Source organism: Oryctolagus cuniculus, chromosome 20 (assembly GCF_964237555.1).
Source record: "Oryctolagus cuniculus chromosome 20, mOryCun1.1, whole genome shotgun sequence".
NCBI lineage: Eukaryota > Metazoa > Chordata > Mammalia > Lagomorpha > Leporidae > Oryctolagus > Oryctolagus cuniculus.
This window is the reverse complement of record NC_091451.1, coordinates 37853547-37923806: the sequence shown is the minus strand read 5'-3', so window position 1 is coordinate 37923806 and position 70260 is coordinate 37853547. Positions and strand designations below refer to the sequence as shown.

The 70260-nt window shown below is 52.3% G+C and overlaps 1 protein-coding gene and 1 long non-coding RNA gene across 2 annotated transcripts; one reads left to right on the top strand and one right to left on the bottom strand.

The window, feature by feature from the left end:
* Positions 1-11204: 11204 nt before the first annotated feature.
* Positions 11205-43383, bottom strand: GOLGA5 (golgin A5). The gene is made up of 13 exons (XM_002719592.5): positions 43115-43383; positions 41228-41798; positions 38339-38566; positions 36736-36955; positions 35534-35657; positions 31073-31276; positions 26348-26518; positions 23180-23308; positions 20586-20684; positions 15337-15562; positions 14421-14526; positions 13100-13163; positions 11205-11825 (listed from the first exon to the last, which is right to left on the bottom strand). Exons 2-13 carry the CDS (start codon positions 41766-41768, stop codon positions 11745-11747), a joined length of 2193 nt encoding a protein of 730 aa, XP_002719638.2. The 5' UTR covers positions 41769-41798; positions 43115-43383; the 3' UTR covers positions 11205-11744.
* Positions 43384-43553: 170 nt separating this feature from the next.
* Positions 43554-47977, top strand: LOC138847180 (uncharacterized). The gene is made up of 2 exons (XR_011384826.1): positions 43554-43893; positions 47738-47977. It is a non-coding gene; the product is annotated as an uncharacterized lncRNA (long non-coding RNA).
* The last annotated feature ends 22283 nt before the right edge of the window (positions 47978-70260 follow it).

Genomic DNA, 70260 nt, shown 5'->3' with positions numbered 1-70260 from the left:
CATGTGTGGCGTGCACATGTGTGTATGTGTGTACACATGTGTGTGCATGTGTGGTGTCTGCATGTGTGTGCATGTGCGTGCGTGCGCGTGCAGTATCTGCATGTGTATATACGTGTGTGCATGTGTGGTATCTGCATGTGTGTGCATGTGCATGTGTGCGCACGCGTGTGGTATCTGCATGTGTGTGCATGTGCGTGCGCGCGTACGTGTGTGGTATGTGCATGTGTGTATACGTGTGTGCATGTGTGTGTACGCGTGTGTGGTATCTGCATGTGTGTGCGTGTGTGTGTGCATGTGTGCATGTGTGTGTGGTGTTCATTTTAAGCTCCTTGCACGCAGGCACCCAGTCCTCATATTCCCGGTGCCGAGCTCCGTGCCAGGAAGGGTCTGCTTCGGGGCTGAATGTAGGTCGCAGGGAGAAAGCCCAGGACGGGGGTTCAGAGTGTCTGGGGTGCTGTTCCTGAGCGCCGAGGACGGGCGCCCTCTTTTGTCTCTGTCCACGCAGAACAGGGAGCAGACTTGTGGTCGTTCTTTTAAACAAGACAACTATCCGAAGCAACTGTGAGTTACTTAAAGCAATAAATGCAATTACTTAAAACAGCTGTAAATTCTTTAAAACGACACATACAAAACAGAAAAAAGGGATTTGCAGTCTCAAGGCCTTTGGGTAAGGGATTCTCTCCAGAACAGGGTTCAAGGTTACCGTAGCCACCTGGAAATGACGCCAGCCAACCCAGAAGTGCATCAGTAGCCCAACGCCCGGTCACCCTGAGGCAGGAGAGGGCCGTGGGTCTCCCCTGGGCCCATGCAGCACCAGTACAGAGCCGGAGCTCAGCTGGCAGCCCCAGGGGCATGTAGCAGGGGAGGGGAGGCAGCGAAGACAGGCGGGCGGCTGAGGTCAGGAGCCCGACCCCATGGGGCCCCAGGAGACCTGTTGCAGGTCCCCTCGGCCAGGCTGACACCTAGGCACTCAGCACCGCCCTGACCCTGCCGGTCCCCAGCCTCCGGAGAACGGCCCTGGGCACGCCCTGGACAGCGTGGGCTCCCTGCAGGATGACAAAGGGCTGCTCGAGTCCTGGCCCAGGCCTGTCCCTCCCGTGACCCGGTCGCACAGCCGACCGCTGTCTCCCAGCACACGAGCCTGCCCGGGTCCGTTGGGAAGACACACAGCCTGTGGCTGGAGCGTGACAAGCCTGCTGACACTGCCCAGGCGCTGCTCTTAAGAAAAAGCGAAAGGAGAACTTTTAACAATTTATAGACTTCATCTCTGAGAGCCGTCTTGGGTTTACATAATCACTGAGCACAAAGTATAGTTTCTGTAAACGCGCCAGCCACCCGGCCCCGGCCCCGGCCCCGCCCCCACCCCCACCCTGTAACATCGTGTACTGGTGCTGGGTGCTGAGTGCTGGCTTCAAGTGATCAGCCGGCACTCCTAGTGATTAGCACCCAAAGTCTGTGGCTCAGACTTGTCTGTTTTTAAAAAACAGACATAATAGGGCCGGTGCCGCGGCTCACTAGGCTAATCCTCCACCTGTGGCGCTGGCACCCCGGGTTCTAGTCCCGGTTGGGGCACCAGATTCTGTCCCGCCTGCTCCTCTTCCAGTCCAGCTCTCTGCTGTGGCCCGGAAGGGCAGTGGAGGATGGCCCAAGTGCTTGGGCCCTGTACCCGCATGGGAGACCAGGAGGAAGCACCTGGCTCCTCCTGGCTTCAGATTGGCGCAACGTGCCAGCTGTAGTGGCCACTTGGGGGATGAACCAACAGAAGGAAGACCTTTCTCTCTGTCTCTCTCTCTAACTCTGCCTGTCCAAAAAAAAAAAAAAGACATAATGCCCTTGTAAATTTTAACCTTTTTTAAAATTTAAAAAAAAATTAAGAAGCAGAGAGAAAGAGAAAGAGCAAGTTCCCATCAGCTGGTTCATTCCCCCAGTGCCCACACGGTTCTGGGGCTGGGCCAGGCTGAACCAGGAGCCAGGAACCCAAGCCAGGTCTCCCACGTGGGTGGCGGAACCCAGTTGCCCCCGGGGTGAGCATTAGCAGGAGCCGGAGACTGAACCCAGGCGCTCTGATGTGGGGGGCGGGCGTCTCAACAGCTGGGCTCAATGTCGGTGCCAGGAGCTCTCTTCATGAGCCGGTGGGGATCTCTGGCCAGGGGTGGGCTTCCCACTGCTCTCCTCGCCCCCTAGCCCCGCTTCCCGCGGGCAATGACCCGCCCAGAGGCTGACCGTGGCCGTGGCGCTGTGTCCTCGCAGAGAACGTGGAGGGACGAGATCGACACGGCTCCTGCGCTTGGCTGTTTAAAGGTTCCTTTGCCCCGGATTTTCTCTTCTATCAAACGGCACAGGACACCTGCCGGCCCTGCCAGCCTCGGGTCACCGTCTTGTTCAACCTGGTCTCTCTTTATTACTGAATCCGCCTGTTCTTGACCCATGAATACCAGCCTGCAGGTCCATGCAACAGGATCTGTGTAGTCATTGTTAGTTCACTGCTATTCATTGAGACATTGTTTGTAGCAGCCTAAGATTGCTAACAACCTGAATTCCGATAGCAGGTGCTTAATGCTCTGTTAATGAAACTGAGACATGGGTGTCCATGGAATTCCATGTAGTTGTTTTAAAAATGAAGACTTAGGGGCTGGTGCTCTGGCGTTGCAGGTTAAAGCCCTGGCTTATAGCCCAGCATCCCATATGGGTGCCGGTTCGAGTCCCGGCCACTCCACCTGTGATCCAGCTCCCTGCCAATGCGCCTGGGAAAGCAGCAGAAGATGGCCCAAGTGCTTGGGCTTCTGCAGCCACGTGGGAGACCCAGAGGAAGCTCCTGACTCCTGGCTTCAGCCTAGGCCAGCCCCGGCTATTGTGGCCTCTTGGGGAGTGAACCAGCATAAGATGCCGCTTGGGACGCCTGCATCCCCAGTGGGAATGCCTCACTTGAGTCCCAGCTCGGCGTCTGATTCCAGCTGCCTGCTGATGCACTTCCTGGGTGGCTGCAGGTGACGGCCGCAGCACTGGGTCTCTGCCACCCACAAGGACTGACTCTACTGACTTCAGCCTGGCCCAACCCTGGCTGCTAAAGGCATTTGGAAAGTGAACTAGAGGGTAGAAGATTTCTGTCTCCCTTTCTCTGTCTCTCTGACTTTCAAATAAAAAAAAAATCAATGAACCAAAAAACGAAGAATTTAAAAAAATTTAAATAGCCCGTATTTTGAGCACAGTTGTAGGGTCACAGAGATTTCCCGCCGACCCCCGACCAGCCTCCTCCGTTACCGAGTCCTCAGCGAGCTGTGTGCTGGGTGAACCGGCTCTGATGCATCAGAACCACCTGGGCCCGGAGTCAGCAGCAGGGCCCTCGTGGTGCTGTGACTCCCGTGGGTTTGGACAAATGGGCAGTGATGAGCATCAATCATATCTTCACTGCCCTAATGGGAAGCTTTTTATTTAAAAAAGTCAAAACAATACATTTATTAATATTTGTATTTTTAAGAGTAGGGTGGGCCAGCATTGCAGCACAGCTGGTAAAGCTACCACCTACAGCGCCGGCATCCCATATGGGCACCAGTTCTAGTCCCAGCTGCTCCACTTCCAATCCAGCTTCCTGCGATCGCACTTGGAAAAGCAGCAGAGGATGGCCCAAGTGCTTGGGTCCCTGCACCCGCGTGGGAGACCCACATGGAGTTCCAGGCTCAAGACTTTAGTCTGGTCCAGCCTTGGTTGTTGTGGTCCTTTGGGGGGGGTGAACCAGTGAATGGAAGACCTCCCCTCTCTTTCTCTTCCTCTCTCTCTGTCAACCTATCTATCAAATAAATAGCCGGCGCCATAGCTTACTAGGCTAATCCTCCGCTTTGCGGCGCCAGCACACCGGGTTCTAGTCCCGGTCGGGGCGCCGGATTCTGTCCTGGTTGCCCCTCTTTCAGGCCAGCTCTCTGCTGTGGCCCGGGAAGGCAGTGGAGGATGGCCCAAGTCCTTGGGCCCTGCACCCCATGGGAAACCAGGAGAAGCACCTGGCTCCTGCCATCAGATCAGCGCGGTGCACTGGCCGCAGCGCTGGCTGCGGCGGCCATTGGAGGGTGAACCAATGGCAAAGGAAGACCTTCCTCTCTGTCTCTCTCTCTCTCACTGTCCACTCTGCCTGTCAAAATAAATAAATAAATAAATAAATAAATAAATAAATAACATAAACCTTGACAAAGAAGTGAGGGAGAGAGCGCGTATTTGGCTTCGCTTAAGCAATGCCATCACGGGGCTCAGGGGTGGGAACATTTTCCCAGTCTGCCTTTTCATTCACATTTATGTGAGAACCATGCAAACCCATGATCTAGTCACAACATGAATAAGCACAATATGAAACTAAAAATCATTTATCTTCCCATTTTATTATAACTCAAAATAAGCCCCATCCAGGCTTCTGGTGTGGACGCTCTGAGCTGAGGAGCTGTTAGGCAGAGCCACTTGGGGATTGAGTGGCCGTGTGATCCCCCACACACACACGGAGAGGGCAGCTGGGTCGCCCCCGGCCCCGCCCTGCGCTCCTGCCCCAGCCGGCTTGGCTCGGCCTCCATCTGCTCGCCGCCTCCTGCCAACTGAGCATCCTAATTACGGGACAACTGCTAATTGCCTGTGACTGGGCTTTTCCACAGTCCTGGGCATTGGCTGCAGTCACGCCCAGCAAGCCTCCCCGTGAATAATCCGTGCTCACTGCTGCAGGACTTAATTATGCGTTGGCAGAAAAGAGAGATCCACAGGGCTCACTGGGGAAACCACGCGTGCCGAGGGGCCCACTTCGCCTCAGCTGGCCTGGCTCAGGTGCTCCGGGCCCCTTCCCAAGCCCCTGGGGCTTCCCCAGCAAACAGAAGGAGACTTTAGGGAAAGGCGCTGGCACGTACCCAGCCCCTGCTGTATGCAGGGCAGAATCTGCCATTGCCAAAAATGTGTCATCTCAGCGAATCCTTGCAGCCACGTGGGAGGCGAGTCCCTGATTCACACGGGAGGGGACAGGACGGGCGAGACCCTGACCTGCCGAGCAGTGGGCGGAGAGCTGGGTCTGCCCAAGCTGCAGGCTCACAGGTCTCCACTACTTGTTGCATGGTGAGAAGATCTGAATGATAGTGTTCACCCTAACCTTGAACTTGAGTGGCGTTTTTCTCCAAAGCAGTCACAAGCAGCGTTACTTCTTCATCTCACACTCGGTTTTTGTTTTTTGTTTGTTTTGACAGGCAGTTAGAGAGAGAGAGAGACAGAGAGAAAGGTCTTCCTTCTGTTGGTTCACCCCCAAAGTGAGCCAGGTGCTTATCCTGGTCTCCCATGGGGTGCAGGGCCATAGCACCTGGGCCATCCTCCACTGCACTCCCGGGCCACAGCAGAGAGCTGGCCTGGAAGAGGGGCAACCGGGACAGAATCCGGCACCCCAACCGGGACTAGAACCCGGGGTGCCGGCGCCGCAGGTGGAGGATTAGCCTAGTGAGCCGCGGCGCCGGCCCACTCGTTTATTAAGAAGACAAAACGCTGAACTACCTGAGACTAAGGACTGTGGTATGCGCACAGCCAGACCCCCAAGTTTCACTCCCAGCACCATCAACAGGGATGGCCTTGACTTGAACTGCCTGGTTCAGGTCCTGGCTCCGCCCCCTCCGGCTGTGCAGCCTTGGCCGGGCTACTGGCTGTCCCCACCAGCGGTGCCTAGCTGGGGAGGGAGTTGCAGGGATCAAATGGCACCCAGAAGTCCCTTAGTGTGGGGCCTGGATCCTGGGGGGGTTCCCATCGCTTTCCCAAGATTTCTTCCTCTAGAGCAGGTGTGGGGAACATGAGGCCCGCGGGCCGTCACTGGCCTGAGACATCATTTGGTCTGGCCCTGCCAAGGCAACCACGGGCCGCGCTGATTTTTTTTTTTTTAACAGGCAGAGTGGACAGTGAGAGAGAGAGACAGAGAGAAAGGTCTTCCGTTTTTCGGTTGGTTCACCCTCCAATGTCACAAGGTGACAGCCATCTGGGGAATGAACCAGCGGATGGAAGATTTCTCCCTGTGTCACGCTGGCTTTCAAACAAACAACTCTTTAAAAAACACACTGTTGCTGAATACAGAATCTAAGCCCATGGTCCTGACTTCTCTAGCGGGGGAGGCAGTCTTGTCCTGGCTTCCAGTGTTGCCAAGGAGACATCAGCTGTCAGTCTCACCGCTGCTTCTCTGCAAGTGAACTCGTTCCGCTGGGTCCTTGTCGGATCCTTTCCTCGTCTCTGTGTTCACGCCATTGCATCACTATTTGTGTGTGGGTGGGGGTGGCGCCAGCACTCAAACCCGGGCGGCTTCGCCATGGGATGCGGCGTCTCAACCCCCGGGGGCGGACACCTTAATAGACTCGCTCGGATGTTCTTTGCCCTTTTGTGCCTTGGAAGTTTCTTTTTTCCACTGAGTATCTTGTTTCAATGGCCACATTTCTCCTCTCTGGAAGTTTCATTGGATGATTTCCTAAGGTCTTTTTAGCCATCTCTTTTCTGACCATCTTTTCAAGCTCACAGTCTGCTATGGGCTGAATGTGTCCCTCAAAACTCGAAGGCTGAAGCCCCCATCCCCAGTGTGATGGCATCCGGAGGGGGAGCTGTTGGGAGTGACTGGGTTTGGATGAGGTCGTGGGTGTGGAGCCCCCTTGGGATTAGTGTTCTTATAGGAAGAGGAAGAGACCGGAGCCCTCTCTGTTTTCACCATTTGAGGACGCAGCAAGAGGGCAGCTGTCTACAAACCAGGCCCCCTGCCCCCCAGGCACCAAGTGTGCGGTACCTCGAACTTGAACTTCCCAGCCTGCGGCACTGTGAGAAACGAGCCCTTTCTGTGTAGGCCTCCCTGGTGTACTGTCATAGCGACCTGGGGTCTGTCACTTGCACCCCAGCTGCCGCCCTCAGGCCCCACGTGCTGCTGCTCCCAGCCCCCCGCCACATGGGCCCCTCAATGCAGCTGTTCCCTGAGTGAGGCCGACAAGGATACCCCAGCCCACAAAGGCAAGACCTTCTGTCATGCCACATCATCCCAAGACGGACACCCTGCACCTGGGCCACACTCGGGGGACAGAGGCCTGGCACAGGGCCCCCCTGCACTCATGAGGCGTGCACAGGAGGCAGGAAGGCATTGTGGTCAGCGTGGGGTCTGCTCATCACCAAGGGCAAGCATGCGCTGCCCCGCCCACCTGCCCGCCACCCCGCACCCCTGCTCATGGGTTTATCTCTAGCTTTCCTCATTTAACAGCGGCTGCTGCTGGAAACAGGCACGGAAGGGCACTGCTCTGCACGTGGACTGCTTGGAATCCTCGCCACGAGCACGCAGCCATTTATTCTAGAATTAAGTACAGTAAAAGCTGAAAATCGCTCCTACAGCGTGACTTCCAGTAAGGGCGCTCCCCCTGCACGTCCAGCGGTCGTATGCACAAACACACGCGCTGGCCCACGTGTGACTTCTCATTCCGTGTGGTGGGTCTATGGATGAATGATGCGTTCTTTGCACTTTTCTGTATTTTCCACAATTAAGGAGCATTATTCTAATCATCGGGAGAAAAAACCCAAGTGGTTTTAAGTGCTTTGAGGTTCAATTTTACAGCCCGAACCCAGCACGGCCTCTTGTTCACCTCCTGCAGAAAGGCAATTTCCTGCTTGGGAGGCTGGTGGCGCGTCTGTCCCAGAGCCAGACACACATCAGACGGCGGCGGGAACACACACCTGCTCCCGCTCACACTGCCGGGGAGCGAGTCACTCTCAGCGGAACGCCCCTGGCTTTGCCCCAGGACTGAGAGTTACCTGGAAAAATGTGGCAGGTCTTCCTCTAGTGATTAAAAACCGCTGGAAGGTTCTAGCCAAAATGGGAAAGAGACGACTCACGCCAGACAGATTTGGGAAACCAATCTGCTTTATAACCAGAATCCAAAACCGTAGCTCTGAGACAACAAAGGCTGTTTGAGCCCATTTTTAGAACTAATCGGAGGACCCTGGGGTCTCTGAACCTGTCTGCTTGCCTGCAAAGTCACCGATTTGACCATGAGGAGCCTCAGGGCCCACTGGCCAAAGCGTAGGGCTGCAGTCAGAGCAAACAGTAACCGAAACCAAACACAAACTCCGGATCAGGGGCGCCAGGCTTGCTCCGCGAGGGAGGACGTGTCCTCGGCAGCCTCTGGGGACGGGGGGTGGCTCAGACCTCTCACGGGCTTTTTAGGCTTACATTGGACGACTGGAAGGGAGAGGAAGGGAGCCAGGGCCAGCCCTCGGCCGGATACTATCAAGAAGCAGGGTGATTTGGCGCCTGAACACTTGACAGTTGCTATCTAGGTTTTCTTTTGAAGGTTTTGTTCAATAAAAATGTTAGTTTTCAGTAAGCACAGGTCTAAACAAAAGGAAATCTTAAAATAATCTGATCTGGAGGCTGGTGCTGTGGCGCAGCAGGTTACAAGGTCACTTGCGATGCCAGCATCCCATATGGGCGCTGGTTCACGTCCCGGCTGCTCCACTTCTGATCCAGCTCCCTGCTAACGTGCCTGGGAAAGCAGTGCAGGATGGCTCAAGTGCTTGGGCCCCTGCACCCACGTGGGAGACCCTGAAGAAGCTCCGGGCTTCAGCCTGGCTCAGCCCCAGCTGCTGTGGCCACTTAGAGAGGGAACCAGCAAATGGAAGATCTCTCCCTATCACTGTCTCTAACTCTGCCTTTCAAATAAACAAATAAAATCTTTCAAAAAAAAATATTCCAATTGACACCTATGGACAAAGCACAGGAGCTCTGATGACCGGGGTATATGTGTGTGTGCGTTTACATGTATGTGGCATGTGTGTGATGTGTGTATGTGTGCATGTGTATGTGGGTGCACTGTCGGTGGTCTCTGTGTGTGCCCTGTGTGTATCTGTGGTGTATGCACACATGTCTGTGTGTGTGTGTGTGTGTGTGTGTGTGTACACAAACACTAGTTTTATTTAAATGTCTCTGAATACACTGGACTGAGAAGGAAGCACACTTCAGCACTCCTGCGACCCCCTAACTAGAACCGCAGGGCTTCTGGTTCCGGAGGTCGGGGGGGCAGCACCCCGCGCGCCATCAGTGTGTTACTGGTCAACAATACTGAAACTGAAACCCAAGGCAAAATCTGAGCGAGCAGAGGAGGATGACTCCGGAAACACTCTGTCAAACCATTTCCAGGGCCAAGAATGTGCAGAGCGTGAACAAAGATTTAGAGGCTTCCCAACCCAGGCCAGGGGGCCACGCACAGAGACAGGAAGTCTGGCAACGGACGAGGACGAGGCCTGCGCTGTTTTCCATTTTCAGGATGTAAGCTGGCTTCAATCACTGCCCAGAACATCCCCAGGCTGGAAGACAGACTTGACGGTGCATTAACAAGACTAAACTCTCGCTTCGTTCTGCTCAAGGCCAGACGGCTTCCCAGCTGACTGGTGCCCGAGCATCCGCGACTAAGAGCCACAGCGTCAGCCCGACCCCAGTGTTTACTTTCCTGTGACATGAAACCTGCTGCCCTTTTTATTCATGCCAAATTTAGAAAAAGCCCAAACACACCTGAGATGACCTCTGAAGCTTCACTGTCTAATGCAGAGTAATAAACACATCCAATCGTGTCACCAGAGTTCTGAAGGTTTACATGGCCTGGTGGCCAGGTAAAGCCCTGGTAGTTCCGCCATTAAGAAGAGAAACTCAAGCCAGCGCCGCGGCTCACTAGGCTAATCCTCTGCCTCGCGGCGCCGGCACACCGGGTTCTAGTCCCGGTTGGGGCACCGGATTCTGTCCCGGTTGCCCCTCTTCCAGGACAGCTCTTTGCTGTGGCCAGGGAGTGCAGTGGAGGATGGTCCATGTGCTTGGGCCCTGCACCCCATGGGAGACCAGGAGAAGCACCTGGCTCCTGGCTTTGGATCAGCGTGGTGTGCCGGCCGCAGCGGCCATTGGGGGGGTGAACCAACGGAAAAAGGAAGACCTTTCTCTCTGTCTCTCTCTCACTGTCCACTCTGCCTGTCAAAAAACAAAAACAAAAACAAACAAAAAAAAAAAAACAAAAAAGAAGAGAAACTCTGGGCTGGTATTCGGCACAGCAGCAGAGGCACCGCCTGGGATGCTGCTTCCTGTACCACAGCGCTGGATTCACGTCCCAGCTGTGCCTCCAGTGCCAGCTTCCTGTTCACCTGGGAGGCAGCAAGTGAAGGGTCACGTCCCTGGGTCCCTGCCACCCCGTGGGAGACTCGGACTGAGTGTCTGGCTCCTGGCCGTGGCCTGGTCCAGCCCTATATGTGGGTGTTTTGGGGAGTGACCCGAAGAACGGAAGACCTGTCTCTCTGCCTTTAAATGAATAAAAGCAGACACCCTGTTAGAAAGGACCCGACTCCTGTAGGCCCAAGACCCGCACCCCTGAGGTCCACAAAGAGTTCACACAACAAGTCTATGATGAAGGAAACTGCACAGATTTCAAAAATGTTTGCATCAAAGCAAACATTTTAATTCTGCTTTTCCACTATCTGCAGTTCTTTCAAGTCTGCAAAGAGAAGTCGAAAGAAACGTGCTCTGGACGTAAGGATGATGTGTCTTTTCAAAGACCGATTCTGCATCCCTGCACTGAAGCGCTTTTAAAAAACGCAGGTTGCTGAAATGCTGATTCCTAAGGCTCAAGCAGGGACTATGGATGAAGGAGAAAGCCACCGCGCAGACTGGAATCCAAGGAGGACGCCCAGGGGAATCGCAGGGGAGACCAGCAAAGCATTTGGGAAGGAGCCACACACCTGCAGGAGCCACTTAGCAGTGACGTCAGCCGTGACTCCTGGCTCTCCTCGCAAAGCCCTGGCTGAGGGCAGGCCACGGTGGGCCTCCTGAGTCCGGCTCGCTGGCTCGCTCGCTCGCGGGAGGCTGACCGCCGACCTCCCGTCAGCCGCCTCGCTGTGCCAGCGTCCTCACCGCCAGGCTGACCTTCCAGGAGCTCCAGCCAGGGGCCTGAGGGGCTGCTCCCGAAGCACCCAGCTGCTTCCCGATGTGTCGAAGTGTAAGACCACGCACTGTCCACCGTCCTGCAGAACCAGGACTGCCAGCTGCCCCGCCTGGAATCCCAGACACGAGCACACGTTCAGAGATGCCGCCTCTACTTCCGGTCTCAGGATCCCCGCTCACGGGGGGGGGGGCGTGTGCTCTGGACCACCAATACTCAGACAAGGCCATCTGGAAAGGACGCATTTAGTGGGGATGAAAACCATTATTTACAAAAAGAAAAATGCAAAATTTTATTTATGTATTCATAAAAAGATGTACACCAAGTAGGCCTTTAACATGTACAAAGCAAACCTCTACTTGCAAAGTTAAATATATGAAAGTACAAAAGTCAACTGAATTATCAAAAGAGGAAGCTTTTTATTTTTTTCACTAAGTACAATTAGTTTCCCTGATTATTAGCCCATAATCAGTGTCACCTAAAATCCAGGAAGGTATGTACACAGGGGAACCAACCCAGTATCCATCTGTCTGTCTGTCTCTTTCTCTCTCTCTCTCTCTATAAATATATATATATAAGGACCACTGAACCCAGGAAAACCAGAGCTGAGCTTATTAAATTACTCTCTCTGTTTCAGAAACTCTTACCATTTGAAAGAAAGAAGAGGAAGATCTAGCAGTGGAGGACTTGTATAATAACTTAAAAAGATAAGAGCTTGTAGTGATAAAATAAATCTTTGCACCTCCCCAGGAACTTCAGGCAGCTGGCCTTTCTGCAGCTTCCCAGTCCAGGAGACGACCGGGCCAGTCACTTGCCATAGGGCTGGTCGTGGTGCATTTCCGGGCTGTAAGTCAGCAGCACAATCATGACCCAGAGATGAAGCAAGGCCTGAGGACAGACAGACACGACTTAGGGTCAGCAAGAGCTGGGTCTTTGTCACAGACGCAGGGCCCAGTGCTCGCTGTGTGTGTGTCCTGGCTGGAGGGCACCGTGTGTGGAGCGTGGCAGGGCCTCCGCACACGTTTACTGGACAGAGAACCAAGGCGACTGAGAAACACTGCGTAAGCAACGAGCACTGGAGGGCAAGGAAGCCTGCCAGGGCCACAGGACTCCCCGCTGAGAGGCGTGAGGGCCTGCACTGCCGTGTCCGCACGCACACACGTGTGTGCATGGACGACCGAGCAGGCGCTCATCACGCAGAGCAGAAAGCGAGATCAGAAGTGCCTGCACACGGAAGTCGGCTGGAAGGGCTTAGAACAGTTCTGGCTGGTGCTTTGAAGCCTTTAGCCAAGATTTGGGGAAGAGGAGCTGGGAGACTCTTCTTGACAGGAACAGAGGGTCGGGTTTTGGAGGGGGATCTACACACACACACACACACACACACACACACACCGTCTGTGACCCTGGATGCCGAATTTCCACTAACGCCCTCAGGGCAGCACTAAATGGTTCATGCCAACCACATTCTGGTGTCACTCGGCATCTCCAACACCTGGGCTGTCGGCCTCTAGGGGGCGCTATTCTGAATCTCTGAATCCTGTCTGACACCATTCCTTTTGTTTGATTCTTCCCATCCTTCCCTTCTTTAAAATTTCTTATTTAAAGGCCTACTCTTCCCTCTAGTGGATGACCGAGAAATTTCCTTTTCAGTAGGTTTTTCTTTCTTTTTAAGAAAACAGCCCATCTCAGGTCAACGCAACCTTTTCTGGATAGACCCAATCAGGACGAGAGGGGGCTCCTGGGGACCCCTTCTCCTTGGCACCCCCAGCTACCAACACTACTTAATAAGTGAAGGAATCAGCAAAAAATAAACTAATTTTGAGATTCTTTTAGAAGTACTTAAAGCAACTTGACAACATCAAGATAAAATGAAACCAGCAGTTCTGTACTGTATGCTTATCACGGGCAGGACTTAGCAACGGAGGGAACAATGAACTGCGCTGAAGTTAGATTTACTTGTAGGAAAGGACTACAAGTTCCTATTCTGTTTCTATTTAGACACACGAATTATTCATTTACCTACTTTAAGAACAAAACATCTTCAAGATAAAGCATGAGTTCTTCTAATCTTTCAAAATGGGTCGCCCAGATAGCGGCGAGGGCAGCCACGGGAGCGAGCGAGCGAGCAAGCGAGCACTGCCCTCCGCGACAGGCTTACTCACCATGTAGATGATGACAAACACCCGGGCCACGGGGTACCTCCGCAGGAAGATTCCCAGGCGGATGCTGTGGGAGAAGGGAGGGTTACACTCCACACGAAGCCTCCAACTGCGGGAAGTTCACCCACTCCCACTATCTGTGTGGCCTCCCCAGAACGATTTTTCTAGAATACTGTTAAATGGTGACTTCAAATAACCGCGTAGAAATGCCGGAGTGGTAGGCAAATCCTTGGCTCGTGACTGAGGCACCGTGGAGCTCAGAACTTGAGCACGAGGTGTTTCCCTTCATGCTCGGGCCACAACCACAAGGCACCTCTCTCAATCATTTTTCTTTCAGGAACTGAAGAAGTTGTGAGGGATAGGGTGGATGTTAAACACGTGAACGGGAGGGACAGTCCTGGCCGGCGCTGACGTGCGGACAGCTGACCTGCAAGCTTCCACGTGGCTATGAAGCTGCAGAAACTTGGGGAGGCTCGAGTGAGCACCTGGAGGAACAGCAGCTCGGGCAGACCCCGACCACGCCCTTCCGAGGTGGATAACTGTACAAGAAAATGCACCTTTCTACTGCTGCTTTCCCTGCCACGGACACGACGTCCTACACACAGGCTCTCCAACAATCGTGCCATACGCTGAACTAAATGATCCATTAAGAGGTGAGTAACACGGAGACAGTGGCTCTGGGAACCCAGGCTCGAGGCCTCAGGGGTCTGACTGTACGAGTCTAGGTGCTGATCACCAGTAAAAAAGATCACCATTATGTGGTAGTTCATTCAAACTGTGTTTAATTAAACACTAGAAAGAACAACTAGTAGAGTAGGTTATTTAAAACACGAACTTCATCAAGGCTATGGGTAAACTGTTAGAACATAACCTTGATAAGGCAAATTTTTGCTAGTTTAAAAACGTATATATAAAGGTAGATAACGTGTAAGCTGTTTATTTCTGTAGCATCTATAAAAGATACAGTAAAAGGAGAAGAGTCCAGTGACGCATGAGCACGGAGGCTCTGTTATTCCAACCCTGTGGCAGAGTGCTAGGCTAAAACACCCACAGGAGCGCTCTCACAGGAGGCGGAGGCTGTCCCGATGAAATTTACTGAGTTTGTTGCAGAAAGAACAGAAATGGCCGCGGTTAATCATCTTCAGTCAAACGCAGGCACTCGCGGAGCTCCTGAAGCCACCGCGTGACACTGACATATCATACACAGAGCAAGATGAATGTCACCCCACACACCAACACCTGCTGCAGGGCTCACACCACTGCAACCACGGGAAAACCTGTAAGAACAGCAGCCACCACCACTCCTCCGGCAGGCACTGCTTACCTAAACTGGTCGATGGAGCTGGCGGCTTTGCGAACTTTTCCATACATTCCTGCCAGGTTAGTCTCTGTGTCATTAAAAAGAACAGGAACATTTCGCAGACGTGTGCCTGTTTAAGTAAGAAAATAAATGAATGTACTGACACCAAAGTCAACTTTCTACAAAAGTGACGGCTGGAAATACACTCGGCCACAAGTGGAAGAAATTCTCACGGCCGACTTTCTAAGCACTGGCCCCAAAGATGAAGCCAGGTAACTCTGGTTAGACAAAATGTTTGAACTTCTATTTCTACAAAAATAAAACCTTAAAAATTAAGAAAACAATTTTAGCAAAAATGAAAGAGAGAACAAATGCCAGGTGTTGGTCAAGAGTCAGTGTCAACGGCCCTTCCATTGCCCTAACTGGACAGCAGCGGAGCCCTCCACGAGGTGGGGACCCCCAAAGCGCGCCTCCCACCCTGACTCCCTGCACGTTCCAGACTCATCTTTTTTTTTTTTTTTTTTTTTTGACAGGCAGAGTGGACAGTGAGAGAGAGAGACAAAGAGAAAGGTCTTCCTTTGCTGTTGGTTCACCCTCCAATGGCCGCCGTGGCCGGCGCACCGCGCTGATCCGAAGGCAGGAGCCAGGTGCTTCTCCTGGTCTCCCATGGGGTGCAGGGCCCAAGCACTTGAGCCATCCTCCACTGCACTCCCGGGCCACAGCAGAGAGCTGGCCTGGAAGAGGGGCAACTGGGACAGAATCCGGCGCCCCGACCGAGACTAGAACCTGGTGTGCTGGTGCTGCAAGGCGGAGGATTAGCCTAGTGAGCCGCAGCGCCGGCCCAGACTTATCTTCTTTTCAAGCACAAACCCTCTGTCTGTAGTTTGTCCCAGTCCCGTTCAGATGACACTCAGCTGAGGTTCCCTGTGCTGTCCGTTACCTTCGCCGCTGTCCACGCCAGGCATGTGGATGGAGGAGCCGCCGCTGGAGCTGCCCGGGGCCACGCTCATCTGCTGCTCCAGGCGCTCCAGCTGGAAGACCAGCGCGTTCTTCTCGGTGCTCAGGCTCTCCAGCATGGTCTGCTTCTGGATCAGGGTCTCCGTGAGCTGGCGGAGGCGGTTCTCCAACTCGGACTGGCTGCTGTGGCTCAGGGCTTTATTGGTGAGCTGCAAGGCCAAGTGTCCGTCCGATTATTGTAGAGGAGAGAAGCCGTGCTACACGGAAATCACATCACTGCACTCTCACAGGTCACTGTGGCATTCACTGATTTCTCTAACTCGGTAACGGTTCGTCCACTGTCCACAGAAGTGAGTTCAGACTGAACCCGTGAGTCACAAAACCAATTTGCTGGGCCAGAAGTCAGCTTTAAAACCAGAACAGAACGGGATTTTTTTTTTTTTTTTTTTTTTTTTTGGACAGGCAGAGTGGACAGTGAGAGAGAGACAGAAAGAATGGTCTTCCTTTTTTCGGTTGGTTCACCCTCCAATGGCCACTGAGGTCGGCGTACCACGCTGATCCGAAGCCAAGAGCCAGGTGCTTCTCCTGGTCTCCCATGTGGGCACAGGGCCCAAGGACTTGGGCCATCCTCCACTGCACTCCTGGGTCACAGCAGAGAGCTGGACAGGAAGGGGAGCGACCAGGACAGAATCCAGCACCCTGACAGGGACTAGAACCCTGGGTACCAGCGCTGCAGGCAGAGGATTAGCCTAGTGAGCCACGGCACCAGCTGGGATATTTTCTGATTCACAAAACACACAGCATGTGAGAATATGATTTTGTGCAGCCTGGTGTTGGACATGTGAGTGTGAGACATGATGCAAACCATTTCATGCTGAGGTACTGTGATCAAACACCCTCGCGAGCATGGGTGCAGGAGGGAGCTCAATCATCCCCCGCAGCTCGGCGGGTGAGGCAGGGCAGAGCTCAGTCTCAGGTCTGCGTCCCTGCTCTGCAGTTTTCAAGCTGTCTGACCACGGACGGACTGTTCCGCCTTTGTGCATCGGCTTCCTCCTGTCAGTGCGGACAACAGCCGTCCCAGGAGGAGCACGGAGGCATTAGATGGGAGAGTTCTCGCAGGGTCTGGCTGAATTGGCACTTCCCATGCCATCCTGTACTGGACCTTGCCTGTCATCTCATCCACTCGAGCCTAGGCCGGGCTCAGCCCACCTGGGCCTCGGCACTGCCAGTCACCTGATGGCACTGACTTGTGGGAGTTCCTTTTGCCTCCTCACTGGAACTCAGAGTGAGCTCTGCCAGGACAGGAGTCACTGTCATCGGGGGCCAGCGCTGTGGCTCAGCGGGTTAAAGCCAGGGCCTTTAGTGCCAGCAACCCACATGGGCACTGGTGTGAGTCCCAGCTGCTCCACTTCCAATCCAGCTCCCTGCTAATACACCTAGGAAAGCAGCAGAGGATGGCCCAAGTCCTTGGGCCCCTGCACCCACATGGCAGAACCAGAGGAAGCTCCTGGCTCCTGGCTTCAGCCTGGCCCAGCCTCAGCCGTTGCAGCCATTTGGGGACTGAACCAGCAGATGGAAGATTTCTCTCTGCACCTTCTATTCTCTGTAACTCTGCCTTTCAAATACACAGATCTGTTTTTTTAAAAAACAGTCACTGTCGTCATCAATACAGTTTTGGAAACAGGCTGATGATTCGATCTGCATTTAAAACCCAGCCCTGCCAAGCTGTGATCTGGGAAAGCTATGGAATCCAAGCCTCGGTTTCCTTGCTCACAGGATGTGCGCTTACGTCACAGGAAGTCACAAAAGCAACATCTACATGGTACCTGCTACTCGGAAGGCACTTCAAAAATGGGCTTCTCTCCTTCCGAACCACCTACACACACCTCACAAACTAAGCATGGAGTCAGGGCATAATAACTACCAAATGGAATTATATGGCATAAAAGCTAAGGTTTACTATTTTAAAAAGAATGCTTAAGATTGTACTGTGACACGCTCATTAACACCCTCCTTATGTCAGTGTTTTTTAACTGAGGAAAATTTACTTATAGTGCAAGACCCAGATTTTAAATATACAAGGAGTTTTCACAAATGTGCTAGCTTTGTAACCAACACCCAGAACAAAGCATGGTGCCATCATCCCAAACATTGTTCTTTTTCTTTTTTTTAAAGATTTATTTATTTGAAAGGCAGAGTCACAAAGAGAGATACAGAGAGAGAGAGAGAGAAATCTTCAATCTGCTGGTTCCCTCCCTAAATGGCCTCAATGACCACAGCTGGGCCAATCTGAAGCCAGGAGCCAAGAGCTTTAGCCAGGTCTCCCACGTGGGTGCAGGGCCCAGGCACTTGGGTAATCCTCCACTGACCTCCCAGTCACATTAGTAGAGAGTTGGAGAGGAAGCAGAGCAGCTAGGAGGCGAAAAACGGCACCCATGGGCTGCCAATGCCACAGGTGGCAGGTAAACCTGCTATACCACACCAACGGCCCCTTTGTTTTTAAGATTGATTTATTTCTTCAAAATGCAGAGTTATAGGAGAGAGAGAGAGAGAGAGAGAGAGGGAGGGAGGGAGGGAGGGAGGGAGAGAGAGAAATTGATTTTCCATCCACTGATTCACTTTGGCACGTGGTCTTGCCAGGCTCTTTAACTTTAGCCATGCTAGGGGTACGTAGTACTAAGCTCCCAGTCATGTGCTTATTTGGCCCTTCATATGTCTTCTTTTCTTTTTTTTTTTTTTTTTTTTTTTGACAAGCAGAGTGAGACAGTGAAATAGAGAGACAGAGAGAAAGGTCTTCCTTTTTCCATTGGTTCACCCCCCAAGTGGCTGCTACAGCCAGAGTGTTGTGGCTGGCGCACTGTGCCGATCCGATGCCAGGAGCCAGGTGCTTCTTCCTGGTCTCCCATGAAGGTGCAGGGCCCAAGGACCTGGGCCATCCTCCACTGCACTCCCGGGCCACAGCAGAGAGCTGGACTGGAAGAGGGGCAACCAGGACAGAATCCGGCGCCCTGACCGGGACTAGAACCCGGGCTGCCCGTGCTGCAGGCGGAGGACTAGCCTAGTGAGCTGCAGTGCCGGCATATGTCTCCTTTTCTAATGTCTGTCTAAGTATGCTGCCCGTTCTGGTCACTGAGCCTTATCAGCTACCTGTATAGTAAATATCCTCTCCTAGTCAGTGACTCACCCCTATTCACTTTTTTTAAAGATTTATTTTATTTATTTGAAAGACAGAGTTAGAGAGGTAGAGACACAGAGAGAGAGGTCTTCCATCCACTGGTTCACTCCCCAAATGGCTGCAATGGCCAGAGCTGCACTGATCTGAAGCCAGGAGCCAGGAGCTTCTTCCACGTCTCCCACGTGGGTGCAGAGGCCCAAGGACTTGGACCATCTGCTGCTGCTATCCCAGGCTAGAGCAGAGAGCTGGATGGGAATAGGAGCAGCTGGGACTAGAACCACCACCCATATGGGATGCTGGCGCTTCAGTCCAGGGCTTTAACCCACTGCACCACTGCGCTTGCCCCCTTTATTCATTTTTGTAATCATGTATTTTGATGAGCAGAAAACTTTATTTATTTGAAAAGCAGAGTCACAAAGAGAGATACAGACCTCTCAGGGTTTTCTCCAATGGTGAGTCCATCTTGTGTCTTCTCTAAATCGTCTACCCTAAACTGCACTAACGGCCTCCCACACCTTCTCCTGGAAGCTTCATACCTCAGGCCCTCATTCAGCCCCAATTAACCTCTGTAACTGTGAAGTCTAACCAGGAGCTAAGGACTAGGGCTCCTCTTCCCCGTGCGCTTCCATCCGCTCCCACAGGGTGGTTTTGCAGAATGAAAACACGCTCCAGCAGGCAACCGGACTGCTCTGAAGCCGCCTGCCGAGCCGCCAGGCCCGGGGGCGGCCCGCACGCAGGAGCAGGAGCTCCCCTGCTCATGCACAGCCAAGGCTCACACTCTGGCTTCTCGCAGTCTCGTGAGCATGCTCACCTCTTTTTTCAATCGTGAAAGTCCACCTTCTGAGACAAAGGTTTTCCTGCTTTAATTAGATGAAAAACAGAGAAACCTTCCGTGCTTAAGTCTTGCTTAACAACAGCAGCACAGTACTTTAGACAACCGGCAGCTTCTCCTTCCTTCCTTCTCTGACTCTGCGGCACATGAGTCCGTAGCAGTTCACAGATGGGGCGGGGGAAGGGCATGCAAGTCAGCTGCTACCCAACGCTCAGCAAACTTAAGGCAAAATATTTTAAAACATTTTAAATTACGGGCTCCTATTACGTCTTAAACTTAAAAAGACTAAAATTATTGGACTTTTCAGAGTTCAAACTAAGTCACTAGCTAACTGCAAAAAGAATTAATCAGGGGCCAGCACTGTGGCGTAGTGGGTAAAGCCGCTGTCTGCAGCGCCAGCATCCCATATGGGCGCCAGTTTGAGTCCTGGCTGCTCCACTTCCGATCCAGCTCCCTGCTATGGCCCAGGAAAGCAGTGGAAGATGGCACAAGTTCTTGGGCCCCTGCACCTGCCTGGGAAACCTGAAGAAGCTCCTGGCTCCTGGCTTCAGATTGGCACAGCTCCAGCCATTGCGGCCATCTGGGGAGTGAACCAGCAGATGGAAGACCAATATCCCTCTCTCTGCCTCTCCTTCTCTCTCTGTTTTAACTCTTTCAAATAAAATAAATAAATCCTTAAACCAAAAAAGAATCATTCTCCATGCAAATTATGTAAATGACTAGTGAGTCCAGCATAAATTAAACTGATCACCAAACTATAGGGAAGGAAAAGACAACATAAAAATACAGTGTATGAGACTCTTTTAATGACAAAGGCTTTGGTAAACTGGGTGGTAAGCTTAACGGTGTCATTTTCTGTGTTTTGTTATTTTCACAGTTAAGAAAGACCTTGGAGACTTTATGCAAGAATCATCAGTTGTGAAGAGGAGGATTTGTTATTGGATTTTTTGTTAGGTGACAGAAAACAAGATTATGAAACTAGGAACCAGCATAACCACACTGAGCCCAGAGCCATGAAAACTGGAGAAGTCTCCTCTTCCCGGGTCACTCTGGCTATGGGATCCCTCTAACAAGCCACAGAGCAGCCAGTGCAGACTCAAACGGCACCAGGCTCGAAATGATTCACCTCCAGCGCAACAACAGAATCTGGGGGAAACGAGGTCTTGCCTACCACGCCTCACGAACGACACCCTCACCGCAGCCAGGAGCAGCAGGAACAGCCTACCTGGCTCCTGAGCTTCTGAATGTCTTCCTCTCGATCCTTGATTCTGCTCTGCAGCGTGTTCTTTGTTCGATGCAGATCGTCTTCTACATAGCGGAACTCCTATGAAGTGAGTCGGGATAAGCAAACGCCAAGTCAGTTTCCTTATCCACCCCCAGCAAAGGGTTAAAGGGGTGGGGGGCGGGGGCAGAGGAGCGGGTGGGAGAGAGGGAGGGAGAGAGAGAAAGAGGGAATCTTTCATCCACGGGTTCATTCTCCAAATGGCTGCAGAGGCCAAGGGGCCTGGGGAGCATTTCAGAGGCAGGTGTCTAGCATGGTGCTTAGACACTGCCTGCTCATTAAGCATCCCATATCAGAGTGCTTAATATATAACTTAGTTATAAGATCAGCTGTCCTAATTCATTCAAGGCTACTAGGAATGAAATGGCCACAGCTTGATGCCCTTGACGGTTGGCGAGATAATCTGTCTATTGTGGCAGACGGCCTTGCGGCACCCTCTCCCATGCCCTTTATAAACGAGGGAGGAAGGTAGGGGAAAGTGGCCGTGCGGTGACCACAGGCCGTCTCCCCAGTGACCAGAGGTTGTAGAGGTGAAGAACCAGGGCTTGGGATCAAACACACTCCTCAGTAATTTCAGTAACTCTAACCCTAAATTGTGTGCTAGCCTAGAGCTTGAATGAAGTCAGGCAAGGCCACGTTAAAGTCTGTCATCTCCTTTCTCGCTCCTCTCACTTTTCCCATCTGTTCCGTGACCAGCCTGACCAGGTGTCTGAAGTCGTCCCCGGCAGTTTGACCGCCCCCATCTCCTGTACTTCCTCCTGCGGCTGCTTCTTCCTGCTGTGTGCACGGTTAGCGCAAGGCTGGGCAGCCCCAGGCTCTCCTCCCTGCTGCACACTGTATTTCAGTGATTCGGCGTGACTTCGGATCGGCATGCGCTTTGGTCTTACGTACTGACTGATTCTGCGTCCGCGTACCCATCGTGCACTCTAGTAGTGCCCTGGTATAGTCGGCTGTGAATCTGGAAGCATTTCTTGTTGTGTGTGTGTGTCTCTCTCTCTCTCTCTCTCTCTCAGTGATGGAGCAAAACCAGTGCTATCCTCAAGTCAGATGAGCATTTGACAGGCTGCTCAACAACCTTTTTTTTTTTTTTAAGATTTATTTTATTTATTTGAAAGGCAGGTTTACAAAGAGAGAGAGAGAGAGGCCTTTCACCCACTGGTTCACTCCCCAAATGGTGACAACTGCTGGGGCTGGGCCAGGCCAAAGCCAGGAGCTTCCTTTGGGTCACCCACGGGGGTGCAGGGACACGAGTACTTGGGCCACCTTCCACTGCTTTCTCAGGCACGTTTGCCAGGAGCTGGATCAGAAGTGGAGCAGCCAGAACTTGAACCGGCATCCATATGGAACGCCAGCACTGCAAGCAGTAGCTTAACCTGCTTTGCCACAGCATCCGGCCCCTCGACAACATTAATTACTGAGAAATTGCAAACTGAACACCATATACCTACTAGAATAGCTGCGGCTAGAAAGACTGACAGTACCGAGTATCAGTGAGGATGTGGGGAAACTGGAACTCCTTGTTATTGCTAGTAGAAACGCAAAACAGTGCAAATGTTTTAGAAACAATGCAGAAAACAATTTGGCTGATTTTTTTTTCTCCTTTAGGTTAGATACACACTTACTAGATGATCCAGTGGTCCTGTTCTTACATATCTACTAAAATAAATAAATAAATAAAAGCATAAGACCAAGGGACCGGCATTGTGATATAGCCGTTAAGCTGCTACGTGTGGTGCCAGTATCCCTCATGGGCACCAGTTTGAGTCCTGGCAGCTCCACTTCAGATCAAGCTCCCTGCTAATGCACCTGGGAAGGCAGTGGAAGATGGCCCAGGTACTTGGGTCCCTACCCACGAGGGAGACCAGGATAGAGTTCCAGGCTTATGGCTTCAGCCTGGCCCAGCCTCTGCTGTGGCAGCCATTTTGAGAATGAACCAGGGATGCAAGATCTCTCTCTCTCTCTCTGTGTCACTCTTTCAAATAAACAAAATAAATTTTGTTTTAAAAATAAAATATTTAGATTCAGGGAGCAGACAACTGCTAGCTGAAGAATGACGTAAAATTTTAAACAAGATCAATAGGAAGAGTCTGTTATAAGCACTTTTTTCACTCAAACAGCAGTTAATATGGCGCTAACATGGTATGCTATGTACATATACACAGATTTACTGTTGTTTCTGGAAAGTATAATGTAATAAATACTCATGCCGGCTGACTGATCTAGTGAATTCTGAAGTTTTCTACAGAATTCTCTGACAAAAGGTAAAATACAAACGCAGGGTAGCGGGAACAAAGTGGGCGCTCAGACAGGAATCCTGGCTCTGTTCCATTCTGACTGGTTGTCCAGTCTTTGCAAAGTCTCATTACTATTGTGGGCCTCTATTAAAGAAAAAAACAAACCCTCAGAGGGTGGGATGCTCAGGCATGTGGGACCGTAAGGGCCCCCGCCCCCCCGCTGGGCCCACTCCCGGCGTCCCGGCGAGCCAGGCCCCGCCCGCACGACCAGAGGCTGGGTCTTCCCGGGAACGGAAGGCTCACCTGCTTCAGCCGGTCCAGCTCCGTCTCCAGCTCTTGTCTGGACGCTCTCTGAGCAGCTACTTGCTCCTGCAGCTCCTGCAGCTGCTCTCTCGCCGCCTCGGCCTCGCTGACCTGCTGGGCCTCCGCGTCCTACAAGCAGAAGCCTTCACGTGAACACAGCAACCAACCATTCAGCTCAGAGTTTCCTGAGGGGTCTTCAAAGAGTTCCCGGAAAAGAGAATAATCTTTGATTCCAGTTTCCACAGCGTTCTGAAGTAGCCGCCTGCTGTGTGCTGTGAACTGGGCTCTGCGAGCGCCGAGGGGATGGAGAGGAGAGACGCGGCAGCAGCTCGGCAGCTCAGCACACCGACACCCGGCAGGGCGAAGGGCGGCGCACAGCCGTCTGGCTTCCTGGGGAGGAGCCGCACTGCTCTGTTCTAGCTGCCAATGGCACACAGAACAGGCCACACCCGAGCGGCCGCGCCGCACCAGCTCCCGGCTCAGGCAGGGTAGAACCCTGAGCGCAGAGGACACGGCGCTCCCGCTCCCACCTCAGCGGCGCCTGTTCTGCTTCTAGCTTTGTTACCTCTGATTCACACCTCCCACACCTCTTGATCTCATTTCTTCAAACTCCAAACCACCTTCCAGATTTCCTGTGGGATCTGCCATTGGCAAAGAGTGCGGCTGGAGGTCTCGGTACTTTTCCTATGGGCTTCGGCATAACCCATTCAGACAGCACACGAGGGGCTACAGTCAGCATCTCAACTCTGCTCGTCACCTTCCAGTTCTCTCAGCACTCACCTCTGCAAACTCCAGAAGCTGACGCGCTGCTGGGAACGACTGAGAGGAACAATGCTGCCAGATAATAATCCCAGCGCGTGCAGTTCTAACTCACACAGCCCCGTGCAACCCTTCTGAGATTCTGGGGTTGGTGGAAGGTAGATGAATCTCTGTCATCAACTTGCCTACAGGAGGCAGATTCCTCAGAGGCGAGCACGCAGGCGGTTAAGAACACACGTTCCCGAGTTAGGACGGGCCGGGGGTCTAACCCTGGCTCTGCCACTGCCAGCCTTGGGGGGCCCATCTTCAGCTACACATGAACCCACCATCCTCTCCCTCACGGGGCTGCAGCAGGAATCAATTTCAGCACCAGAAAGACATGGGCCAGGTGTGAATAAGTTTAGCATCTACCCAATTTTATGTTCACAGAACCCAATCTGTTGGACTTTGACATCATTTACAGATTTAAAAAATCCTACTTAAAGGGCTGGTGTTGTAACAGTGGGTTAAGCCACCACTTGCGATGCTGGCAGCCCACAGTGAAGTGCCAGTTCAAATCCTGGCCACGCTGCTTCCAATCCAGCTTCCTGCTAATGCCCCTGGGGAAGCAGCGATGACGGCTCAAGTACCTGGCCCCCGTCACCCGTGTGGGAGACCAGGATGGAGTTGCTTGCTGTTGGTTTCAGCCTGGTCCAGCCCATTTGGGGAGTGAACCAATGGATGGAAGATGCCCCTGCACCTTTCTGTCTGTCACTCGGCCTTTCAAACAACAAAGCTGTTTTCTTAAAAAAGGATTCATTCATAAACAATCCTCAAGAAGAAAATCCAGGAGTGACGGCGGCTATGATTACTGAGGGCCTGTCACATGTCAGGAGCAAGGCGAGGCCTTCACTCCGCAGCGGGTACTGTGAACCTGTGTCTTCCAGACGTGAACGCTAAGCGCCTCAGGCAGGGAGCATCTACTCAGTGCCGAAGACGGGCTCACATGCAGGCCTGCCTAGTATCCTGTTCTCACAACGCCTATGCTTTTCTCTCTTTTATGTAGTGTACACCAACCCTAGAGTGAGTGCATGGTGCACGGATGAATATCCTCACACAGTGTCCTTTTTTTTTTTAAGGAATGGCAGCCTGGGGCGAGCTTTTGCGCAGCGGCTAGCTAGCGTGCTGTTCGGAACGCCCACGTCCCTTCCCGGGGTACCTGGTTCACGTCCTGGCGCTCCCCTTCAGTCCAGCTTCCTCTGATGTGCAAAGGCAGCAGTGACTGCTCCAGGAGCTGCCCCTGCCCAGGCGGGAGGCCTGGAAGGGGTTCCAGGGTCATGGCTCTGGTGTGGCTCAGGCCTGGCTGTTGTGGGCATCTGGGGCACATAGCAAACAGATTTCTTTCTTTCCTTTTTAAAGATTTATTTATTTGAAAGCCAGGGGTGGAGAGAGAGGGAGAGATACCAAGATCTCTGTCCACTGGTTCACTCCCCAAGTGGCCGCACTGGCCAGGGCTGGGCCAGGCCGAAGCCAGGAGCCAGGAACTCCATCTGCGTCTCCCAAGTAGGTGGCAGGGGCCCAAGCACTGGGGCCACTTCCACTGCCTTCCCAGCCACATTAGCAGGGAGCAGCCGAGACCTGAACAGGCACTCATCTGGGATGCGTGGCACAGGCAGCGTCTTAACCGGCTGGGCCATGATGCTGGCCCCCGGATGGAAGATTTCTGTCTAACTCTCTCTCTGCCTTTCAAATAAGATGGAAATAAATCAATACAAGATTTAAGAAAGTGAGGTTCACTACCCGCCCTTTGTTTCCTCATCCTCAGAGACTCTCTCCTGTAATATTTAAGTCAAAGGCCCCTGTTTAAGTGAAATGAATGGTCTTGTTTTACTTTTGGATTAAATACACTAATTAAACTATATGTAAGGGCTTCAAAAGTTTATGGAAATGCACATTCTGAAAAAACTAAGCATGGGTTTTAACATGTTTTTGCACCAAAATAAACTCATTTTTTAATTCCACTTTTCCATAACCTTTTCACTTTGCAAACTGAAAGATCATGCTTAAGACTACAAGGCCATCTCCCAGTCCATTCTAATATCAGAAACCATCCCAGGTTCACAGGAAAGCTCAAACTGCACTTGCTTTTAGCCATCAGAAGGTCGTATCCTCGAACACGAAGACCCTTTCTGGCTCCCGCTGTAACTCCAAGCCTGGCATACGGCAGGCACCAGCAAATGCACGAATCTGGTGGCCATGTTCGTTATTCCAGTAACTCTACAGTCACTCCACGGTCAACACAGCTCCCAGGCCAGCGGGGTTCTCCGTGATTTCACTAATGGCCTTACCCACAACAGACTCCACGCCCTCTCAGCCGTCAGCAGCCCGGGCTAGCTGGCTGCTGCGACGCTGACCCGCAATGGGGCTTACCTGTAACTCAGACCTCAGCTGGTGGATCTGGCCCATCAGCTTCTGTATCTCCTCCCTCTGCATCTCCTTCTCGTGCCGAAGTTCCTCCAGTTCCATGCTGTTAGCGGTGCTGCTGTCCAGGCCTTCAAATCCAGAGCCTTCCTTTAAGCTGTTAATCAATTTTTCTTTAGACTGTTTAAAAAAATAAACACGTTTCAGAAAGCAGGGATTACTGGGTATACTGAGTATCATCTGCCACACAGAATCGAGCCCACCATGGAAGCGCTCCACTTACCACTGTCAGCAAGATTATTCTAATAATCCACAGATGATTACGCCCAGAGGGATAAGATTCAAGGAGGTCCTTGCTGCACAGGGACCTGGATTCTAGTCTCCATGGTCACGTTCTAGTTGCAAACTGCCAGAAACACACATTTCTCACGCCTTCCCCTACTACAGTCCCCTCAGCTAAGCTTCTGGAGCACCCACAGCGAGCCGGGCGCTACGCTAAGTGCTCCGTGTAACAGAGATAGTGTCTCTCCCTCCAGCCAGTCCCCTCTGCCTGGCAAACTGCACGGGAAGTACCAGCACCCAGTAGGAGGCGGTGAACACGAGCTGAGAGACAGACGGTCAGGTCACCTGCAGAGGTCTAGGGCTGGAGCTGCTTCTGGGGAAGGGAACGCTTTATTTAAGGGACAGAACTTTTGCTGCCCTTGAAATGTGGCTAGAATTTTAAAAACCAAGCAGAAAACAGAGGGAAATCATAGGGCCCAAGGGGAAGTACCGCTGAGATGCAGCTCAGTGTGGCAGGGCCCACTGTGGGGGGTCCCAAGGCCAGGTTAAAATGTTCCCATTTCACCTGGTTGGCTGGAACCAAGACCAAGCAGTGGCGGGGGTGGGGTGGGGGTGGGGTGTCAATCCTGCAGCAGGTTGAGTAGGTGTTCCCAGGATGAGCTACAGCCAATTCTGCCTGTGGCCTGTTTTTGTAAGGTCTCTAAGCTACAAATGATTCCGACATCTTTATAGGACTGTAAAAAATAAAAGCAGACTTTGTGACAGAGACCACGAAATCTGCAATATTTACTATCTGGCCCAGCACAGGGAGACTTTGCTGACGTAGGTGCAATGGAGGCATTGCGAGAAGAGGTTTGACTGAAAGACTGGTTTATAAAGGGCTCATTCCAGGGCACTACTGGGAGGACCCGAAGTTACTCTCCTCCATCCACAACACCTTTCCCATCTCTGTGTGGTAGGGTTACGGGTGTTCCCGTTTCCTTCAAACACTTTTGGTATTTCTCAAATTTTCTGTAAAAGATGTGATTATTCATATGATTTTATTAGCAACCATTTAAGCCCCCCTACACACCCCCATCTACCCTTCGTCCTTTCTTCACGTCCAAGGTCAAGCAGCGCTGCCCTCCTGTGTGCACCTCCCAGTGCACCCCACACCTCCCTGCTGTCCGCTCCCCAGGGACCTCCCAGCTGCCAACTCCAAGGCCCCTGCTTAGCCCTCGCCGCAGCAGGGCTGTCGCGGCATCTGCGGCCCACCTGCCTCGCTGGGCTCCCAGGGATGGCGTCTGGCTCTTCCTGGTCCTCCACGTACTCCCCTCTCAGGGGTCTCCTTCGTCGGCCTCTGCCGTTGCCTGGGTTATCAAGGCAGATGTCTAGAGATGCCCAGGACTGTGTTCTCAGACTCCCCGGGGTGCACACCCTGCCTGGGTAACCCTGTCCATCTCCAAGCTCACACCTGGCCAAGGCCACACCATGGCGGGCGGCAGGCCTGTTTCTAATGACCTTCCCCACACCGGTTCACAGGCTCACAATCACCTGCCATCATCGCCTCCAAGCCCGAACCGCAGTCTCTCCTGTGGAGGGGATGGCGCTCAGACTCGGGCCAGAAGCCCGGACACCCCTTCCCTCCAGCCAGTGACAGCTCAGGTTCACTGTCCCACCTCCGACAGGTCCTGTGGCTGCCCTGTGTGGCATCCTCGTGGCTCCTCATTATTTCTCATGGCCACCTCTCTACCACCCACAGGCCCCTGGGCTCACCAGCCCACCCCTCTCCCTGCCGCCCTCAGCACCCTCCCCTGTCGCCTCCAGGATAGTCACAGCTCCTCTGTGCCCGTCCCTGCCCTTTATCTGCCAGCTCTGAGTCTCTGTGCTGCAGGCCCCAGCTCGGGCGCAGACTCCTCGGCCTGAAGCTCCGCCCTAGCAGGAGTCTCCCCCTCACCCTTCCTGACCACTCTGCACAGCAGGAGCCTGACGGCCCAGACACGTGCTGAGGGCTCCTCTCTGCAGCTGGCGCTGTCCCTGCACCGCACCAAGATCCTCACGGCACCAACAACCTCGGTCTCTGGTTACACTGAACACTCCATAAGGAAGAACACGTGTCCTTCAAGCTTTGTACGCTGAGCACCTGTGCCAATGCCCAGTGAACAGGTAGAGGCTCTCAATGAACGCCTCTTCAATGAGTTAAAGCATTACAGTAATGCAAGAAAAACAGTAAGAGTTTTGAGGACATGGATATGATAAAAGGCACTCACAGCGGCAGGAGACCGGGGCTAAAGTGAAAGATAAGAGTCAGAATGCCTGCGGGAGGGAGGGGGGGCTCTTGGTGCCGCAGGTAAAGTCGCCGCTCGGGACACCAGGCATGCTCATCAGAGCGCCGGTTTGGGTCCTGCCTGCTCCACTTCCAATCCCACTCCCTACTAATGTGCATGGGACGACAGCAAATGATGGCCTAAGTGCTTGGGCCCCTGCCACCCACGTGGGAGACCCAAATGCAGTTCCAGGCTCCTGGTTTCAGCTGGCTGCAGCCATTCAGGGAGTGAACCAGTGGATGAAAATCTCTGTGTCTCCCTCTCTCTATTGCTCTGCCTTCAAGTAAATAAATCCTTGAGGGGAAAAAAAACACCTTAGGGATTTTAAGCTTTACTGTGAGATGGCAACAGTATTTGCCAAAACAAGAGAATGAAGGAGATGTTGGGTTGGGAGTTAGGGCCCCATCCCTGCACAAAACACAGATAGAAACAGGGCTTGTGAAGTCAGAGATGAAGGCACACTTGAAGTCACATGCAGACGACAGACACGGGCAGTTATGCCAATGCGTGCTAAGAAAGGACAATCAGCGTAGTCAGGACAGAACCCGAGAGGACTCTTCCTCTTTGGACACGGGAAGCAGGCCCGAGAGACAGAAACAGCAACAGACAGGTCAAACTGAGTCAAGGTGGGACGGGTTGCTTGAAGGCTGGAGTTTCAAAAAGGCGGTGGGGTGAGTGGTGTCAGATGCTCTACCTCGGGGCTGGCGCTGTGGCGTAGCAGGTTAGCTGCCGCCTGCAACTGGCATCCCGTACAGGCACCAGTTCGAAATCTGGCTGCTCCACTTCCAATCCAGCGACCTAATGCCCCTGGGAAAGCAGTGGAAGATGGCCCAAGTGCTTGGGTCCTGCACCCATGTGGGAGACCCTCAAGAAGCTCCTGGCTCCAGGTCTGGTCTGGCACAGCCTCGGTCACTGTGGCCATTTGGGGAGTGAACAAGCAGATGGAAGACCTCTCTCTGTCTTTTCCTCTTTATCTCTGACTTTCAAAAAAAAACAAAAAACAAAAACAAAAAACAAGCCTATGGATCCTATGGACATTCATATAGCAGGGACAGAAATTACACGAACAAGTTAGAGCTAACAAGCTCTGAAGAAATGAAACTGGGACAGACTATAACGATGGTTCTGTCAAGTCTGACAATACAAGAAAGGAAGACGATGGAGCAGCTCAAAGTGGCCAAGAGGCCAAGAAGCTGTTTTCCTCTCAGGATCTAGACTCCATCCCTCCAGAGTAACCAAGCATACTGTCAACCGAGGAAGAGGGCGGCGGCAGAGGGGCAGGTGTTACGGTGCTGCCCACATCCCATTACTGTCTCCCACACTGGAACACCTGGTTTGAGGCCCAGATAACCCCCCTGCAATCCAGCTTCCAGGGAGGCAGCAGATGACGGCTCAAGTGCTAGGTCCCTGCCACCCACATGGGGGTCCGGCATGAGGTTCTTGGCTCCTGGCTTTGGCCTGGCCCAGCCCCAGCTGTTCTGGGCATTTGGGGAGTGAACTAGCAGATGGAAGATACCTCTCTCCTTTCTGTCCTTCAAGTAGATGAAAGCAAATAAAATAAACATTAGGAAATGAAAAAGAAGGAAGCCGCGGAGGGAGACCTGCAAGGGCAGAAAGGGGACGAACTCGTGGAGCAAAGGCTTAAATGAAGTGGGAGGAGAGGGACCAATGCACAGGCAGGAGAAACGCAGGGACGCGTCTTCCCTCTGATGAGAGAGGCGAAGGGACGGGAAGCTGCAAACTGTACGAGGTGACGCAGCCTTGCAGTGAAGTGGAGGGCAGGGTCCCCTACAGCACAGGGCGGGGGCAGAGTCGGGGAGGCGACCCTGGGAGCTCCACGAGGCCCCGACTCTGAAAAATCCAACAGGGACCAACAAGGAGGAATCAGAGAGCCACGCCCAACAGACACCCACGTCGCCCCAGGGCTCAGGGCGATGGGTGGGTCAACCCGCGGTAGGTGCTGACCGAATAAATCTGTTAAAAGGGAGGGAAAAACAAGGGCACTGTATCCTTTCCATGAGATTTCTGAGTACAGCAAAGCACTGGGAGTGAGCCAGACAAGTCGGGCCACAGCACCGGCGCTGCGTCTTGGGTCTGCCGCGTATCCAGCCCATCTCAACACTCAAAGCGTACACGTGACGCTCACTTGCAGTATTCGCGTTGCTTTCTGCTTGTAGTCCATCAGCTCCTGCTTCGAGGACTCCACGCTTGCCTTGTGCAGCTTGACTTGCTGCTGCAGGTCGTCCCCTCTCTTCTTCTCATCTGCGTACCTTCTCTCTGCCGCCATGACTGCTTCCGCCAAGTTCTGCCGCTCCGCTTCCACTTTATTCAGACGTGCGGCAAACTCACTCTGAAACAATTTCACATCTCTGTTATTTTTCGTATCTATATTATATTTACGTATTAGCTTTGGACTATATTTATTTATAACCATTCATTCAAACATCTCATAGGATTAATCAGCTCAGCCCAACAACATAATAAGGAAGAGAAAAAAATTCTTCATTTGTTAGGGGCTAAAGAACAGAGCAACTAAAGTTGTGGCTCCAAACACGGAAATGTACCAAAGTCCATTAGGGAGTCTGCCAGAAGCACAGCCCCTAAGGCCTTTCCTACGCTCACGGAGTCGGAATGTCTAAGACTGGGCTTGGAATCTGCTTCTAAAGAAACTCCCAGGGAGCCATAGGAAAGGAAGGGAAGGGAAGGGGAGATGGGAGATGGGAGAGAGGAAGAGAGAGGGAGAGGGAGAGGGAGAGGGAGAGGGAGAGGGAGAGGGAGAGGGAGAGGGAGAGGGAGAGGGAGAGGGAGAGGGAGAGGGAGAGGGAGAGGGAGAGGGAGAGAGAGAAAGAAAGGAAGGAAGGAAGGAAGGAAGGAAGGAAGGAAGGAAGGAAGGAAGGAAGGAAGGAAGGAAGGAAGGAAGCCGGCCGGCGCCGCGGCTCACTAGGCTAATCCTCCGCCTTGCGGTGCTGGCACACTGGGTTCTAGTCCCGGTCAGGGCGCCGGATTCTGTCCCGGTTGCCCCTCTTCCAGGCCAGCTCTCTGCTGTGGCCCAGGGAGTGCAGTGGAGGATGGCCCAAGTGCTTGGGCCCTGCACCCCATGGGAGACCAGGAGAAGCACCTGGCTCCTGCCTTCGGATCAGCGCGTTGCACTAGCCGCTGGGCACCGGCCGGGGCAGCCATTGGGCAGTGAACCAACGGCAAAGGAAGACCTTTCTCTCTGTCTCTCTCTCACTGTCCACTCTGCCTGTCAAAAAAATTAAAAAAAATAAAAAAAAAGGAAGGAGATGGAGGGATGGAGGGATGGAGGGATGGAGGGAGGGAGGGAGGGACTTCCCAGGTGAATCTGCTCCAGGTACTCAGTGTGAGGACACTGGCCGATGATCGATGGCCACGCAGTCTACAGAGAAGTCCGGCAGAAACCCGTGACAGAATCAGGGAAACAGCGAGACCTTGCTAGTATCACAGCTATGCTTTCCCTGATCCCAACTGTCCTAATAAGCTAGTCAATGTGCTTTTAGCTTAAGAAACTTTTAAAGCACACTCTAAAAACACAACATCACTTTTTGTCCATTTAGAAATAAATCCCAGTTCTGAAAATTGTCAGTTTTACTCTCAAAAGCTCCTTCCATCTGGAAGCCCTGGGAACAGAAGCTTTTAGAGTTACAAGCCCCGCACTAGAAGCCCAGGAATGTCTGATGCATTTCCCCCTCCTGCCTGTGGAGCATGTAAACTGTGTCCAACTGGAAGTGAATTTTTCATTTTATTCACTGTAATTAAATTGAAATATAACAATTCATACTCAGTTCTGTTACTGGGAAACCTTTTTACATAACAAATATATTGAGATATAATTCATCTGCCATGAAGCTCACCCTGTAAGTCATAACTCAGTGGTTTTCAGTGTATCCACCCAGCTGTGCAGTCATTACCACTATTCGACTTCCAGAACATTCCCATCGGTCCTCTGAGAAATTAACTACCCATTCCTCAGCTTCACAGTGCCTGGTAATCAGTAATCTCTTTCTCAGCAGACCTGCCTATCCTAGACACTTCATATAAATGGAATCATATAATATGCGGCCTTTTGTTCTCAGCCTTATTTAAATTAGCCCCATGTTTTCAAGGATCATAGACAATGTAGCATCCAACACATTATTTGAAAGGCAGAGTTACAGAGCGTGGAGGGGGAGACAGAGAGAGAGAGATCTTCCATCTCCTGGTTCACTCCCCCAGATGGCTAGGGCTGGGCCAGGCTGAAGCCAGGAGCTAGGAGATTCTTCCAAGTCTCCCACATGGGTGCAGAGGACCAAGCACTTGAGTTATCTTTCCCAGGCACATTAGTTAGAGAGAGCTGGATTGAAAGTAGAGCACAGCCAGGATTGGAACAGCCCCACATGGGTGCCAGCACCGCAGGCGGGGCCTCACCTGACCGAGTGGAGCTCCCTTGCATGGACAGAGGACAGTTCGCTTATTCATGTAGCAACTGGCAGGCCTCTGGACTGTTTCCAGGTTGGGGCTATGATGAGGAACACTGTGTGAATACTCACAGCTATGTCTTTCTGTGGCTCTACCTTTTCAGTTCTCTTGGGTTTACACCTAGGAGTAGAACTCCTGTGTTGTGTGTATTTATAATCTTTTTAGCAACTGCCTATTCCTGGAAAACTGAAAATGTTTAAAACACCTTGGGCAGGTGAATCTACCTGTTCACCTGTAAGTCTTATGAAATACAAATACCGATCACATATTCCCCAAGAAATTTTAGTAACTCACACCTTGCGGCGCCGGCACACCGGGTTCTAGTCCCGGTTGGGGCGCCGGATTCTGTCCCGGTTGCCCCTCTTCCAGGCCAGCTCTCTGCTATGGCCAGGGAGTGCAGTGGAGGATGGCCCAGGTGCTTGGGCCCTGCACCCCATGGGAGACCAGGAAAAGCACCTGGCTCCTGGCTCCTGCCAGGATCAGCGCGGTGCGCCGGCTGCAGCGGCGGCCATTGGAGGGTGAACCAGCGGCAAAAGGAAGACCTTTCTCTCTCTGTCTCTCTCTCACTGTCCACTCTGCCTGTCAAAAAAAAAAAAAAATAAAAAAATAAAAAAATAAAAAAATAAAAAATTTTAGTAACTCAATGAGATGTGCCGTGAATCTTTTACCATAGTTTAAAAAATCCGTATGCAAAAAAAGGTAAAACATCTCACTAATTTTTAAGATTAACTACATGTCAAACTCATAATATTTTTAATATCTGTGTGAAATAAAATATATTATTAAACTTCTTTTTTTTTAATTTTTTTGACAGGCACAGTTTGACAGTGAGAGAGAGAGAGGAAGAGAGAGAAAGAGAGACAAAGGTCTTCCTTTTTCCATTGGTTCACCCCCCAAGAGGCTGCTACAGCTGGCACGCTACAGCCGGTGCATTGCAGCCGGAGCACTATGCCGATCCGAAGCCAGGAGGCAGGTGCTTCCTCCTGGTCTCCCATGCAGGTGCAGGACCCAAGGACCTGGGCCATCCTCCACTGCCTTCCTGGGCCACAGCAGAGAGCTGGACTGGAAGAGGAGCAACCAAGACAGAACCCGGGGTGCCAGCGCCGCAGGCAGAGGATTAGCCTAGTGAGCCGTGGCGCCAGCCTATATTATTAAACTTAATAAAAGCCACACCTGAAATTCATTTTCGGGCCTGAAGGGTTTTTAATCTATAGAAAGACAGCCCTGAGCAGTGGTTCAAACGCTGACTGCCCACGAGGCACCCCTGTAAACTGTAAAGACACCGAGAGCAGTGCGTCTCGGCCCTCTCTCTGCCAGTGGACTCAGCCTCTGGGAGTCAAGGCGGGCAGGAGAAGGCATCACCCAGGTGGCTCTGACAGGCAGACGGCTGACGGAACTCAACGCAGGCAATCGTTTAAGGAGAAAAACTCTAAATAACGCGCAACTTTCTCTGGAAATAAATGAACCCAATTAAACTGGAATCAGAAAAGGCTGAAGCAGACAGAACAAACAAGATGTCCCAAATTAGCATTTAATCAAATAATGGCAATGGCTGATATGCAACCAAATTCAGTGAATTATGACTATCACTATTAAGTATTATTGTAATTAATAAATAATTTATAAGGATCAAGCTAAATTTTCACCTTTTTGATCATAGAAATTTTTAGAGAAAATTTTTAGAGAAACAGAATTTTCACAGACACACTGCAATTTTTATTAAAAAAGAAATGTGGGAGCTGGCATAGTGGTACAGCAGGTTAAGTTTATCGCCCACAAGGCCGGCACCTCCTACAGTGCCGGCACTGGTTTGAGTCCTGTCTGCTCCACTTCCAATACAGCTCCCTGCTTGGGAAGCCAGTGGAAGATGGCCCAGGTATCGGGGCCCCGTCCCCCAATGTGGAGACCCGGATGGAGGTCCAGGCTCCTGGTTTTGGCCTGGCCCAGCCCCAGCAGTTGTGGCCATTTGTGGAGTGAACCAGTGGATGGGAGCTCATTCACTTGCTCTCTTTCTTCCTCTGTAACTCTGCCTTTCAAATAAGTAAAATAAATCTTAGAAAGAAAGGAAAGTGTCTGACAACAGGATAAAACGCTTCCTCCGTGGCCGAAGAACAGACCTCTGTCGTCTAACCTGCATTTGCTTGTAGCTCTCCTGCTCCCTCTTCAGAGCGGCGTCCGCTTCGTGCAGCCTCTCCTGCAGAGTCTGCAGAGCTTGATTGCGCAGGCTACTGCCTTCGTGGTGATCCTGCATGATCCTGGAAGAAAAGGCATCGCGTGACACAACTCCCATCCAGCGCACGAGGCCTCAGGTGGAGCAATCTGTAAGTGCATCAGCTTGCTAGGTTTCGATGCCTTGACTGAAGCAGTCTGAGATTTTTTTTTTTCCCTTTCTAATGGAATGCAATTTATATTTGTAGGCGTTCAAATAGAAACACACACCATATACAGGTGGAACACCACCTACCCAAAATGCTCAAGACCAGAAGCGTTTTGGAAACATCTCCTGGAGGCGAGACCCACGTCCACCCATAAATCCTATCTGTTTCATACTCAGACACGTTATAAACATAGCCTAAAAGTAATCTGTCACCCATTTCAGAGGTCTGAAGTCCAGCTGCGTGGTGTTTTCAGTGTGCTTGTCCCCAGGGGCTGGGTGTGGACCCTTCCACTGTGGCACCAGGGCAGTGCTCCAAAGGTTTTAGATAGTGGAGAATCTCAGATTTCAAGTTCTCAGATTAGGGATGCTCACCGTGTTATTAAAACATGAATGACACTGCTTTTCCAACAGGTTTAGATTTGGAGTCTGCATCTCAAGGTTTAAAGTGAAGCCTTCCAGGGCCGGTGCTATGGCGCAGTGGGTTAATGCCCTGGCCTGAGGAGTTGGTGTTGTGTATGGGCGCTGGTTCGAGCCCAGCTGCTCCACTTCCTGAGGTGCTAATATCCCATATGGGCGCCGGTTCAAGTCCCGGCTGCTCCTCTTCCCATCCAGCTCTCTGCTGTGGCCTGGGAGAGCAGTAGAAGACGACCCAAGTCCTTGGGCCCCCGCACCCACGTGGGAGACCTGGAGGAAACTCTGGCTCCTGGCTTCAGGTCGGTTAAGCTCCAACCATTGCGGCCAATTTGGGGGTGAACGAGCGGATGGAGGACCTCTCTCTCTCTCTGCCTCTCTTCTCTCTGTGTAACTCTTTCAAATAAATAAGTACATTTAAAAATATAATATAAAGCGAAGTTTTCCTAAGGCAGGACACACTACCACGTTTACCTTCCCTGTACTGGAAAGAGAACTGTTCAAGCTCACGTCTTTGATCTTTGATCACGGACAGAACTACTGACCGGGACTTTTCACTCTGCAAGGCTTCCAAAGCTTCCGTGCGAGAACTCAGCAGCTGGTCGGCTTCCTGCAGTCTGACCTTCAGCACGGCCAGCTGGGAGTCCTTGGCGGCCACGGCTTCAGTCAGGTCATCCACCTGGGCTCGGAGCTCCCGCGCCACTCGATCACTCTTTGAATGGTCAACGTTCCACTTTTCAACCTTTGCTCTTGCTTTGTTTAATTCTATAAAAACCAAAATTCCTCTATATAAGCGAAATCAAACACGTCTCCCTCAGAGCCCACGCAGATTTCCCTTTCAGGGCCTTCAATAGCTTGCTTATGGCCAAAATTAGGAGATTAATAATATTTTCAATTATCTTTACCCCTAGCAGCATATCCATTTTTTCAAGGTCAATATTCACACCTGTATCTGCGTTAACAGGCTAGACAGCAGGAAGCCGGCAGCTCTTCTACCTACAGCGCTGCTGCTTCTGGACATACCGTAAAGCATCTGTGAGTACAACTAGCAGCAGGTCCGCTGTTGACACTACAGTCAGTCAGCGGAGGGGGGGCACTGTGGGGCCATGGGTCAACCTGGCGCTCAGACGCCTACTTCCCCAGTGCCAGTTCCAGTCCCAGCTACTTCGCTTCCAACTGAGCTCTCTGCTATGGCCTGAGAAAGCAGCAGAGGATGGCTCAAGTACTTGGGCCCCTGCACCCACATGGGAGACTGGGACAGTTACTGGATCCTGGCTTCAGCTTGGCCCAGCTCTGCGTGAAGCAGGCATTTAGCACATGGGAGACCTCTGTCTGTCTGATTCTCTGTCCACCTTTCAAATAAATATGGAAAATTAACGACAAAACCAATGGCATTTCCATACCCTCATATACCACCAGTAACTGCAGTCTGCCACAAAGCAAAGTTTCTAATACTGAGGCAAACTGGACAGGGCCTCAGGGAAAACTCTGTTTCGAAGCCTAAGTGGGCTGAGTGAAGAGAAGCTTGTTCTAACACGAGACTGAGCCGTCCTAGGCTGTCTTCCCACTCCACTCTCCTGGGCCACTGCCCCCACCCTGGCGAAGCTTCTGCCACGGCCCCCACTCCTTCCCAGGCAGCCCAGGAGCCAGCACCGTGGCTCCTGTCTTCGTCTCCTCCTCGGCGACCCGGTGGCACGCCCTGCCCCATCACCACCCCCTCAGGAGCTCCCTTCCTCTCCGTCGCCCATGTCTGAGGAAGCGGAGGCTCTTCTACCCCAGGCCGCCTCAGCGCCTTGATCCCCAGGGCACTTTTCGGCCTGCGGCAGCACCACCAGAACCCTGGCACCCCGCCTCCTATGCTGCTGGTCTTCTCTCCGCTTCCCAGAACAGCTCAGGACGACGCCCAAACACGCCGGGCGACGGCTAAGCACCCTCTCCTCTCGGGGCTCAAATTCGAGGTCCTTAAGGACGACCCAGGAGGGCGGCGCGCTCGCTTCCACCTCCACGTCCGAGCCCAGCTTCTACGCACACAGGCACCTACCATTCCGCACCGCTCACGGAGACCACGTCTGCTAGCACAGGTGGGAGGGTCTGAAGTTCACTGTGGACGTGTAAATCCCTAATCCTAAGTCATGAATAAGGCTCTACCTTCTTGCGTCTCTTTGGACCGCTGCAGTAAGGAGGCCATTTCTTGATTTAGAGACTGAACCTCGTTCCTCAGCAGCTGATTCTCCAGGCGCAGGTTGGACAGCTCGTGGGACTTGCTGTCGTCACTCGACGCTGCGCTGTGGTCAGCGCTGGCAGCGGCCGAGGACGCATCTTCCTTCGAAGACTCCTCCTGCTTTCCGGGTGCAGAATCTACACTACTGGTGGCTTCTGTAAGAGAGAACACATTTTTGTTGCACTGGCACCCTCTCTACGTAGGCATTAGTAGCCTACTTTGGTAGGACGCCCTCCGGCTCAAGTTGACTGTTACAGCTAAAATATCGCGTGTAAACTTAAATTCTCCAACTGCCTCTGATGAAAATTCATTCTCACAAATGGAGCCTCTAGGCCCCCAAGGATCTCTGGACACACAAGGAGAAGGGCTGACCTGCAGTGTGTCTCTAAGACAGAAATCTATGCAAACAGGAGACCGCTTATCACGGATGCGCCTCACTAAGAAAACTGCATGAAAGAAGCCAAATTAGGAAGTCTATAGACTATGATTTGTTATATGAAGTTTTAGAACAAGCAAAAATGAATTAAAAAATAAATCCCAGTGTGAGCTTCCAGGGCATTAACTGAAAAGGAACATGAGGGACTGTCTGGGGCAAAAGGACTCCTCCAAGACACAGGTGTGGCCCACAAGGGTACGGTTATTTGGCTGCACGTGTATGATTTTTGTACATACTGATATATGAACTTTATCTAAAACAAAAAAATTACCACAAAAGACTAACATTCACATGAGGGCAGAGAATGGGTGGAGACAAAGATCTAAAAATGGGAGTGTTGGGGACAGTGGTGGGGCACAGTGGGTAACCCACCACCTGCAATGCTGACATGCTACATGGGTGCAGGTTCAAGTCCTGGCTGCTCCACATCTGACCCAGCTCCCTGCTAATGCACCTGGGAAGCCTAATACACCCAGAAGATGGTCCCAGTGCTTAGGTCCCTGCTACCCACTTGGGAGACTGGATGGAGTTCCAGGATCCTGGCTTGGGTCTGGCCCAGCCATTGTGGCCATTTGGGAAGTGAACCAGCAGATGGAAGCCCTGTCTCTCCCTCTCTGCCTTTCAAATGAAACAATCTTAAAAAAAAAAAAAATGGGAGTGTTAATCAGTATTGAGGATGGGTGGTGGTAAGGTTTAGTATACTATTCTATTTACTCGATATACTTTATATATTTCATATAAAGTACTGCTTCTAAAAACTGATGGGGCAGGCAATTAGCCTAGAGCTAAAATACCAGTTAAGATGCATACGTCTCATATCAGAGCATCCAGCTTTGATACCCAGCTCTGGCTCCTGACCCATTTCCCACTGAAGCAGACCCTGGAAGGCAGTGGTGCCACGTCAAGTGACTGGGTCCCTGCCACCAACATGAGACCTGGATTGAGTTCCCAGCTCCTGGCTTCAGCCTGGTCTAGCCCCGGCCACTGAGGACATCCTGGGCGTGAAACAAGAGGAAGGGAGCTTGTCTCACACACATACTCTTCCTCTGCCTCGCAAGCAAACCCAGTTCATACCCTGGCTGCTCTTCTTCTGATCCAACCTCTGCTAATGGCCTGGGCAAGGCAGCACAGATGTCCCAACCACCTGGGACGTGCCATCCGCGTGTGAGACCTGGAAGAAGTTCCTGGTTTCAGCCTTGCCAGTCCTGGCCATTGCAGACATCTAGAGAGTAAACTAGTGGATGGAAGATCTCTCTCTGTGTAACCCTTTCAAATAAATAAATCTTCTTAAAAAATTTAAATAAAAATTGACTGCATAAAGTCATTTTTTCAAGCAAGAAAAAAAAAAAGAAGTGAAGACAAGAATGGCACTGTACAAGTTAACACCCTGGTGTACGTAACACGGCACTCAGATGCAGGCTATGGCTGCTTCCCGAGGACTCCTGGAGCACTCAGAAAGCTGATGCGCTGGGATGTGAGACACACCCCGAATTTCAAGGCACTGCTATGCTAAGACCAGGCTATTTGATCTCATGCAAGTAAGCTGGACATCCTAACTTCAAACTAGTAAAATCTCACACTTTGAAATAAGAAAAAAAAGTTTTAGTAACTCAGGGCTGAAAGAAAAATCAAAATTAAAATTGGACTGTATTTAGGACTTCCACATAATTTTTAAAAATACACACTTGTTTAATTCGGCCGGCGCCGCGGCTCACTAGGCTAATCCTCCGCCTAGCGGCGCCGGCACACCGGGTTCTAGTCCCGGTCGGGGCGCCGGATTCTGTCCCGGTTGCCCCTCTTCCAGGCCAGCCCTCTGCTGTGGCCAGGGAGTGCAGTGGAGGATGGCCCAGGTGCTTGGGCCCTGCACCCCATGGGAGACCAGGAAAAGCACCTGGCTCCTGGCTCCTGCCATCGGATCAGCGTGGTGCGCCGGCCGCAGCGCGCCGGCCGCGGCGGCCATTGGAGGGTGAACCAACGGCAAAGGAAGACCTTTCTCTCTGTCTCTCTCTCTCACTGTCCACTCTGCCTGTCAAAAAAAAAAAAAAAAAAAAAAAAAAAAAAGAAAGAATCAATAGTTAAAATCTTTCACTAATACCCAGTCCCTGATGGTTTTACCAGTGAGGTCTAGCAAACACTCAGAGAAAAAAATCTCAGTCTTATGCCAATTAATTAAGACAACAGATTTCACAATTTTTTTTTTCCTCTTACAGCACAAAGTCTGACGTATTCCTTAAATGCCGGGCTGGGGAAGTCACCCACAGACAACATTCAAAGGCCCCTGCAGCGCTGCCCACAACCGGCCCCCCACTCTGAGGAGGCTCCAGGCTGGGACGGCGGCCAATCTGCTCAACGCAAAAGGAACAGAGGACGGGGTAGCTACCATGGCTTTGGCTCCCGGCACTCTCTTCGGTGGTTCTGACGGTTGCGCTGGTGTTCCCAGAGCTGCCGCCGGAGGCCCGGGAGCTCGCGAAGACAGGTGTCTTGGTCTTTTCCCTCTTGATTTCCACCTTCCCGGAGGGCTCCTTTTGTGAACTATTAAGAAAATCAAACAGCAGCTCATCGTCAGGCTCCGACTTTCTTCTTCGCACGAACTGGGAAGAAGGCCTGGGAGCAGACACGTTTTCAACGGGGTGGGAGGCCTCCGCCGGGGCCCGAGAGCCCACCCGCACATTTGCGGTGCCAGCTAAGATGGTGGCTTTCTGACTGCGAAGGTGGTCGGCGGCTGAGGAGATGTAGGAAGCTTTGGGTCCAGCCTGACAGGTCAGGTCCGCGTTCCGCTGGGGCAGCTCAGCATAGTCGGTATCTGTGCTGTACACGACGTGGCTAGTGCTCTCTCTCCTACTGAGAGCGGTTGCAGCCCCCTGATCCACTCGGTTTAAAAGATCTTCTGCCCTTCCAGCAAGATCAACAAACCAAGACATGATGGTGGCAGAGCCAGCCTACCAGCGAACCTGCAAGACAGACAGCAGATGACCAGGGCGGCGTTCAGCAGCGCGTGCAGGCTGAGGAGGCTGGCAGCCCGCGTCCCAGGTGGAAGTCCTAACCCTGCCTCTCACTAGGCAGCTAACTCGAACGAGTTACCTAACTGAAACTCAGAAACCTTATGCAGAAAACGAGGAAAGTGTACTTACCTCACACAACGGTTTTACGATAAAATCACGTACTTAAACTCTGCCAAATGCTTACCCCACATAAACACCGGTTTCAGTAGCTGCTACCCCCTCCATGCCAACTCCCACTACTGTCTGTCACTAGTAACTCATGAAGGGCAAATCCGCACAGGGCGGAAGCGTCTGTCTGGGGCTGACCTGTCCCACCCCCAGGAACCCACTGGTTTAGCCTCATCCCCAGACCTCAGGACGCGACCGCTTTTGGAGACAACGTCTTTAAACAGGTCACCAGGTTCAAACGGGCCACTAAGGTGGGCCCCGGAAGCTGGGGGGCCGTGGCGGGCTAAGGTTCACCCATCAATTCCCAGCACCGCGTGCTCAGTAGGCTCACACTCCCACCGCCCAGCACCAGAAGTGCAAACATCTCACAAGCACTTTTCACAGTCATGCTATGTGGTAAGTAGCCATCACTTAAAAAAAAAAAAAAAAGGCGGAAAAGGTTTAGAAAGATCCCGGAGCTCCCATGCAGCTCGGACCTGAGTCTAAGCCTGGAGCCCAGCTGCTGGCGATCTACAGACCCTCGCCTTGATCTCGCTCCGTATACACGCCCATCCCGTGCCCACCCACCCAGGGCCGGCGAACGCGGGCCGAAATACGCCGCAACACCGCAGACATGAAACAGTGCTTAGAGATCGCCGGCGACGGCGGGCAGTTCTCCCCTGTAAGACGACCAAAACGCGCCCACACCCCGCCTCTCGTCTACAGCTTCGGGGCTCAGGACCCTGGCGCGCTCCTGGACGCCGCTGGCGGGCGGCCCCGGGCAGCCGCCCCGCTTCAGGCTCGCGGGACGCCCCGGGGGCGTCAGCACAGCGCGGGACGGGGACGGCCAGCAGGGGCAGGCAGGCGGGCTGGGCTGCGGTCCGGGGAGACCCCGTCTGCGCCCGGCTCGCGCCTCCGCACCAGGCCAGGGCCCGATCAGGCCGGAGCGGGGCCGCCAGCAGCCTCGGCTGATGCCCGGGGCACCGTCCTCGGCCCCCGACGGCGCAGCGAGCGCGCTCCTCAGGGACGCGGACCGCCCAGGGTGTCCACCGGGGGCCGGCGGCTCGCGCGGAGGGCTGGACCCGGCTCGTCCCACGGGGCCCTGGCCGCCGCCTCACCTGCGGGCTCCGGAGCGGCGGCGCCGCACGTCGACGCCCCCCTGGGCCGCAAGCCCTCGGCAGCCGGCCCGCGGAGGGCCACCGCTGAGTAAACCGCCGGCACCCCGTTACTTCTTCCGGGAGACGTGGAAGGGCGGCGAGGACCCCAAAACAGAGTGCCTTCCGAGCTGCCTGATCGGCAGCAGTCGACAGCGGGCTCCGCAGGTGATTCAGGCTGCGGCGCTGGCGGCCGCGGGGTCCTCGCTCCTGGCCACGCCCCTCTTCCGCCTGCGGCGAGGCCGGGCGGGGGCGGAGCCTGCGTGCGTGTGACGTACGATCTATCGCCTCCGGAGGACTACGGCGTGCACGCGGCCGGCACAACATTGGAGGCCACGCCCATAGGGGGGCGGCTCCTCGCTGCGGGCCACGTGGTTGGCTGAGGCTGTGTCTGCCTGCCCCGGAAGTGATTTGAGGTTTAGGTGGGGCGAGGCCTGGGAGCCAGGTGAACCTCTCCGGCTTCTCGTTTGTTCTCAATCTACCCGTTTTACGGATGAGGAGCCCAAAAGGTGGACGTACGGAGAACACGACCCCCGATGTCATGGGGCGTACCTTTTGGTGGTAGAGACGGGTCCCGCGTAAAACCAGCGAGTGAGCATTGAGGGGTGCGAAGCCCGGAAGTGAGGGGGCAGTGGCTGGAGGTGGGGAAGTGCTTTAACTCGGCAGTCAGGGACGGTCTTCCTGAGCTGCGACCCAGGATGGAGCTCGTTTGGCCCTGATTCGAGCCGACAACGCAGCCCCAGGTATCCCGTTTTCGGGTTGAGGAAGCCAAGGCTGGAGGAGGTTGCGTAACTGGTCTGAGATCGGCTGCCCTCATCAGCAGTCCACCTTACCCCAGAGCCCCGGGTCCCGATCCTCAGGACCCTCTTGGGTGTGACGACAGCTGCTGCTGCTCGCCGAGCTCCGCCCAGCTTGGCGGCAGCTCCGAGGGGATGAGATGGCGCCCGACATCTGTCGAGCCCTTAACGAGGGGGGGAACAGTTAGCGTCGGCTGTGCAGCACCTCCGTTCTCACAGCTGGGAGGAAGGTGCTGTGGGCGCCCTTGGTCATCCGCCTGGCCGCAGGGCACCTGCGGGAGGCTGGATGGGAGGAGCGGTCTTCGGCCAGCGGGATGCGGGCAGATGTCTCTCACCGCATCTGAGCAGAACCGTCGTGTGTCCCCGCCAGCGCTCTCGGTCTGCTGTCACTCATGACAGTGGCCGGTCCAGTGGCCGGTTCCCCGGCCTGGGTGCTGGAAGCAGCCCGCATCTCACACAGCATGAGTGAAAAATAGGCCTCGGCTGTGGGGAGCTGCAGAGAGGTGGGACTGGGTCTGTGCAGTGTCCCCTAGGAAGTCTGGCTGACACACTCCGCAACTCACAGGGGAAGACACTGATTCCGCGAGTGTAGTTTCCCACCCAAGGCCAGCGAGTGTAGAACGCGTGGTGCTCAAACCTGGGTAAGGGCGACTCCAGAACCATGCTGTTAACCATTGATGGGGCGAGAAAGACAGACAGCTGAGGCAGGGTCAGATCTTCCGCACCAAAATAAATGGCAGTGGGCAGGCCCCCAAAGCAAGTGTTGGAAGAATTCCTAGGTACACTGCTTACATGAATTAGCAAAGTCCCTGGGAGAGGAGAGGCATCGCCTGCAGCTCAGATTCCAGCTGGGACATTGCCACCCAGTCCTGGCTGCCTTGTTGGAGTCCTGGCTCCCTCTCAATGCCAGCTCCTGCTGATGCTCACCAGAGGAGGCACTGGTGATAACCTCAGTGGTTGGGCCCCTGCCACCTATGGGTGAAACCCGTATTGACTTCTTGGCTCCTGGCTTCCACCTGGCCCAGCCCCAGCCATTGTAGGCACTTAGGGAGCGAACCAATGGATGGGAGATTTTTCGGTCTGCCCCACTAACTCTGCCTTTCAAATAGATAGATAAATCCTGTAAAAAGGAAAAAAGAACTGAAAAATGAAAAAAAAAAAAAACAGATTTTTGGAGATAGGGATACTGGGGGGTTGAGAATAGGGGGGATATGTGATGGAAAATGAGTGGAAATTTCCCACATTTGATGAAAACATTAAGTGATGAAAACATTAAGCTATATATCCAAGAAGTTGCAAGAACTCCACAAGAAATAAACACAGAAAGATACACTAGTCAAGCTGTTGAAATACAAAGGCAATGTTAAAACTGCAAGAGAAAAATGACTCAGGACAAGCAGAGGAACAAGATCAACAGTGGATGGCACATCAGAAACTATGGAGGGCCAAGGGCAGTGGGATGACATTGAAACAGCTGAAGGGAAGGAAAATCTGCCAACCACAAAGTCGCTCTCCAGGAAAACAATCCTGGAATACTGTGGGCAAGATAAAGACATTCCCAGACAGAGACACAGAGTCCCTGGCTAGCACACCTGCTTCTGTGACATAGTAAAGGGGATCATTGAGCCCAGAAGGGGATGACACCGGGTGGTACCTCAGCTCCACAGGAAGAAAGTAAACACATCTGGGTGCTGCATCCTGGGACAAGTCTGTCCTAACGACCAAAAAAGGCTGAGACGCATGGAATCTGGCAAGGTACTACCGAGGAAACTGATTCAGAAGAGAAAGTGGGACTTGGTGCTAGTGGAGTTGAGAATTGTTGGTAGGAATTAAACTGTTTCCTGTTAGTGCTGTGGAGGAGGAGCGGCTTCCTGGTAAACAAGTGAACTCCAACCTCCAGGTGTCTGCTGGCTCTGGTGGTGGGAACATAGCGCCCTGGGAGTGGCCCCCCTCCTGTCTCCCCACTAGAGGCTTGGTTATGCTCTGTGTAACCTCTACTCCTTCACAACATTTACACAGTTACAAGGCTGGGCAGGGGCAGTGTGGTGTATGGCTTTATCAGCAGAGCCCAGGAAGGCGCATGGACGAACAGAGCTCTTACGTCATGAGTCATGAATGGGTAATGATTCCGAGACTTGAGATGGCTTGGGTTCCTACTTAGTTACCAATCAGCTTCAAGTGACTCAATCTTTCCCAATTTTATTATTAGAAAAATAAGACTAGAATGAGCTAGAATATATCTAGGGGTCTGCTGTAGCAGGTTGGCTCCAGCTTTGGGATGCTGCATCCATACTGGAATGCTGGTTTGCCCTCAGGCTGAATTGCTTCCCGTCCAGTTTCCTGCTCCTGCAGCTGGGAAAGGCAGCAGAGGACGGTTCCAGTACTAGGACTCCTGAAACCCCTGTGGTAACTGGGTGGAGTTCCCGGCTCCTGGCTTCAGCTGGGTCTAATCTTTTTTTTTTTTTTTTTTTTTTTGACAGGCAGAGTGGACAGTGAGAGAGAGAGAGACAGAGAGAAAGGTCTTCCTTTTGCCGTTGGTTCACCCTCCAATGGCCACCGCGGACAGCGCGCTGCGGCCGGCGCACCGCGCTGATCCGATGGCAGGAGCCAGGAGCCAGGTGCTTTTCCTGGTCTCCCATGGGGTGCAGGGCCCAAGCACCTGGGCCATCCTCCACTGCACTCCCTGGCCACAGCAGAGGGCTGGCCTGGAAGAGGGGCGACCGGGACTAGAACCCGGTGTGCCGGCGCCGCTAGGCGGAGGATTAGCCTAGTGAGCCGCGGCGCCGGCCTTCAGCTGGGTCTAATCTTGGCTGTTGCGGCTATTTGGGAAGTGAGCCAGCAGATGGCAGATCTCTCTCGCTCTCGCTCGCTCGCTCTCACTCTGCCATTCAGATAAATAATTAAATCTTTTTGGGAAATGGAGTATGTCCAGGCTGACAGTAGGAAAGCTTTGGTTCTGAGGATGGCTTGCTGGCTCCTAGCTGAGCAAATGAAGATGTTGAGTTGGAACCGGAGATCACAAGTTTGCAGCTTGAGTTAATTGCCTTCGTTTCGTTTCTTTTGGCCACAGCACAATCTTCAGTTCAAAAGAACACATTAGGCCGGCGCCGTGGCTCATTAGGCTAATCCTCCGCCTAGCGGCGCCGGCACACCAGGTTCTAGTCCCGGTCGGGGCGCCGGATTCTGTCCCGGTTGCCCCTCTTCCAGGCCAGCTCTCTGCTGTGGCCAGGGAGTGCAGTGGAGGATGGCCCAGGTGCTTGGGCCCTGCACCCCATGGGGAGACCAGGAAAAGCACCTGGCTCCTGGCTCCTGCCATCGGATCAGCGCGGTGCGCCGGCCGCAGCGCGCTGTCCGCGGCGGCCATTGGAGGGTGAACCAACGGCAAAAGGAAGACCTTTCTCTCTGTCTCTCTCTCTCACTATCCACTCTGCCTGTCAAAAAAAAAAAAAAAAAAAAAAAAAAAAAAAAAAGAACACATTAAAATGCCCTCGCGGTGTATTAAGAAGAGAGTGGGGCAGTACTCATTCTCAGGCTTTATTGGTAGAAATGTGAACTGACACGAGCTCTATCAAGGCTAAGGTAGAAACGTCCGTCAGCATTTAAACTGTGTAAACTCTCGCTGAATTTGATGGGCACGCAGAGACAAACGGAATCTTCCATTTTACACCATACACATAAATCCATTTCAAAAAGATTGTAGAGGTGGCGTGGTGGGCTAAGCCTCTGCCTGCGGTGCCGGCATCCCATATGGGTGTTGGTTTGTGACCTGGCTACTCCTGTTCTGATCCAGCTCTCTGCTATGGCCTGGGAAAGCAGAAGATGGCCCAAGTCCTTGGGCCCCTTGCACCTGCGTGGGAGACCTGGAAGAAGCTCCTGGCTCCTGGCTTCGGATCAGCGCAGCTCTGGCCATTGCAGCCGTTTTTGGGGTTAACCAGCAGATGGAAGACTGCTCTCTCTTCCCCCTCTCTCTGTCTCTCCTTTCTCTTGAACTCTGCTTTGCAAATAAATCAATAAATCTTTATATATATAATGGTTTTAGGGGTAGGCATTTGGCCTAGCAGCTAAGACATCAGGTTGCCCACCTCCCACATTTGGGTCACTGATTCAATTCCTGACTCTGGCTCCTGATTCCCGCTTCCTGCTAATGCAGATCCTGGGAGGCAGAAGGTGGCTCCGTGACCGGGTTCTTGACACCCATGTGGGAGACCTGGACTGAGTTCCTGGGTCCAGTTGTAGGCATTAAGGGACAAGCCAGTGGGACAGTGCTTGCTCTCTCTTGCTCTCTCCCCTCCTCAGAAAATAAATCCTTTTTTTAAAAGGATGCAGTTTCACTCTCAGAAAATTATTTTACAAGGGGCCCAGCTCTGTAGTGTTGTAGGCGGAGCTTCTGCCTGCAGTGCCAACATCCCATATGGGCGCCGGTTCATGTCCCAGCTGCTCCACTTCCAATCCAGCTCTCTACTGTGGCCTGGGATAGCAGTAGAAGATGGCCCAAGTCCTTGGGCTCTTGCACCCGCGTGGGAGACCTGGAAGAAGCTCCTGATTCCTAGCCCAGCTCCAGCCATTGTGGCCATTTTGTGAGGGAATCAGTGGATGGAAGATCTTTCTCTCTGTCTCTCCCTCCCTCTCTCTGTAACTCTACCTCTCAAATAAATAAAATCTTAAAAAAGAGAGAGAAAGAAATATTGGGGGCCGGCGCTGTGGCGCAGTGGGTTAACGCCCTGGCTGAGGCGCCAGCTTCCCATATGGGCACTGGTTCGAGACCCGGCCCAGCTGTTCCTCTTCCTGTCCAGCTCTCTGCTACGGCCTGGGAGAGCAGTGGAGGATGGCCCAACTCCTTGGGCCCCAGCACCCACATGGGAGACCAGGAAGAAGCTCCTGGCTCCTGGCTTCGGATAGGCACAGCTCCGGCCGTTGCGGCCATCTGGGGAGTGAACCATCGGATGGAAGACTCTCTCTCTCTCTCTCTCTCTCTCTCTCTCTGCCTTTCCTCTCTCTGTGTAACTCTTTCAAATAAATCTTTTTAAAAAAGAAATTAGTACAAGGTATACAAACATTTAAAAAATCTTACAAATATACTCCTATATATGGAAACTGACAAAGCTAATTATAGCGTTGCTTATAATAGCAAATGTTGGAAACAATCAGAATATTCATTGATTTAAAAATCTTGGCACTTTCATCCAATGGGATCTCATGTAGCTGTTTAAGACACAACAGCCCTTGTGTAGGAATATGAGGAGAACTTAACAGTATATGTAAATGTGGAAAGAGTGGGGGATGGCATATGCTTGCTGTGTTTATGTGAAACTACCCTTCTAGGGTGACTTGCAGACACCTTGGGGGAGAACTCTGAGGTAACAGGGAGGTCTTGTTTTCTATGGATCCCTGCTGTGCATGCCCTTGGAACTCTACCATCAGGAGCTCTTTCTTGTTTGATTTTCTTTGAGCTCACTATTTTTAATTTACATTATACTCAAAGTCTCATTGGCTCCCTACATAAAGAGTTCAACAAATGAACAAGTGAAAAGACCATGGCCCCGAGGGAAAACTGGCAAGGGCTGCCCACAATAATCTGAGGAAAAGTTGTTCAGCTTCACTCATATAAAGTAAATTATTGTTTTTATAGCAAATAACACAAGGTTTTGTTCACTTTCGGTACCTAGGAGACGGGATGCACGTCCGGGTCTTCCCAGCACTGCCTCTCTGGATTCCTGGCACCCAGGGTGTTTGCTGCCTGCCCAGCCCCTGCAGGCTGCCCCTAGGCTGCCTCTGTGACCCTCCCAGGAACCTTTCCCTGTGCCAGTAGAGCCTGGGCTCTCATTCCACTTCCTTATTGCCTGAATGTAAAAGCTGTGCGCCGCCGTGCGCTTGTAGCTTCCACCAGCAGAGGGCACTTTCGTACTCACCATGCGTGTTTGGGGAAAATGCTTATTATGCATGCAATGCACAATTTTTGCGCTAAATTCAGCTGTTCTTATACGTCAGTTTTCCCATAAACTTTTAAAAAAAAGATTATTTATTTGAAAGGCAGAGTTACAGAGAAAGAGAGGGAGAGACAGAGAGATGTTATCTATCTATGGGTTTTCTCCCCAAATGGCTGCAATGGCTGGGTCTGGGCCAGGCCAGAGCCAGGAGCCAGGAGCTTCTTCCAGGTCTTCTCTCATGTGAGTGCAGGGGCCCAAAGACTTGGGCCATCCTTTGCTGCTTTCCCAGGTGCACCATCAGGGAGCTGGATTGGAAGTGGAGCAGCTGAGATTTGAACCGGCACCCATGTGGGATGCTGGTGCTACAGACTGTGGCTTAACCCAGTACACCACAGTGCTGGCCCCTCCCACGAACTTTTTTTTAAGACTTATTTTATTTACAAGTCAGAATTAACAGAGAGGGGGGAGAGACAGATATTGAGAGAGAGAGAGAGAGAGAGATCCTCCATCTGCTGGTTCATTCCCCAAATGGCTGTAACAGCCAGAGCTTCATCCAGGTCTCCCACATGAGTGCAGCAGCCCCAGGACTTGGGCCATCCTTTGCTGCTTTCCCAGGCCTTTAGGAGAGAGCTGGATTGGAAGTGGAGCAGCCAGGGCTCGAACCAGCGCCCATATGAGATGCCGTTGCTGCAGAGGGCAGCTTGACTGTGCCACAGCACCGCCCCTCCCATAAACTTTTCGAAGTCTCCTTCTTTGTATGCGTGTGATAAGTGGCCTCACAAGCAAGATGAGTAGCCCGCCTCCTAGAGCACTGAGCAGAGTTTCCAGGCACTGGCCCCGATGACCCCAGGGAATCCTGCAGATGTACCAGGTCAATTCTGGTGCCCTCTGCTGAACCACTCCCAGAGGGGAATCCCTGGACCACTGGGCCCCTGAGGAAGTGCCCCGCCCCCAGCCACACCTCACCCCGTGACCCACGCAGGCAGCAGGGCTGGGGGAGGAGGCGTGCCATGCACCCTGCACACAGCGCAGACCTGGAACCAACAACCGGCAGGGTGGGGTCCCGCCTTCCCTCCTGGGGCCTCAGGAAGTGGTTTCTAGGGTGAGTGTGAGTGCTGTTTATGCCACAAAATTCTTTCTTTAAAGGAAATCTCATGTCTACACCACCCGTGTAGCGCTAAATCAGAGTCAAAGAGTAGAGGACGGGGCGGGGGTGGGGCAGATGGCACCCAGAGCCCTGACCGAGACCCTTCCGTGACCCGACATTAGTCTGGGTCTCCAGTCCTCACCCAGCCCATCTGTGCACTTCCTTGGAAAATCTAGTCTTAGCAAGAAAACCTCACTGTGGACATCAGAGCGGGTTCCTTGTCCTCAGCCACCCCCTGGGGGGCGTCTGACCACCCTGGCCCACCTTCAGCGAGAATCCTGTTGATTTGGCCAAATTCCCACCCCCCAGTGCCAACTGCTGATGTTTCCTCTTTGTAATTTTCCACCCACCAACCCCCACCCCACACCTTGGCCATAAACTCCCCTTGCCCCAGCGGACTCCAGAGTTGAATCCCATCTCTCTTCCCCACTGTAAAATCCCATCGTGTGGCTCCACCCCTACCTGAACAAAGTCTGCCTGGCGCTCCACGCGTCCTATTTCTTTAACACTCGCACCCAGCCATTCTCTGTCCCCCACCAGGCAGCTCCTGAGGTGGCTCAGAGGATCCCCTAGGAAGTCTTCGCACTGCGTACTGGGTGCCCCTTGAGTCCTGTCCAGCTGACGGCCTGGGGCCCGGGAAGCCAGGCAGCCCAGGTGCAGGCGAGGAACCTGCCCCTACCTTCTTTGTGACCTCAGCCTCTTGCCTCCTTTGCAGAGCTGTGTTCTCAGGTGCAGCAGGTAATGCGCACGGGAGGACGGGGGCTCTCCTGGGAGTCATGCAGAAACACCGTGGTCCAAACGGTTCAGAGCCTTCCGCATCTGTATTCACACATCAAATAACACAGCGTTCATGGCAGCCTCCTCCCTGCAGCTCACACGACCTGCAGGTTCTGGCCTAACTCTCTCTCTCTCTCGTGCTCTTAAGTTGGGTGTAACAGTTCTTCTCACGCACGCACGTGCACACGGTACTGGCATCCATCCTGGCCCTCGGGAACGTTGGCCTAGCTGCTCCCTCTGCAAGGAGCTCCCTTTAAACCTCTCTCCCCTCTCAACCTCCCCCTCCCCTCCCCCCACTTCCTCTGGTCCCTTCCCATCCTGCAGCTCTACAAAGCCTGGGGGGCCTGCCCTGGCCACTCTAAGCTATGCCCCCCAACCCTATTTTTCATTTATAATATTTAAAAGCTTCAGTTTCATCGCTGTACAATTAGGATTCCCTCAATTAGGGTTATGCAAATGTACCATTTGTGCTGTAAAAGCTGGACTAAATACCTATTTATTTATTTATTTATTTATTTATTTTGACAGGCAGAGTGGATAGTGAGAGAGAGAGACAGGGAGAAAGGTCTTCCTTTGCCGTTGGTTCACCCTCCAATAACCGCCGCGGCCGGCGCACTGCGCTGATCCGATGGCAGGAGCCAGGTACTTATCCTGGTCTCCCATGGGGTGCAGGGCCCAAGCACTTGGGCCATCCTCCACTGCACTCCCTGGCCACAGCAGAGGGCTGGCCTGGAAGAGGGGCAACCGGGACAGAATCCAGCGCCCCGACCGGGACTAGAACCTGGTGTGCCGGCGCCGCAAGGCAGAGGATTAGCCTACTGAGCTGAGGCGCTGGCCTAAATACCTCCTTATTTTCCTTTTCATATTCCAGTGTGTAGGCAGCCCATAAACAAGTCATAGACAAATCAAGGTTTTGGTCTTAGCTTGTGGAATTCCTGGGATGAAAAAGTCCCATACTCCCATGTTGAAGGAGAATGATCAAACAAGAGCACGCTGCTAAAATTAACTGTTATGACTGTGTTGCAGAAAGCCTGATAAGTTGCTTGCCTGTGTTGTTGACTTCTGTGTTGCCTTGAGCTGCAGCTGGTTATGTATAAAGTATCGCTGAGACGCTGGAATAAACGAGCCTTGATTAGCCTGTTGTCTTGGCTCCATTCTCTGCGCCCTTGTCCCTCTTTTCATTCCCACTCCCTCCTTCAGGTTCCGTTCGACTGGTGCAGCTGGCCCGCACACCAGTGGACAAAAACAACCTGCTGAACTTGGGACTGGCTAAAATGTCTGTTCCAACAGATAAATAATGCTTGCTTGGACATTCCAAACACCCTAAGAAAGCCAGCTACAGTTACAGGGTAATCTGGCCCCGGGGTCAGCACGACTGGAGGTGTAAGTTTGCTGTAATGAAACACGAAGGGGAACAGCAAGCAAGGTCTCCTGTTGTCCTCGCAAACCTCCCCCTGTTGTTTCTTTTTTAAAAATAGATTTATTTATTTATTTGAAAGAGTTACACAGAGAGAGGAGAGGCAGAGACAGAGAGACAGGTCTTCTATCCGATGGTTCACTCCCCAATTGGCCACAGCGCCCGGAGCTGCCCCAATCTGAAGCCAGGAGCCAGGAGTTTCCTCCGGGTCTCCCACGCAGGTGCAGGAGCCTAAGGACTTGGGCCATCTTCCACTGCTTTCCCAGGCCATAGCAGAGAGCTGGATCAGAAGTGGAGCAGCTGGGACTAGAACCGGCGCCCATATGGGATGCTGGTGCTTCAGGCTAGGGTGTTAACCTGCTGTGCCACAGCACCTGCCCTCCCCTCCCCGGTTGTTTTCATTGATCACAGGAGACAGGGACTGAGCTTTGGGTAGCACAGTGTGTGTGTGTGTGTGTGTGTGTGTGTGTATGTCTGTGTGTGTATCCATTGGTTTATGTATTGAATTCCCATCTCCCCTTTGTGCGGGCACAGACCATACCCCTCTGGGTTCTCCGTTGTGTACCTGGCCCTGCCCAGGGTCACGGCCACCTGTTTTAGGTGCTTATGTCATTGTATTCATTACCTGAATGCATGCAGCGCAACTTTGAGGACTGGAGGAAAGATTCCAGGTGGTGGGTAGAGACCTCAGGAAGAATCTGCTGCCTATGTGAGCGTCCAGCTCAGTGCCCGGCATGCAGCAGTCGCAGCATCTGGCACAGTGGTTAAGCTCCCGTTTCTGGGAGCGTGGGCTCGTGGCCCAGTTGTGTTTCCAGTTCTAGTTCCTACCTCCGTGCACCCTGACAGGCAGCAAGTGCTGGCTAAAGGACTTGGGTCTCTGCCACCCATGTGGGAGACCTGGATTGGAACCCAGGCTCCTGGCTTCAGCAGGGCTCAGCCCTGCTATTGCAGGCACTGGGGGAGTGAGCCAGCCAAGGGGAGATCTCTTTCTTTCCTATGTCTCTGTCTCTCTCTACTTTTCAAAAAGAGAGAGAGAGAGAGAGAGAGAGAGAAGGGTCGGTGTGATTTTATGTCCTTGAAGTTTTCCCCTGCCCGTCTTTCTGCTCATTCTTCTGCATCTAAACACCCCCTGGCGCCAGCTCCATCCAACAGCAATGCCTGGGCCTCGCCCTGGGCCTCGTTGGCCCCTTTTGTCAGCTCTGCCTGTCCCTCAAGGCCCATCACTCTTTTCCCCCCAAAACCCATCTCAAGCAGCTGCCCGTCTTGGCTTCCCCGGGACGTGGACAGTCTGTGTGGCTGGCATGCAAACATAATGAAACCTGGCGGAGGCCCAGCCCCAAAAGGAGTTGTGTGGCCAAAAGGAGGGAGCAAGGGGCAGGGCCTGTCCAGCCTCTCCCGTGATGAGCCAGGAGCCTAGAGAAGGAGTTGGGTTTCAGGAAGCAGGGTTGGGGAATGGGAGTCCCCTGAGTCGTGTGACAGGGCCCGCACTCAGGGGCACTGCATTCCCCATAAGCCACCGCCAGCCCTGATTAGGGGTCCATCATCTGAACACAAGCTGGGCAGCTCTGTGGGGCCTGTTCCTTCAAGGAGGAGGTGGCCGCGTGGATGCCTGCTCCGATCCCCATCTCCTGAGTGGCCTGTTCTCTCCCGAGGAGGGCACTGAGGCAGCCAAGCAGAGCCCTCGGTGCCCTGCTTTACCCATCCAGAGCTATGCCCCCAACAGGTGCCCTCTGCTCCAAGCGGACGAGGATGGGGCTTCTCTCCTGGAGTGCAGCGAGGACGGGTGGGTTGTGAGATCACAGGAAGTGCCCAGTGCAAGGTGCACCAGGCCCTGGGGTGCAGTGAGCTCCGTATGCAGACACCACGGAAAGACAGGTGATGCCACCGTCTCTTCCAGCGGGTGCGGGAGGCACCGCACCGCTGTCGCTCCTGCCCCAGGGCCCTGGGCACTGTGTCCCCTCTGCCTCTGCCGCTCAGAGAGCTTGTGCCCTCCTTCACTGAGGCTCCGTCTCCTGCTGCGTTATTCACCGCTGCCTGCTTCTGCTGGCTTCCGCACAGCACTCACCACCCGCTACGCGGTTACAGATTTGTTCATTTCTGTGCCAGCACCGACAGGTGAGCTCCAGGAAGGCAGGAACTTTGACTTTCACGTGCGTGTCCACACTAAAAAGTGCTCAGAGCTGTGCTTGGGGAATTTTTTTTGACAGGCAGAGTGGACAGTGAAAGAGAGAGAGACAGAGAGAAAGGTCTTCCTTTGCCGTTGGTTCACCCTCCAATGGCCGCCGCGGCCAGCGCACCGCGCTGATCCGATGGCAGGAGCCAGGAGCCAGGTGCTTCTCCTGGTCTCCCATGGGGTGCAGGGCCCAAGCACTTGGGCCATCCTCCACTGCACTCCCTGGCCACAGCAGAGGGCTGGCCTGGAAGAGGGGCAACCGGGACAGAATCCGGCGCCCCGACCCGGACTAGAACCTGGTGTGCCGGCACCGCAAGGCGGAGGATTAGCCTAGTGAGCCGCGGCGCCGGCTGGGGAATTTTTTTTTTTTAACTTAGATGAGTAATCTTAATCTGAAGGGAAACTAGGTCAGTTCCTGAAGTCAAATTATTTTACAGACATCACACTCCGACCTGTCCATTGCCACACGCGTGGCGCCAGGAAAGGCCCTGGGAGCGGGGAATCGGCCGTGGTCGCTCCTCATAGTGGAGGACCTGCGCCTTCCGGTTTTCTCCAGGACGGAGTTACTTGTTCTCCTTGAGAGTTAATAAGTATTTGAGGGAGATACTTTGGGGCTACATAAATCGCCTGTTTTTTTCTTCAGAGTTAATAAGTATCTTGGGGAGATACTTTGCAGCTCTGAGATTATCTTGTTTCTCATCCGAAGTTCACCTGCTGGGAACAGTTGAAGATGCTTCTGGCCTGGATTAATCATTGCTAGGATGGCTCAAAGGTGATTTTCTGATTCCATCACTTCTGTATTAGTTGGTGTTCTGCGGCGAGGAGTTGCTTCCTTTCTTCATTTGTTCCTGTCCTGCAGTCAGTATGGATTCCTGTTTTCTTGGACAGAATATAATCTGTTACCCCGACTTAGTCCGATGTCCCAGTGGTCTTAGAATCGGGCTTCTGTGACATGTCAAAAGACTTGGAGCATGTCTTTGCTTTCTCTCACGCTAATTTGTTTCCTTAGACTAGATAGAAGCAGTATTTTGAACCCAAGATCTGGGTCCTAGATACTCACTGTCAACACCTATGAAGCATGCTAGCCAAAAACTAAAACCTGTGTCTTACCACATCTTCAGAAAGGAACATATTAGCACTCTATGGAAATGTCATCAGCAAAGTTGAAAATGACTTGATTTTCTGGATAAATGAACTGATTTCCCCAACCCACAAATTATAAGGCAAAACAAACAAACAAAACAGTAACAAAGAAAAGGAGAAATATGTGGCCAGTGTTGTGGCACAGCAGGTTAGGGCACTGCTTGAGATGCCAGCATGCCACAGAGCACCAGTTTGAGTCTCAGTGCTCCTGGCTTCAGCCCAGGCCTAGCCATTGCAGCCATTTGGGAAGGACTCCTTGGATGGAAGATTCTCTCTCCCACTCTCTCTCTCTCACTCTCTCTCTCTCACTCTGCCTTTCAAATAAATTAAATAAATCTTTGAAAAAAAAAAAAAGAAAAGGAGAAATACAAAGACAGAGGAGGAGGAAGGGTAAGTTGTAGATTTCAATGTGTGACATTTACTTGGATAAGGAACCAAACAAGTCAAAAAATGTAAAAAAAAGAAACCATTGGGGGGAATTTGAGCAATGATTGGATTTTGATAATATTAAGGAGGTAGCGTTACTTCTTGTGACAATTGTATTGGACAGAGTCCAATACAAATGAGTCGCTTGGTGGTGGTGGAATTGTTCTGTATCTTGGTTGTTGTGGTTGTTATATGAATCTACATATGAGATCAAATTGCGTAAAACAGCACACACACAATCATGTGAATCAAACTGAGTAAAGTCTGCGGTCCAGTTAGTAGCATGGTACGACTGCCAGTTCCCTGGTTTGGATAAGTGCTCCAGTTACACAAGATGTTACCGCCGGACAGAGCGGGGTGAGGATACACTTCATCCCTTGGCACTACTTTGGCAACTTCCTGTGAGTCTGCAATTATTCAAAACAAAAACATGGGAAGTCTCCTTACCTTGTAGAGGTAGATGTGGACATTTCTGTGGGTGATATATCACCAGCTATCAAAACAGCCTGGTTCCACACTGCGGTAAGCATTTCTTTATTATCTTCTGGGGGTCAGGAGGCTGGCTGCCACCCTTTGCCTTCTGGTCCCCAGTGCTTCAGTCCTTCTGACCTGAAAACACACTCTTGTCCTCCCAGGGTCTTCAGAAATCTCATCCCAGTACAGTACAGTCTCAGCATTTCAATCCCATCAGGCTCATCCGAGACGGCTATTCTGGATCTGAGGGTCTGTGAAAGACCAATCTGCCCTGTCCCGACATGCGGTGCTGTAACAGACTTGGACAATTGGTCTAGATGCTTCTGTTTAAAAACGAGGGGCTGGACGGCATGCAGGAGGCCCTGCCCCATGCCGGTGGATTCTGAGATCCTGCAGGGCATGTGTTGGTAGTTCCTTGATTAGGGTTCAGGGCCAGAGAAGGCTCGCCGTGGTTCTTGATTGCATGCTCTTATTTTTTCTTTTCCACGAAAGACAGTCTCTCCTCACTCCTGGACAGTTTTCTTAGACTGCTTTCTGCCTACCCAGATCTCTTAATTCTGTACTTAATTCTGTACTATTTCTTTCAATCCCAACGGGTGGTATTTCTGCAATTTTCTTTGTAACTTGTGTGGTCGCCTATGAATCATATGGGAGTTAACTAGACAAATCAACACCCATGCATCTGTTTGTGATAAGCCCTGCCCTACTTGGGCTTCGCTTGCAAACGCCTAAGAACGATGCTGTTGGGGAGGGCATTGCTGCGTAGCATTGCCGCCTATGACACTGGCGTCTCGTGTGGGCGCTGGCTGGAATCCTGGCTGCTCCACTTCCCATCTAGCTCTCTGCTAATGTGCCTGGAGAAGCAGCAGAAGATGGCCCAAGCCCTTGGGCCCCTGCACCCAGTTTGGGAGACTTGAAAGAGACTCTTGGCTCCTGGCTTTGGCCTGGCCTAGCCCCAGCCCCAGCCATTGAGAGCATCTGGGGAGTGAACTAGCAGATGGAAGATTGCTCTCTCTCGAACTCTGCCTTTCAAGTAAATAAATAAATCTAAAAAACAAAACAAAAACAATGCTGTCAAGACTCTTAGAAGCCCTGTTGTTTGACCAGTGATCTAAGGTACTGTCTTCTGTTTTACTGGTGTGTTAAAAAGTTTTACAGTCCACCCTTGGCTCCCTTTTTAAACCCTTTTTCTATCTGTGATCGGATTCTTTCCTGGATGATGTTTCTTAATTTTGGCATTGTTTGGTATCTAGAGAGATTGAGAAAGTTCAAATCTGGCAAGACCTGGAAACTTTATGTTTTAGAGGGTTTTTCTCTTTCCCCTTGCATTTAAAAAAGGGATTATTAGGGCCGGCACTGTGGTATAGCGGGTAAAGCTGCTGCCTGCAGTGCTGGCATCCCATATGGGTACCAGTTCAAGTGCTGGCTGCTCTACTTCCGATGTAGCTCTCTGCTACGGCCCGGGAAAGCAGTAGAAGACAGGCCAGGTCCTTGATCCCTGCACCCACGTGGGAGACCTGGAAGAAGCTCCTGGCTCCTGGCTTCAGATCAGCGCAGCTCCGGCCGTTGTGGCCATCTGGGGAGTGAACCAGCAATGGAAGACCTCTCTCTCTCTCTCTCTCTCTCTCTGCCTCTTCCTCTCTGTACCTCTGCCTTTCAAATAAATATATAAATAAAACAATCTTTTTAAAAAGTGATTCTTTATTTGAAAGAGAGAGCATTTGCGTGAGAGCGAGCACACTCCCATCCACTGGTTCACTCCCCAAAGCCTGCAGTGCCTAGGGCTGGGCTAAGCTGAAGCTGGGAGATGGAAACTCAACCTAAGTGCCCTGCGTGGGTAGCGGGGGCCCAAGGACTTGGGGCATCGCTGCTGCCCCCAGGATCTGCCTCGGCGGATAGGTGAAGTCAGGAGCTGGAGTCGGGCGTCAGACCCGTGTACTCCAGTGCAGGATGTGGCGCCTGACTTGCTAGGCCAAACACTTGCCCCTGCTGTTGTAGTTTACACTTGGCAGCCAGAAAAGGCCAGGCGATACACTCAGACCTCTGCCTAAAAACTCCACCATCAGGCCTAGCATCTGTGCGGCTCTGGGTGCTTTCACAGGCCAAGAGGCTCCTTTCTTCCAGTTCCTGCTAATATCAGCATGATTTCCTTTTACACCTTCACTGTTTGCCTCCTTGACAGCCACTCAGCCACCTCTAACTGCCTCTTTGGGGCCAATAGGGCTTTCTTTTTTAAAGGTTTATTTATTTATTTGAAAGAGTTACACACAGAGAGAAAAAGAGGCAGAGAGAGAGAGAGAGAGAGAGAGAGAGAGGTCTTCCATCAGATAGTTCACTCTGCAATTGGCCAGAGCTGCACCAATCCAAAGCCAGGAGCCAGGAGCTTCTTCTAGGTCTCCCATATGGGTGCAGGGCCCCAAGGACTTGGGCCATCCTCCACTGCTTTCTCAAGCCACAGCAGAGAGCTGGGTTGGAAGAGGAGCAGCTGGGATTAGAACCTGCACCCACATGGGATGCCGGCACTGCAGACGGTGGCTTTACCCACTATACCACAGTGCTGGCCCCAGTAAGGCTTTCATAACAACATCCAAGTCCTTCCTAAGAGCACATGGCATAAAGTTATGATCTGAACACCTGGAGGTGAGTATATGGTGCTTGTTATCCTGTAGTCTTATGCTTGAAATATTCACAATAGCAAAATGAATTATTTTTATAAGATTTACTTATTTGAAAGGCAGTGTTATAGAGAGACAGAGGCAGAGAGAGAAAGAGAGAGGTCTTCCATCTGTTGGTTCACTCCCCAGATGGCTGCAATGGCCAGAGCTGACCTGATCCGAAGCCTGGAGCCGGGAGCTTCTTCCTGGTCTCCCAGGAGGGTGCAGGGGCCCAAGGACTTGGGCCATCTTCTACTGCTTTCCCAGGCCATTAGCAGGAAGCTGGATCAGAAGAGGAGCAGTCAGGTCTCGAACTGGCGCCCATAGGGGATGCCAGCACTGCAAGCGGAGGCTTAACTCACTATGCCACAGGGCCAGCCTCTGTTTTTTGTTTTTTGTTTTTTAAAGAATTATTTGGGAAGCAGAGATAGAGACAGACTGCAAGAGAGACAGAGACAGTGAGAGACCGAGAGACGCAGAGAGATGTAGAGCTCCCATTGGCTGGTTTACTCCCCAGATGGCCACAGTGGCTGAGGATGAACCGGGGTGAAGTGGGGACTGCATCCAGCACTTGCACAAGGGAGCCATCAGCGGTGCCTCCCAGTGTCTGCACTAGCAGCCAGGAGCCGGAGATGCTCGTTAGAGCCAGGAACTCAACTGTGGGGCTCAAGGGTCTTAACCAGGACCCCAACCACTAGGCCAGATACCTGGCCCTCTGTTTTGAGTTTTATGCTTCAGTCCACAATCTCACTTTTAATCGAATGCTTGCTATAGAGAATAAAGAGGAACTCTGTTTTCATGTGAAACTATTTTTAATCTTGAAATCATGTTAGTGATTTGGCATGTATTTTGCTGACCATGACGTAAGTCTGTGCCTTTATGCAATCCAGCCATGACTGGGGAAGTCATAGGTTCTAAGATATCAGCCCAAAACCAGAGTGGTTTTTATCAATGTCTGTTCATGTTCAACCACTGATAGGAAATATGACAAGAGATAATATTGATAGTATTTCTTTTATTTGCTGAGTCTGTGTGTGTTAGAGGGAGGAAGTATAAATAAGAGAATCAAACAAGATGGTACCAGGAGCTTGGTTCAACAAGTAACTCTCAGGGTACGTCTGGGGGTCGCCTGGAGGTCAGTGCAGATTTAGCCCAGACTCTTAGGTTCTTTAAACCACACAGAAACTGCTGGGCTGGCTCGCTCTTTGCCTTCTCTTTGCTCTCTCCTCTTGGGCAGCAATCCGGGCCCTCCAGTGGGGTTTCCACGCTCACGCTCACGCCTTAGTCTCTCACTGCAAGCAGATCCTGCTCTGATTCATGCACTTGAAGGCACAGCAGCAGCAGACAGCTCCTCTGTGGTTAGCGGCTGCACCATCTCAGCCACCGTGTTTTCCTCCAGGCCTCAATTTTTTTATTTGCCAAACCAGGGTCCCGGGTCATATCATCTTCAGAATTATTCCAGTTCAAAAATTCTACAGCCGAAAGTCAGAAAGTGACACCATTTACTCTTTTCTTTTCCTTGTTTGCTTTGCTATGCTTTGCTTTGTTTTTCTTTTCTTAGGCAGAAAGAGAGATAAAGATAGAGATCCCTCCCTCCCTCCCTCCCTCCCTCCCCCAGTTCAGCAGTGGCTGGGCCAGGGTTGAGCCAAGGCCAAGACCAAAGCCAGGAGTTGGGAACTCAATTCAGGTGAGTGAGTGGCAGGGACCCAACTACTAAGCCATCACCTGCTGCTTCCCAGGATCCACACCAACAGGAAACTGCCAGCCAGTACTCCCTTTGTTCTAGAAGTGTGGACAACTCACACGGTCCACACTCAGCCAGCACACGTGAGGTGCTTACACGGTCCACGCCTGGCCAGCACATGCGAGGTGCTTACATGGTCCACGCCCGGCCAGCACGCACGAGGTGCTTGCCGAGTTCTGAGGAGCTGACGAAAGCAGCACCAGACCCTCGTCCGCAGACTGAGCCGTGATTTCTGCACAAGACGTGGTAGAGGGAACCAGATGAGGATTTGGCGGAGCCCCTGTGTCCTGCTCAGCCGGGAGCCCGGCAGAGTGTTCCGCAGATCATCCTCCAGGGAGGGGACTGGACTTCCTGAATCCTTGACCTGAAGCTGTGGGGAACCTGGTAGTGAGAACCGTGAGAGTCCAGTGGGCTCGAGAGGAAGGAAGGAAACACCATTCCCTTTGAAAGGGTTAAGCAGATGTTTGCTTTTTCTCTGGGTCAAATATCTCTGTTATTTTCTTTTAAAAGATTTATTTATGGCCGGCACTGCAGCTCACTAGGCTAATCCTTCTCCTGCGGCGCCGGCACACCGGGTTCTAGTCCCGGTCGGGGCACCAGATTCTGTCCCGGTTGCCCCTCTTCCAGGCCAGCTCTCTGCTGTGGCCAGGGAGTGCAGTGGAGGATGGCCCAAGTGCTTGGGCCCTGCACCCCATGGGAGACCAGGAGAAGCACCTGGCTCCTGCCATCGGATCAGCGCGGTGCACCGGCCGCAGCGGCCATTGAGGAGTGAACCAATGGACAAAGGAAGATCTGTCTCTCTCTCTCACTGTTCACTCTGCCTTTATTTATTTATTTATTTGAAAGTCAGAGTTACACAGAGAGAGATGGAGAGCCAGAGAAGAGAGAGAGAGGTCTTCCATCCACTGATTCATTCCCCAATTTGCTGCAAGTGCCCAGAGCTGCACCCATCCGAAGCCAGGAGCCAGGAGCTTCTTCCGGGTCTTCCACTCAGGTTCCAGGGGCCCAAGGACCTAGGCCATCTTCTACTGCTTTCCCAGGCCATAGCAGAGAGCTGGATCAGAAGTGGAGCTGTGGCCGGCGCTGCGGCTCACTAGGCTAATCCTCCGCCTAGCGGCGCCGGCACACCGGGTTCTAGTCCCGGTCGGGGCGCCGGATTCTGTCCCGGTTGCCCCTCTTCCAGGCCAGCCCTCTGCTGTGGCCCGGGAGTGCAGTGGAGGATGGCCCAAGTGCTTGGGCCCTGCACCCCATGGGAGACCAGGAAAAGCACCTGGCTCCTGGCTCCTGCCATCGGATCAGCGTGGTGCGCTGGCCGCGGCAGCCATTGGAGGGTGAACCAACGGCAAAGGAAGACCTTTCTCTCTGTCTCTCTCTCTCACTGTCCACTCTGCCTGTCAAAAAATAAAAAATTAAAAAAAAAAAAAAGAAGAAGTGGAGCTGTTGGGACTAGAACCAGGGCCCATATGGGATACTGGTGCTGCAGGGGGCGGCTTTATCTGCTACGCCACAGCGCTGGCCCCTCTCTCTGCTATTTTTGTTGTAAGAGCAAATGGTGCAGTATCAGTACTGCTCCCATGCCAGGTATTGCTCTAAGCCCTGCTCAACACCAGGTAGCTTATTTAATCTTCATGACAGAATGTGAGGGAGGGATTGTTATGAGCCCATTTTACAGATGGGAAAGCTGAGGAACCAAAAAGGAAATCACTTACTCCAGATCACATACAGTCAGTAGCAGAGCTGGAATTTGAGTGCACACAGCTGACAGACTGTGCTCTTAATCCCAACCAATGATGCCTTCCTAAATGGCTCTGTAAGTGGTATTAAAGTGAAGGCGGAATTGCCCTATGACCCCCCAACACACAGAGATTGAAGCTTAGAGTTCTGGAGGACCTAACTTCAAAGGGGGTCTCACTGGCCCACAGTGAAGGTACTGGCAGGGCTGTGCTCCACTGGGGGCTCCGGGGAACCCGTGTCCCCGCCTTCCCAGCTCTCAGAGGCTCCTGACCCCTCCCCAGCAGTGGTCAGATGGTGTTTCTCTCGCTGCATCGCTCTGACACGTCCCTTTGTCCCACCTCTCCCCAGTAATGACTTCGCGAGGCCCACCCCGAAAATCCAAGATCATTTCTCCATCTGCAGACCCTTGCGCACATCCCTTTTGTGTGTAAGGCAGGGTAATTCACAAGGTTGAGGATCAGGATGTAAGTGTCTTTGAGGGGGGCATTATTCTGCCTATGATGCCAAGAAATTCCACTCATAGGTGTGCAGTCGTGTATTGCTTAAACGTGAGGGCATGAGCTGAGAAATGCATCATTAGGCCATGTTCATTGCTGTGCAGACTTCATGGAGTGTGTTAAAAAACTGTTAAATCGGTAGGCAATAGAACTGATGGGGCCACCATCGTATCTGCAGTCTGTCATTGACCAAAATGTCATTATGTGATGCTTGACTGTGTACCCAGTAGAACTGAAAGTATATGATCCACACACAAGCTTGCATGATCTACAGCAGCCAACAGGTGGAAACAGCCCAGTGTCCACTAACAGGTGAATGTTTAAATGAAATGTAGTGTAACTTACAGTGGCAGGTTTCTGAACCATAAGAAGGAAAACAGTAGTTGGGGGTTGGGACGGTGGTTAAGTCCCCACTTGGGACAACCACTCAAACCCATACCTGGTTTGAGTCCAGGCTCTCAGTTTCTGATCCAGCTTCCTGCTGATGTACACCCTGGGACACAGTGGGTGCTGGCTCAAGTACTTTGGTCCCTGGCACTCACTTGGGAAACCCAGATGGAGTTCAGGGCTCCTGACTTTGTCCTGGCCCAGCCCTGACAGTTACAAACATTTAGGGGATGAACCAGTGGACGGAAGATCTCTCTCTATCTATCTGCCTGCCTTTCAAGTAAATAAATAAATAAATAAAAATTTAGAAAATGCATCTAGCACTGATATATGCTATAAATGGAAGAACCTTGAAAACTTTATGCTAAATGGAAGAAACCAAACACAAATGGCCACATATTGCAGGATTCCATTCTATCACATGTCCATCAAAGGGGCTGTGGTGTAGTGGGCTAAGCCTCTCTCTGTGGATCCAGCATCTCATATGGGCGCTGGTTTGAGTCCAGCTGCACCTCTTCCAATCCTGCTCTCTGCTATGGCCACAGAATGCAGTAGAAGTGGCCCAAATGCCTGGGCCCCTGAACCCATGTGTGAGACCTGGAAGAAGTTCCTAGCTCCTGGCTTCCGATCGGCCCAGCTCAGGCTGTGGCGGCCGTTTGGGGGTGAACCAATGGAAGGAAGCCTTTCTCTCTTGTCTCTCCCTTTCTCTGTAACTCTACCTCTCAAATAAATATTTTTTAAAAGAAAAAGTTCATCAAAGGCAAATCTGTAGATATGGGAAGTAGGTCAGTCCTTGCCTGGGCTTGGTAAGGGGTCCAGGGAGTGACTGCAAATGAGCAAGAAGAATTTTGGGGGGTGCTGGGAATGTTGGAGAGTCAGATTGCACAACTCCACAAATCATTGAATTGTATACTTACAGTGAGTGAGTTGCATGGTATCATGGTGTCTACTTCCATAAAGCAGTTTTAAAAATGAAGAGGAGTGGGACCGGTGCCGTGGCTCAGGGTAATCCTTCGTCTGCAGCACTGGCATCCCATATGGGCACCGGTTCTAGTCCCGGCTGCTCCTCTTCCAGTCCAGCTCTCTGCTGTGGCCTGGGAGGGCAGTGGAGGATGGCCAAAGCACTTGGGCCCTGTACCCGCATGGGAGACCAGGAGGAAGCACCTGGCTCCTGGCTTCGGATCAGTGTATCTCTGGCTGTTGTGGCCATCTGGAGAGTGAAGCAATGGAAGGAAGACCTTTCTCTCTGTCTCTCCCTCTCACTGTCTGTAACTCTATCTGTCAAATAAATAAAATGTTAAAAAAAAAACCGAGGAGGAGTGAGCCAGGGCATAGGGCCTGTGTGGAAAGGAAGTCGCCAACCCTCTTCTCTTTGCAGCGCCTGCTTTTATTCTGAGATTCTTCCCTCCTGCTCTGTTTCCCCTCCAGCTGGTGTGTCTGTCTGTCCTTTCTGGAAATGATGCAATAGAAAATGGCCCTAGTCGTTGTTGTTCATCGTCCTGCTTTGGAAAGCAAAAAACAGTCCCCCTCTGCCAGTTCCTGGAAGTTTATGAAGACTGCTGGTCTGGGAAATCCAAGGCCCTTGTACTACGTATCAGAACAAGCTAAGGACGGACGTTCTGGTCAGGTGAACATGTTAAGAAGCCAGTTAACCTGGAACACAGGTTTCCTGTGGGAAACGCTCAGCTCAGTGGAGCTGAGCTAATCTGGGTGAAGAAGCTCACTCAGACCAGCTCACGCCGTCACATGACAGCCGGAGTCTGAAATGCAGCTGTCAGCTGCTGAGAAGTGCTTACTTTCCAAAGGAGAAATGTTTGCTCTCTGTGTCCTGAACTATGGGTGCTTCCCCCAAGGCTGGTGGAGCGCGACATGTGACTTGCCATCGCTGAGGCTGGACCCCAAGGCCGCAATCTCGATTTCACTCTCACTGCAGGGGTGCCGGTGCTGTGGCCTAGCGGGTACAGGCGCCGCCTGCAGCGCCAGCATCCCACCCAGATGGGCGCCAGTTTGAGTCCCGGCTGCTCCACTTCTGACCTGGCTCCCTGTTGAGCTTGTGGGAAACCACAGATGATGGCACAAGCGCCTGGGCCCCTGCCACCCAAGTGGGGGACCCGGATGGAGCTCCTGGCTCCTGGCTTCAGCCTGGCCCAGCCTTGGCTGTTGGGAATCATTTGGAGAATGATCCAGATCTCTGACTCTCAGTCTCTTCTGATGTCTGTGTTACTCTCTTTTCAAATAAAACAAGTCCTAAAAAGAGAAAATACTATACGTCTTAGCTCATCAGTACAGAGTTTTCTGTTTAAAAAAAAAAAACTTCTTGAGATATATCTAGTATACCATACGATTCACTCTTTTCAAGTGTATGATGCAGTTGTTTTTAGTACCAAAAAATGAAGCCTATTAAAAAAAAACCAACAAAGCTAAATAAACAGAATAGTTAGTGCAACCAAAAAACCAGCACTTTAGCATCATGCACAAGTTGTGACAGCCCCCGAGCTGGCCCCCAGCACTGCCTCTCGCCCGCCGTGGTGCTGGCTGCCAGGAGCTCACCCAGTACCTTTCTCAGGTGGGTGAGGAAGTGGTCCCCTGTGGGAGGTGGCTGGGAGGCTGTGCCCCACTCCGCCATCAGCTGCAGGTGGGTGTTTCCTGCTCAGCCTTCTTGCCTCTGGGCAGAGCGACCCGCAAGGCACCTGCCACGCTCCAGAGCCCCTGTGGGGTCAGGCTGAGGCCCAGCTCTTCCTGAGGGGCTTCTTCCTCTCCCTGTCCTTGTCCCTCACTCCCCTCTAGGGTTCTCCCGACAACAGGAACTCACACAGTGCTCACCTCTCAGGCCTTGACCTGCGGCAGCTCCTAGGGGCTGTGCTGCCTCCCTAGGTGCCCTGCTTTGCTTTGCAAAACATCATTTGGAAGTTCATCTTAGGACACTAACTCGCTGTCCTCAGCGCTGCCTAACACAAAGACCTTTACATTTTTTTCTCTATTCCTGCTAAAAATCTGAGACCCATCACGTGGCACCAGAGCCTGACTCCACAGAATCAAGTCTTTCCCTCCCAAGAGCCAATTTTTGCATTAAAAGAGTAACCTGGGGGAGGGGATGGGGAAGTAAAAGAACAAAGAGGTGGCCAGAGAGCAGTCTGAAAGCTGTGGGTTGGGTTTCCTTTGTGTGGGCCACAGATTTTGCAATAAGCCTTGTATTTATCAGCACACGCACACATGCACACACGCAAACACGCACACACGCAAACACGCACACACACACACACCTGCAGTTCACAGTGTCTCTCCTTTAGGAACCAATCATATTAAGACCAGTTCAGGGGGAGGGGCCCCTTGGTGTAGCAGTTAGGATGTCGCTTGGAACACCTGTGTCTCCTAGTAGTGGGCCTTAGCTTGAGGCCCAGGTCCACTTCCAATTCCAGTCTCGCTAATGTGCACTCTGGGAGGCAGCAGGTGGTGGTTCAAGTCCTTAGGTCCTGCTGCCCTTGTGCAAGATCTGGACTGAGTTCTGGGCTCCTGGTTCTGGCCTGGCTCAGCCGGGACTGTTGTGGGCAGCTGGGGAGTAGACCAGTGGGTGGAAGATCTCTGTCTGTCTCTGTTGCTGCCTTTAAACCAATTGACCAAGCAATCAATATAAAAAAAACAAACATAAGACCAGGCAGGAATTTCCATTTTGGTCCTCTTCAGAAACATATTCCAGTTCCAGCAGGTAATGAAAGACAAGGCTGACAGCATCCCTGCGGAAGGAAACCCCACCCAGCTCCCCTCCTGACCTCTGCTCTCCGAACTCACCCCTCTTACGAGCCCTGAGCCACTCATCTAATTTCTCTGAACCTGAGTTCTCTCACTCGTAAAATGGGAACAGTAATAGTCCCTACTTCATAGATTCGCTATGAAGATTAAATCATAAAGTCAGGGTGGGCGTTGTGGTATGGAAGGTTTAGCTTGGGACGCCTGCATCCTGAATTGGGGTGCCTGGGTTAGACCCCGCCTCTGCTTCCTGCTAGCACTCATCCTGCAGGGCAGAGATTATGGCTCAAACACTTGGATCCCTGCCACCTGCGTGGGAGACCCGGATGGAGCTCCTGGCTCCTGGCTTCAGCCTGGCCCAGCCCTGGCTGTTATGGGCGTTTGGGGAGTGGACCAGTAGTTCGATGATTTCTGTCTCTCCTTTTCTGCCTCTCAAATAAATAAGAAATAAACAGAAGCCTTTTAAAAAATCTGGCTAATGATAGTACCTGCTCCATAAGACTGCTTCTCACGGGGTTGTTGTGAGCGTGAAAAGAATGAATGTAAGCCAAGTCTTGTATCCATTAAGGAAGTAAAAAGAATTCAACCAAAACAAGGACAGATTATAAGCTCTGTCTTCTCATAAGGGAGATAAACATAGACTGTAGTGTCTGAAGTCAGGAAAACTAAAACCAGGGCTGGCGCTGTGGCACGGCGGGTTCGGCTGCATCTGCCGTGCCAGCAGGGAGCTGCGCTTTCCTCCCTCAGAACTTCTCACGCTATCGCTCGTCAAAAAGCTCCTGACAGATGGAATTTACAGATAGGTTGATTTCAGTGCAAAAACGTTTTGAAATCCACACATACTAGGGATCTTAAAAATTCCAGGAGGGGCCAGCATTGGGGTGAAGTAGGTTAAGCCACCTCCTGCGAGGCTGACAACCTGTATGGGTGCCGGTTCCAGTCCCAGCTGCTCCACTTCCCAACCAGCTCCCCGACAATGCACCTGGGAAAGCAGCGGAAGATGGCCCAAGGGCTCCAGCCCCTCCCTCCCATTTGGGAGACCCGGATGGAGTTCCTGGCTCCTGGCATCGGCTCCATCCTCAGCTGTTGTGCCCATCTGGGGAGTGAACCAGCGGATGGAAGATCTCTCTCTCTCTCTCTCCCTCCCTCTCTCTCTGTAACTCTGCCTTTCAAATTATTTACATTTCAGTGGCAAGCCAGGAAATTCACAAACAAGAGAAGAAAGCAAGGCACAGGCTAGAGTGAGAGAGGCTTCCGTGCTATCTTTGGCCCACGTGGCTCAGGACAGCCCCTGAGGAGGAGGGGTCAGCGGTGTGACTGCAGGAGGCAGGGCATTCCCAGACCCCCATCGCAGCAGGTGCGGGGCAGGTGGCAGGAAGTGAGGTCCTGGGGACAGGCAGCGATCAGGTGACGTTAGCAGGGAAGGATGTGGAACTGCTTTTGACCTGGAGATGCCGATGACGAATTCTGGAAACAGTGACGATGTTCACACAGCAGTGTGCGTGTAAGCCGTGCTGCTGAACTGCACTCTTCAAATGGCCAAAATGGTAACTGCTATGGTGTCTACTTTTACCGCAATAAAAACAATTAAAAAGGATGAAAATGAAGAATATGTAGTAGCTGATCAGAATGAAAAGGAAAGGACTTGGGGACATGAGGAAGCAGCATGCGTAAACCTCCAGGGGAAGGGAGGCCCACACACCTAAAAATCAGCTGGGGTGGGGGGGCTCCACTTTTTATCCGAGTGCTGGTTGCCTGGATGTGATCACTTTGTGAAAATGCATCAGCTGTACATTTATACTTCGTGCACTTTTTCAATCTATATTGTTCTTCCACTGAAATTTTTACCTTTTTAAAAAGGTCACCATCTTTGGCCATTTTTGTTGCTATAACGAAATACCTGAGACTGATGACTTACAAAGAACAGAGGCTAATGCGGCGGGCGTTGTGGTGCAGTGGGTTAAGCCACTGCTTGGGAGGCCTGTAGGGAGTGCCAGGGATTGAGTCCCCCTCTGCCTCCACTTCCGATTCACCTTCCTGCTAATGCACCTGGGAGGCACTGGGTG

Excerpts from the sequence above, each read along its gene's own strand:
- GOLGA5 (XM_002719592.5), bottom strand. The coding sequence starts at position 41,768 with ATGTCTTGGTTTGTTGATCTTGCTGGAAGGGCAGAAGATCTTTTAAAC. Across the intron at positions 31,277-35,533 it reads AGAGCTACAAGCAAATGCAG|AGTGAGTTTGCCGCACGTCT; the intron begins GTTAGACGACAG and ends AAATTGTTTCAG. Across the intron at positions 15,563-20,585 it reads TTCAGAAGCTCAGGAGCCAG|CTCACCAATAAAGCCCTGAG; the intron begins GTAGGCTGTTCC and ends TTGGCCTTGCAG.